The sequence below is a fragment of the Hemibagrus wyckioides genome, linkage group LG07 (genome assembly GCF_019097595.1).
Source record: "Hemibagrus wyckioides isolate EC202008001 linkage group LG07, SWU_Hwy_1.0, whole genome shotgun sequence".
Lineage (NCBI taxonomy): Eukaryota > Metazoa > Chordata > Actinopteri > Siluriformes > Bagridae > Hemibagrus > Hemibagrus wyckioides.
In genome coordinates, this window is record NC_080716.1 from 14,317,448 (window position 1) to 14,389,536 (window position 72,089).

General features: G+C 39.2%; 1 protein-coding gene across 4 annotated transcripts; it reads left to right on the forward strand.

Moving 5' to 3' along the window:
- The first annotated feature begins 11,867 nt into the window (after positions 1 to 11,867).
- ppargc1a (peroxisome proliferator-activated receptor gamma, coactivator 1 alpha) lies at positions 11,868 to 47,024 on the forward strand. 4 transcript variants are annotated; one of them, XM_058395844.1, is made up of 13 exons: positions 11,868 to 12,691; positions 15,276 to 15,455; positions 30,393 to 30,587; positions 31,367 to 31,489; positions 32,139 to 33,324; positions 34,200 to 34,245; positions 34,435 to 34,508; positions 36,828 to 37,863; positions 38,793 to 38,885; positions 39,272 to 39,392; positions 41,136 to 41,257; positions 41,903 to 42,054; positions 44,154 to 47,024. In XM_058395844.1, the coding sequence occupies exons 1-13, from the start codon at positions 12,644 to 12,646 to the stop codon at positions 44,255 to 44,257; spliced, it is 3,480 nt and encodes a 1,159-aa protein (XP_058251827.1). In that variant the 5' UTR covers positions 11,868 to 12,643; the 3' UTR covers positions 44,258 to 47,024. The 4 variants fall into 4 exon arrangements, with proteins under 4 accessions (XP_058251827.1, XP_058251828.1, XP_058251830.1 ...); XM_058395847.1 differs by having other exon boundaries at positions 11,883 to 12,691; positions 30,396 to 30,587; positions 32,139 to 32,484; positions 44,154 to 47,023; XM_058395846.1 differs by having other exon boundaries at positions 11,890 to 12,691; positions 32,139 to 32,484; positions 44,154 to 47,023.
- Positions 47,025 to 72,089: the final 25,065 nt, after the last annotated feature.

Below are 72,089 nucleotides of genomic sequence, written 5' to 3' on the forward strand. Positions count from 1 at the left end.
AATCTGTCTTTATAGAAAGGCATGTGTTTATTGTCTATTCAAATGCGTATGCATGAGAGTCAAAACCATAACCATTAATGTGTATCAGTTACATATTAACAGCCTCTCAGACATGCTCAAGTTGTGTTTCTTCGTTGCTGTAGGCTTACACAGACTGAGTTGAAATGATGATATCATGTAAAGGATGTTAGGAAAGGAAATATTTAGGCTCTAAGACTCTTACAGTCACGTGAGACTCAGATTCCAGTGTAGAGCAACCTGGCATTTCAGATACTGTACAAGATAATAATGCCTGGCCATTTATAGATAACCAGGATTCAGGGGAAAAAGACCCTCATGGACAGTATTTGTTTTTCCATGCTGTTAAGGAACGATGCCACCTTTTTCCGTATACACAAAAGAAAGACTATAATGGCTTCCCAGAGAGTGTGTACTCTCCCTTTATCCTCACCTTTAAATTTAACCAATAATAGACTGGAATGTATTCAGCAATCTAGTTTCATTTAATTTAAGTGCACAAAAAATGTTATGTTCATGATAGTATTAAAGCCTCTTCGTGATATATGTTATTATGAAGCGTGAACAAAAAAATGTGCACATGTTAGGATTTTAGTGTTAATTAAGTGAGAAACCTCTTTGCTATTCAATCCTGTCAGTCAATAATTGTTATAGACATCAGTGTTGCCGCCACTCTCCCATTCTCTGTTTCTCCGCCTCTGTTTGTTGTGGCTTATGGGCGGAGGACAAGTGACAGGAGCATGAAATTGATGTGATGAAAAACAACTGGGCTATCTCTATGAGCCATTGGCTGCTCTATTAAAATTCCCCGCCCCGTATCACAGCATGTCCCCGTGCCGCTGCTGCGATAGAGGGGCGTGTAGCAAATTACTCAGCTACTATCACAGGTTATCAGCCCACGGCATAGATGACCCGCTCTCTGAAATATCTCCTTTCTGTCCCCTCACAAAGCCCAGATTTCCTGTTACCTTCTAGTTCTGTGTCTTGAGATGAATTGACAATACAGTATTATTTGAGCAGAGATCAGGCAGTATGCTGTAATCTTTGAAAATTGCATTTTATCACAAGATAAAAAATCAACTGTGACGAATACTGTGAAGTATCTATTGAATGTGGTCAGATAATCAACAATATGCAGCCGCTCGTCATTCATTTCTTGAATCAATAGAGCCCTGAGTGAGACATGGTACTCTGACATCAGCTGCGGTAACGATGCAGGAGACGATAGTGATATTTAAGAGCATGTGAAAATTTATTATCTAAAGTGTCGTGTTGTGCCGTCGAGTGTCAAATCTGGAAAAGTGTTCATAAACACTTGCTGATACTGCATCGGATTTGACACCTTTCCAAGCCAGGAGACGGTTGAGGTTACAGGTAATTAGGAGGGATAATTGGTCTGAGGTGCTCTGTCTTTGCAGTTTTCATAGGCAATAACTAATTATAACATCAGTGAGGTTGGCATGCTAACAAAGAATTGAACAGGTTTATATTGCAAGTAATTTATACTGCTTTAACAATCTTGCATAGATTGCCTAAGAACAAGAAATTAGCTTATTAAAACTGGATTTCTCTGTTGTTACTGAGTTGGCAAGGACGGACATGTTTAGCTAGCTAACTTAGTTCAGACAGGAAATTAGCTCACAGCATCTTGGGCAGCACCTTCTCAGACGTCGCTGATGTCTTGAATGTCCCAAAAGTTCTAAGGATTAGAAAACTTTCATTTCTCTCAACACAAACGGTAAACACTTGGGGATTCTATCAGCTACCAACTGGACACCAAGCCATAAGAATCTTTCAGAATTTGACCATCTGAAGGGTTAGTTAGTTAGCTGAATTCTACTCCCTGCCTTTTATTGATAATCCATAATATTAAGTGAAAAACATTTTAGCTAATGTCACTCCGATTCCTAAACACAATCGTTGACATATTCTTCAGATTATAACTGACATAAGGTCTTTTTTTACAGACAGGTTGCATGTGCAAACAACCTCTGTTTGTTTCAAGACACAGAAAGGAGTCTCTAAGGACAACACACACACTGTACTCTAGTATTAAATATAAAAGAAATCCAGCGCAACCCTTTGGCCTAACGTTGTCATCATTTCCCAGCAGTGCCGTGTTTACATAATCTGAAAACCTAATAAGCTTATTGTTATATGAATATTCACAAACTCACCCCCTGCCCTCAAATCTAAGCCATCCGAGGCCCCAGCTAATGTAATATTGTAGTTTGACTTAACTAGAAATATGGGGAAATGAGTAAGCCAGGAATTAAGAACGCCCAATGAGTTAGTACAAGCTACAGTGTCATTTAGTATGTAAATGAGTGCATAAGTAAGTGACCAGGAGCATAAGTGAATTAGAATGGAAATAGATGAAGAGGTAAATGAATAAGAATGTTATGTAAGTGAGTTTGTATGTAAATCGGTGCATAAGAGAGTGAGGGGGAAGTCAATAAGTGGCTTAGTATGTAAATAAATGAATAAATACATGACTTAAAACAACTGGGCATAATTTTTGAGAGTGAAAGCAAAATGAGTGGCTATGTAACTCTGTTCATAATTCCTGAGGCAGCAAGTAGAATAGTTGGTTATGTCATTATGTCTCATATATATTTATATATACTGTATAGCCCCCTCCAAATGTATTGGAATAGCAAGACCAGTATTTCATTTGTTTCTGAAGACATTTGGGTTTGAGGGTCAAAAGATAATACATGAAATGATAGCTCTTTCTTGACATTTCTATCTAGGTCTGTTTAACCACTCAGAACATTGAACCCACCAATTTTTCAAGTGATCAAAATTATTGGAACATCGGAGTGACAGTTGTTTCTTAACGTCTACTCATGGCTTGAGCCCTTTTTGCTTGGCTTTAACTGTGAAGACTGCATTTGATGTTACAAAGGATAAACCAACATGAACACTACAGAGCTGTCTATGGGAATTTACAGAGAAATGCATCCAATCTAACTGGGAAGAACTTCATCATGTAGCAAGACAAAGACCCAAAACACACTGCCAACACAACAAAGAGCTTCATTAGGGGGGAAAGTGGAAGGTTTTAAACTGGAAAAGGCAATCACCCGAACTTAACCCAATTGAGCAGCATTTCACCTTCTGAAGAAGAGACTGAAAGAGAAACCTCTCAAAACAAACAACACCTAAAAGAAGCTGAGGCAAAAGTCTAGAAAAGCATCAGAAAAGACGTTTGGTGATGTCAGTGGGTTGCCAGCTTGATGTGGTTATTGTAAGAAAGGGACATACAACCAAATATTGAGTGTTACTTACTTTAATTTACTTTAAGTCTGTCTGTACTATTGCTTTCGCTCACCTACAGAAAATAATTAGCCACCAAGAGTGTCATGTTCTAAGTCATTTAACACATCTAAATATATGTAAATATCAGGAAATGAAAGCTGAAATTCTGATTTGTCGTCTCAGGCTCATCTTTTAATAAAAGGCATAGCGGTCGTTATTAATTTCAAAAATGTTCCAAAGTATTTTAGCTACAGGCAAAGCAGTATCTCTGTTTGCAGTTCAGCTCACGTTTTTATTTTTGCTTTGAGCAAGTACTCTCTGTGTCTGCATTTCTCTGTCTTACGTGGATCATCTTCCCTCATGTCTAGATAATGTGGCAATTACTCCTTAATTACATGTGTCATTTGGATGAGAGGGGCTGACTGCAGCCTGATAAATCCTGTTCACCGTAGTGGCAAGTCTCCTGGTGGGGAACTGCTAGCATCCTGAGACTGTGACAGAGTAATAGACCTGAATATGGAGAAGAGAGGGTGGTAGTAATGATGGCTTATGAAATATATGCTTTATGCTTGTAAGGACTAGTTGGTCTGTCTTTATTTTGATTTTATTTGTAATTTGATTGTTTGTCCATTCATTTGTCTTCAGGTTAAGGCTGTTAGGGTTGGAGGCAGCTGATATCATTCCTCATATCTTAACCACTGGGTGTGAAGCAGGGACACACCTTGGATAGGTTGCTAGGACACCATACAGACACTCATTCACACCTAGGGGCAGTTTATCATAGCCAATCCACCTGCATGTTTTTGTGTCATGGAAGAAAACCAGAGATCTCAGAGGAAAGCTACAGGAATGCTGGGAGAATATTCAGCAAACACTTACAGTAAAACAGGGTTTTGGTGTCATCTCCCCTTGACCCCAAACCACCAACACCCCATTTTCTCCTCAATTTCACATGACTACCAACCAGGAATGGTGAAGGCTATCACATGCTTTCACTGGGACATGTGAAGCCACTCGGTGGATGCTCTTGCAGCATCACAGGGCTCCAAACACATTAAGAGGAAATCACTATCTGCCCTCTTTCAAATACATGAGCTCACAGACATCCATGATTTGCTACTGTCACTTTGACTGATAGGGTATAGAGAGTGTGCCACCCCTCTCATCCAGAGAGCAATGCCAGTTGTGCCTGCTTGTCTCCTGGCCACAGACGGTTGTGACATCATTAGGATTCGGATTAGTGATTTCCCCATAGTGTGAACGCTCTCTGTAGTGCTATAGAGTTTGTTCACAGAGAGTGAATATCCTACATAGTGTCACACAATGACATTGTTCTTATACCTTTACGGAATAGCCATATGCTTTATTGGCCTCACAGACCATGAATAGAATAATTACAACCAATATGATGGCCTTTTATACACCCTTTAGATTACTGGAATGTGCTATATGACATTGATACAGTCAGAGATCACTTAATTACTATACTCTGTGTGTGTGTGTCCATCAAAAGCTTTGGTAAAAATGAAAAGGAGCCTTAGCTTTCCTTTTCCCAGTATGTTGGGGTGGGAGGAGGAGAAAGTCCTTCTGTAAGGGAAAAAAAAAAAAAAGATGATGATACACTGATTTTTATGATGCCGTAAGGATTTTCAGCCTCACAATTCCACCCTGTATGCAGGCTAGTCAGAAATGCATCTCACATGTATTTTTTCCCCCAGCTCCTCGCATTTTCTGAAAATAATTAGTCTGGTCATGGGCAGTGCACACCTTTTCAATAATGTTTTGTGAATGTTCCACATACCATGCCCCTCCTTCTCTTCCCTCACTACCTCATGATGTGATTTTAACATAGAATTACAGTTAGCTTGCCATTCAGATAGTGACCTAATTCTTCTCTGGCATGCACACACCGCTAAAGGGGTAAAAAAGGCAAGCTCAGCTTCACACACAAAGCGACTTCTAATCATACCAGTTCTTCAGAAGAGCAGCTGTTAATGTTCTTTTCACTTTTTTCAGGTTAGCGTAGCTAACACGTTGAGTTGCTTTGATCTTATCACTCAGTCTTATCGCTCGAAATGAATCATTTAGTCCACTTTAATAGACTAGTGTTCAAACTTTGCCATTCCATTCTGATTTAAATCTGTTTTTGCGCCAGATTTACATTGTACTCGGGGCGTGTTTAATGACCGTATGACAATATTGGAGCTTTTTGGATGCACTGCTGTATCCTGAATGAGACCCTACCCTCTTAAGTGACCGTGATATTTTCATCTGGAGGAAGAGGTGCTTCAGCATTGCAAGCCTTCACTACGAAATAAACCAGGGCTTCCCCACCAAGCCCATACTTCTCTCTTGAATGGTCTCCTGTTGTTGACATGTGGCTGTTTCGCACCATTGTTATTTCCAATTTCATAGTTGAGCCCTGGCTAGCATGCCCCAGCTACGGCATTCACTGCAGTAATACACGCCGGACTCTCCAAGGCGGCAATCAGCCACACTCCTAACCCTCTTGTGAAATGGCCGACTTTGTCAATAGACAGCCTATTGTTCTGCTAGAGTGGGGCTGAATGCCTTCCTTTCATTCTTCTCTGGAGATGACTTCCTTTCAGAAGTGTGGGCTTTCATTTGCTGTAATTATCCTTAGCGTTATTTGTAGACTTAAGATTGTATCCTGTGTACTGAGGTGGAAATGCATTTTATGTGAAGTATATTTGGGGTCCCTCTCATTATATTTTAAAAGTACCTTTCATCTATTTTTCCTTTTGGTTTTTGGTTGTAAGGCATATTTAATGATCACAGATCTTTCCAAACATCCAAAGCTTCTTGATGTTGGATTTTGATCGCATACATTACATACAGCAGTCCAGGTTGGCTTAATAATGATGGAGATTTTAATTGAACAGTGAATCATTTGGGTTCAATTTACATATGCATGCATGTTTCTATACCATTTTCTGCCTGTTGGTTTTATCAGGAGCAGACTGGCAGTAAAACCATACTGAAAGACATATGTCCTGTACAATATGTTAGCTATATATTTCACATGGATTGCCATGCCACAGTTCCAGCATGAACCTCACACCATGCCAGTACTCACTATGACAGAATTTGATAACATCCTGTCTTTGTCACTCTGTAATATGTACTTCTTGCCAAATGTATAAAACGCATCCACTTGCTTTCTCTCGTCAGATGTCCACATTGAACATTTTGCACACAGCCTTTGCCTGTTTCTTAGTGCTATGGTTTTCCCACCACAAATGATGAAATACAGCCCAGAAAAGAAAAGAGTCAGCTTAAGCAAACATGAGCACAGATGCTTTCAAACTGCAAGGTAAGCTCCTTGGGCTTTGCCCCAAATCTGCTTCCAAGCCCACATTAATAAATGTTTTAGTGGAGCTGCATGTCCAAGTCTTCAGTGGTCATGGCTTATCAAAGCATTTCTTTGGGCAAATAACCTTAAATATAGAGTGAATTTACAGACCAGTCAATGTTAAATGCATGTTCGTGCCCTCAGCTACATGACACAAAGAGTAATTGTGGAACTGTAAATTCTGGGCTTTTGCTTTGTGCTAGAAAGTCAGGCACAAGACGAAAGACTGTTAAGTCAGAGTTTTTGAATAGAAAAGAATATTAATTTTCTATAGCAGTCTTCATTCTGACAGTAGTTCCAGTTATGAGGCCTACATTAATGAGCTCATTTTGTTTTATTATTTTTTTTTATAGAAACAATTTACACTGATATTTATATGATAGATGCTCCATTTAAACCAAATAAAAAGCATGTGAGTGTTGATAAGGCGAAGTTTTCTGTGTGGAGATTATTTCCAGAAGGAGTCAGAACTTGATGTTTCGGGTTTATAGTATCGGGGTAGAGCTGTATTGAGGTATAACAGTTTGAGGTATAGCTGTACTGAGGTATAACAGTTTGAGGTATAGCTGTACTGAGGTATAACAGTTTGAGGTATAGCCGTATTGAGGTATAACAGTTTGAGGTATAGCCGTATTGAGGTATAACAGTTTGAGGTATAGCTGTACTGAGGTATAACAGTTTGAGGTATAGCCGTATTGAGGTATAACAGTTTGAGGTATAGCTGTACTGAGGTATAACAGTTTGAGGTATAGCTGTACTGAGGTACAACAGTTTGAGGTATAGCTGTATTGAGGTATAACAGTTTGAGGTATAGCCGTATTGAGGAATAACAGTTTGAGGTATAGCCGTATTGAGGTATAACAGTTTGAGGTATAGCTGTACTGAGGTATAACAGTTTGAGGTATAGCTGTACTGAGGTATAACAGTTTGAGGTATAGCTGTACTGAGGTACAACAGTTTGAGGTATAGCTGTATTGAGGTATAACAGTTTGAGGTATAGCCGTATTGAGGTATAACAGTTTGAGGTATAGCTGTACTGAGGTACAACAGTTTGAGGTATAGCTGTACTGAGGTATAACAGTTTGAGGTATAGCTGTATTGAGGTATAACAGTTTGAGGTATAGCTGTACTGAGGTATAACAGTTTGAGGTATAGCCGTACTGAGGTACAACAGTTTGAGGTATAGCTGTATTGAGGAATAACAGTTTGAGGTATAGCCGTATTGAGGTATAACAGTTTGAGGTATAGCTGTACTGAGGTATAACAGTTTGAGGTATAGCTGTACTGAGGTACAACAGTTTGAGGTATAGCCGTATTGAGGTATAACAGTTTGAGGTATAGCCGTATTGAGGTATAACAGTTTGAGGTATAGCTGTACTGAGGTATAACAGTTTGAGGTATAGCTGTACTGAGGTACAACAGTTTGAGGTATAGCTGTATTGAGGTATAACAGTTTGAGGTATAGCTGTACTGAGGTATAACAGTTTGAGGTATAGCTGTACTGAGGTATAACAGTTTGAGGTATAGCTGTACTGAGGTACAACAGTTTGAGGTATAGCCGTATTGAGGTATAACAGTTTGAGGTATAGCCGTATTGAGGAATAACAGTTTGAGGTATAGCCGTATTGAGGTATAACAGTTTGAGGTATAGCTGTACTGAGGTATAACAGTTTGAGGTATAGCTGTACTGAGGTACAACAGTTTGAGGTATAGCCGTATTGAGGTATAACAGTTTGAGGTATAGCCGTATTGAGGTATAACAGTTTGAGGTATAGCTGTACTGAGGTATAACAGTTTGAGGTATAGCTGTACTGAGGTACAACAGTTTGAGGTATAGCCGTATTGAGGTATAACAGTTTGAGGTATAGCTGTACTGAGGTATAACAGTTTGAGGTATAGCTGTACTGAGGTACAACAGTTTGAGGTATAGCCGTATTGAGGTATAACAGTTTGAGGTATAGCCGTATTGAGGTATAACAGTTTGAGGTATAGCTGTACTGAGGTACAACAGTTTGAGGTATAGCTGTATTGAGGTATAACAGTTTGAGGTATAGCCATATTGAGGTATAACAGTTTGAGGTATAGCTGTACTGAGGTATAACAGTTTGAGGTATAGCTGTACTGAGGTACAACAGTTTGAGGTATAGCTGTATTGAGGTATAACAGTTTGAGGTATAGCCGTATTGAGGTATAACAGTTTGAGGTATAGCTGTACTGAGGTACAACAGTTTGAGGTATAGCTGTATTGAGGTATAACAGTTTGAGGTATAGCTGTACTGAGGTACAACAGTTTGAGGTATAGCTGTATTGAGGTATAACAGTTTGAGGTATAGCTGTATCTTTCATTGTTCTGATATAGGGAAGTCTTCAGCATGGAGGATTTTGTATTTCTTGGTAAAATGACAAGCTGTATTAATTTTCTTTTTGTCTTATTGATTTTAGGGACAAAAATAGTCTGGTGATGGAACAGTTTACAGTTGTTATAATGTAAGTGACTGACTCTTTTATGAAAGTTCCACAACATTAAATGTAACTGTAAATAGATATCTAGTACTAAATATTCATTCATTAATTAGCTGTGCTTTTATAGGAAAATAATCAACTCCAAGCAATATCACAACACCCAGTTGTTGATTATTTTCATACAATAGCACACTCCTTATTTTATACAGTACCTCCATTATGCACATACATATACAGTGATATCTGCATTTTTTTTCTGGATCCTTGTGCACTGGTATGGTGAATGTATTATGTTGATTTGGGTTTGTGATTTCAAATAGTTCCTTTGGCATTTGAATCAAAATCTCATTGTCAACATGATGTAGAATATTTTTTTATTATATACATATAGAGTAACACTGTGCATTACATGCCTGGAGACCAGTTTTCTTTAGAACATGCTATCAGCTTTCCTTAAAGACTTCCCAGCGTAACACAGTGAACCAAATTAAAAGGCATTTGAAAGAAAATTACAACAGAGACAAGTCTATTTTTAGCCTACATTTTCTTAATTGGCATGGCGAGTACAATCAGATAAGGTTTTGTGTGTGTGTGTGTGTGTGTGAGAGAGAGAGAGAGAGAGAGAGAGAGAGAGAGAGAGTGTCACATGCTTCTACTATGCAATATGCAGCCATCCATTTCCATTCCTTATGCTGCTTCCTGGAATCACTGCACTGTTGGGTTGCAGATTAATTTCTTTTACATTGATATTCTATATAATATCTGTAAGTGGTAAGTGTAGTTGTCAGTGGTGTTTGTGTTTGTTGGAAAAGACCCATAATTTGGCCATAACTTTTATCTGCTTCTTGCTCTCTATGAAATTGGCTTAATGTGTATGTGTGTGGTTAATCATCAGAGCATTAGAGGTGCAGAGTTAAAGGAATAATTTAGTAATGATTCAGATTTTTACACTGGCTGTAAAAGGAGTTGATCAGCCAAGGCATAGAGTTGGGTGCATTTCCTTTTTTAGCTCATTCTATATTGTAGCTATGAAGCTTCCAAGTATTGAAAGCATATGGCTACCAATTATAATCATGCAAAATGCATGTCAGGATAATCACACACTTTCCGCAAACTCTGCCGAGTAATTTGTAATACACCTGCATTTTTAATTTCTGACACTGAATGCTATACTGATGTCCATAAAGAAACATATCATCGACATGTTGTCAGCATTGCACAGCTGATGAGCCATTCTGAATCTGCAGCGACGCATTTTGATGTATATTGAAATGTTATATATCAGTTCGTAAAACTACCTCTCTATGCACAACTTACTTATCTTTAAATGATTGCATACTTAAAAACAATTCACAGTACTTGATTCATATAAAAAAGTAGGTTCTAAGGGTTAGTTTTTGCACCATTTCATATTTTATATGTAATATAAGCAAATGTATTGAAGGTTTAGATTTAAACTAAGATCAGGCTAGAGTTTATACTTGACACCTGACTACATGGATGCTATATCACGTTGTTCTGCCCTCACTATTTTTGTTCCTACTATTGTTCCTGCATATTGTGTTAATTTGATACACAAGCTATTCATAGGGAACAACTTGCACGTGTGTAGTTATAGATACTATACTGTTTACGCTGATGTTGCCCCATGTGGATGCTTATCATGAAGAAGTGATGCTCCTAAAACATTTCCTTGTGTGCTATGTTAGGCTTCAGTGAACAAGAGGAGACAATTTAGATGAGTCATATCTTGGCTAATATTTAGGCTACAAATGACATAAATAGGAAGTGCAGCCTTTGTAAATATTATTGTGTTTGTTGTCACATGGCATGCAAAGTTATCTAGTAATGTAGATACACTATATGGGCACACATTTCTGGACACCAGACCATAACATCCATACCTGAGCCTTTCTTACAACATTGCCTCAAAGTCAAAATGCACCCAATTGCCTGGAATGTCTTTATATGATGTAGTGTTTGGTTTGGGACCAAAACCTGTTCCAGCATGACAATGCCCCTGTGCATGGAGTGAGCTCAACAGAGACATGGCTTGCCAAGGCTGGAGTGGAAGAGCTTAAGTGTTCTGCACAGAGCCCTGACCTCAACCCCACTCAACACATTTGGGATGAACTGGAATCACTAATGGCTCAGTGAGCAAATTCTCAGGGCCATGCTCCAAAATATTGAAGAAAGGCTTCCCAGAAGAGTGGAGGCTTTTATAGGAGCAGAACGGGGAGGGGGGACTCTAGAATGGGACATATGGTTGTCATGGTCAGGTACATACTTTTAGACATAAACAGTATTTGTACATTATATTTCCTGTTATTAAAGACAGACAGCTTTATTTGTCATATATATGAACCCAGCCAGTCGTAACTGAACTGCTTTTAGGGAAAGAGCAATGGGCTTCAGAGGCAGCAGTTAGTCTGTGCTTTTGTCTCCTGCTTTGTTTAGACTGTCTACAGTCCTTTTGTTTTTGTTTTCCGAGGCAGTGTTTCATATACACGAAATGTTGACACTGTACACTGTGTCACCTGCTTCTGCTGGACGTTGAGGAGAGGAAAAACCCTGTCATGAGCAGAAGCATGTGATGATTTTCCATTGCGGCTACCACAGTGTGCTGGAGTGAGATCTCTGTGCTTGCACTGACAAGCTGCAGCGCGGCTCCTGCACTCCACAAACATTACAGCTAACTCCAGCGCTACACCAACACCTGGCCAGCTGTGCACGGAGCGCTTCTGAGTCTGAACAGAACACACCGATGGAACGTACAGAACATCTCGGCGCGACTCGTAAAGCTGCTGCATAAACATTTTAAACCAAAATATCCGACTAAACCTGTTTACATTTTGCAGACCGTGTCTGGAGATTTGTGATAAAGATTCGCTTAATAGAGCGTTCGGTATCTGTTTACTTTGCTGCGCGAAACTAATTAAGGATTAAGCAGGGTTTTTTCCCCCCTTAAGCAGCACCAAAATAGCAATTAAGATCGACACGCAAGCTGAAAACACGGAGAACATCCGCGAAAATCTGTGCGCTGAAGAAAGACTACAGACTTGAGAGCAGAGATACGGCTCGCGCTGAAGTAGCCTACCTAATTTTTCCTGTAATAGCCTAGTGACCTGATTCCCCCCCCCACTTCCACCGCAATTCCACGCGATAATATAAGTTTAAACCATGCACCGTGGGAGTCGTGCCGTTGGCTGGGAGCTGCACTAGAAGGCGAGAAGAGCTTGTGCTTATAAGCGGAAGTAGGAGCCCGCCTGCTGGAGCGGCGCGTCATCGGCGGAGCGGCGGTCGCGCGCCAGTCACTCCTCCCTGCCTACTTTTAATAGCTGCGTCATGTGACGGAGAGCAGTTGTAAGGCAGGTGCCCCTCGGTTCATTCTCAGTGAGGGGGCACTTCCCTGCACGACAGCACAATCTGGAACTCTTGGATTTTCACGTTTCCTATTGATTTTTATTATTAATTTTTTTTTATTATTATTATTAGATTTTTTTTTCCGTACCGTCATTCAGTGGCTGGATGGCGTGGGACAGGTGCAACCAGGAGTCGGTGTGGACGGAACTAGAGGTGAGAATAAACGCGAAACTTCATTTACCGGCGTCGGAAACTGAAATTTGTGGGGATTGCACCGCGGTGTAATGCGCGCTCTCTGTTTAATGCCGCTATCCGGTAACCTGAGCTGAGCGGAGGACACGGAGCCCCGGAATGCACGGGAATGTGGCAGATCACAAGACAGAAATGCTGTTTGTATGGGCAGAAAGTCTGCTTTTTTGTGTGTAATCCGTTGGTGTGTTTTGAGAGCGCGAGCGTGTTTCAGTGCCAGGCTTGGGAGCGCGTGCGGCTCTGGGTAGCGCTGAGGAGACAGACTATCTGTCCGAGTCCGAGCTCTGAGCCGCCTCCGGTTTGCTGCTATGTATCTGCGCCAGGTATTGTGCATGGAAACTTTCTTTCTTTTTCTCTCTCACGGATATTTAGATTTGAAAATGGAACCTGGATAAAGGTGCGTGCTGAGTTTTTTTTTCTTTCCTTTTGTGCGCTTCTTTCGGATGTGCTGTCACTTCATATGTACGGGCAGCGCGTGAGTGTGAATGCAGGCAGAGAGGCTTTCAGACATCCCACTCGGTGTAAAGTCGGATAGAAAAGAGTGTTTGCTCTGGTATGAGGATAGAAGAATAAAAAGAAATGGATCAGCAGCGCTTCACCACTTTGGCCAAGAAATGGTGAAATTTTTCAGTGTGGACTATGTGATTTTTTTTTTGTGGAGCTATTTAGTCGCCTTTTTTTCCTTCAGTGTGTAATGGTGAGATTAGGCTCTGCTCTGTGATCGCGCCCCTTCATCTGTTTCGTATGGCGATCACTACTGATACAGTGCTGTAGAGTCAACATGATGCTCTCACGACTCGTATGAAAAGTTCCGAGTGGTTGAGGTTAGGGTTAGAGGGCGGGGTTAGTGGTCGGAGCGTCACCTCCGACTCCATAGATAACCCACAACATTCCCTGCACTGACCAGGAAAGCTCTATCTGTCTATCTATCCGCTTGTCTGTCTGCCAGTCTCTCTGTCTGCCGAACTTGTATTGGCTTTATTTCATCATTTCTCTGGTAAAATGTACACCACGGAAACAGTCTGTAACACCTCAATAATTCATGTTAGAGATGCCTCAAGTCTGAGGATGGCTATCGACTTTTCCTCTATGTATGTCCTGTTCATCGTGCAGTACTCTTTGTAGTGCACACTTTTTTTTGTTGTATTAAATATTGCAGAAGGTTCTTGGTTAACAGCCCGGCTACAGGGGCAGAAATCCAACCTCAAACAAAGCATAAGACTTAAGTCACGTAAACATCACCTTAAAAGCCTGTTCACTCAAGCTTTCTAGTTCACTGCTCAGAAATCCAGACCGCAGTAGTGCATGATGTGTGACGCTTTTTCTTCTTCTTTTACTCTCACAATTTGACTTTTCTCTTTTTTTAGTGTATAGGCTACACAAACATTGAAAGATAATTTAGCTAGAAGGGCTCATGTTTAGCTCCTCATCATTATTTAAATCTGATTCCTTGTTAATATGAGGCAGCGCCTCGCAGTGCGCGCGCGCGCGTGTGTGATTAATCTGCACGCTCTTGCCTACTGCAGAGTGAAGGGATTTGCATGATGAATAAAAACTGTCATGTTATGCACTAAGTTGTAGTGATGATCAAGTGTGACACATTCTTAGGGAGTTAATACTCTGTCCTGGTGGATATGGATCTTGACAATGTCCTGAATCAGACTCATGCATCATGCTCTCACACTCCTGCTCTCCTGGGGAGAGAAACATATCTCCAGGAACAAGGTGCTCTAACAGAGGAACTGCATGCCAGTTCTCTATTTCATCTCTCTCTCTCTCTCTCTCTCTCTCTCTCTCTCTCTCAATATGTACAAAACTTTTCTTTTGAAACACTTCAAGCTAATCTCAAGAGGTGTTATTTAAATTTAGAAAGCAATTGGAACTGTTCCTTTTTTTACAGACACCTTCTATTTTATCAGACAGCCTTCCTTAGTGTTTTCCTCAGCACATGATGCTGTGACGTTATTTTGTCTATCCTAATATACATATGCATGCTTAAATAATGCTGAAAACAAAATACAACACAAAGTAATTTGGGACATTTTGTAATATGTGATATGTCATTTGATAAAATCAGTATTCAGTATTTGCGTACACAGATTCCACTGGGCATTTCCAGGCCTGTAGTATTATAAAGCTTTGACTAAAATTGAAGGTTGGCAGATTTAAAGTCTGTTGATCTCAGTGTTAGCAGTTCGGTGAAGCCTATAATTTGTGTGTGAGGAGCCACCGAGCAGCTGTCGTTGTGTTGCTGTTGTGAGGCAGGCAGTGAACAGTTCGAAATATTAATTCCAATCTCAGCACAACACAATTGAAAAAAAACTTTAACAGCAAAATGAGTAAAGACATCATTGTGCAAGATATGGTTGTATAGTAATATATCGGAAAAGAGTGTCTTGTACAGTTGATTAATCGTGGAATTGAGGCAGATCCTGATAGAGCATGAAGAACTGCAGTGAGGACTAGTACATAAAGTTGTCGCTATATAAAGAGACAGGATGATGCATTTTGCAGGAATGATGCTAACCCCTTGCTGTCCTTTTTGCAGTGTGCTGCTTTGGTTGGGGAAGACCAGCCTCTCTGCCCTGACTTACCTGAACTGGACCTCTCCGAGCTGGACGTCAGTGATCTGGATGCAGATAGCTTTCTGGGTGGACTCAAGTGGTACAGCGACCAATCAGAAATCATTTCCAGCCAATATGGCAACGAGTCATCCAATCTGTTCGAGGTAAGGAAGGCCTTGCTTTGCTAGTCGATACGCTTTACATTTTTGAAGCTAGGCATGTGAGTAGATATTGGCAAGAGGATATTGGATGTGTCTGTCCCATTAGTGCATCAGACATAGGGTCTGGATTGAGACAGTGGAAACTTGATCTCACAGGACACAGGAGTGTATGGTGCTAGACTTCTAGATTATAGTGAATGCTGCATTCTTTAAAAGCTTTGATAATTGGTTACCATTGGTAAAAATAGCTGTGTCTGGGTTTTCGGGCAGTTGCAAAGTACAAAGTGAAACTGATGAGAATTTGATGAAGTATTGTGATAAGCCACTAACCTTTGTCTAGGCTTTGCAAATGATTGTCTTGGTTTTGCGTTGAAGTATTAAATGCCTACATATAGCAGCTGTTCTTGAACAGCTGGAGGTCTGGGGGTTTATGAAGTATAGCCAGGGGACCTGTGATTTTCGATTTTGGTTCAATGGTGCCAATCACAAGCCATTATTATTAAACTTATCACTGAGATCATAGATTTATTAGCCTGTTTGATTAGGCTCTTGTCTAGAATGGATTTAATTTATACCTCAATAACACAAACATGTAGACCTCTAAATAATTCTGTTTTGCCTCAATACAGGCAAAATAACATGGAGTATGCTCTTTAAAAAAGCCTTTGCTGGGGGGGCTCTTTGAAATGAATCATACTGTAAAAAAGAGACATTTGAGAAGAAGTATTTAGGAGTTTTTTTTTTTTTTTACGGAGAAATTGATAGCAACATCATCTACACCTCAAGTGACCTACACATTAACTGCCACTCTGAAGCCTTACAGCCGTTAATGGTTATCTTTTGCCCTCTGTTTTTCTACACTGCTTGAAATCACATTTCCAGCAGCCCCAGCTGGTAAATCACACGTGACAGCGTCTAAACCAGGCTGGCCCATTTCTGTGCTGTCATGTCATTTCAGAGGAGGAGGTGGTTAAAGCTTTACGCTTGTTATTCTCTAGCGTTTCCATCACTCACCCAGAAAGCAAAGTCCAGAGGCAAAGAAACGTGGCAGCTGAAACAAAGCGGCCGGGGTGAGGGCTAACGGGCTAGTTCATTACACTCTTATCTATGAAGATAGACAGGAGAAAAGCGATAATGCTGCCATGCTCTTTGCATTGCACTCAGACTCATTGATGATCTGCTGTGAGAGAATCTGCAGGGGGTGTGGACTCCTGAGAAGAGAGTGTGTGTGTTTTGGTGCCTCTAAAGTTCCAAGAGAAAAGCAGAAAGATCAGAAGGGTGGAGGGGGTGAATAATATCTGCGTGTGTGCTGTGTCCAGATACGCAGTATCAGTATCTAGGGGTCATGGAGGGACTAAGTAGTGCGTGTGAGCAGTGCTGGTCGTATGTGCTTGTGTGCGTACACTTTATCACAGTTCACAAAGAATAATAGTATCAGTGAAACAAGATTAGATGTCATTGAAATTGTGAATATTTGCAGCTTGCAGCTTGTTTTTGAGGTCCTGTGGGACTCATGCTCTTGTAATAGTCTAGGAGAGTTTAAGAAACAGTGATGAACAGGCCCTGCAGCAGTGTTTCAGGGCATTACTGCCCACCCTGATGCATGTGCACTGCCTGTATTGGCCTGTGTGGGTCGCTACAGCACTCGATAGCAACATCAAGACAGGTTAATAAATGGCCAGCTCTTGTGTAAAGCGACTTGGCAGAACTTTTTCATCCTTCCCCCTGCTCCCATTCAAACCCCAGGCAATGTTTTCTTAACCCTCGTGACTGCAGTGTAGTTAATGGGTGGCCTGCCTAGTCTTCTGATCTCACACAATCTCTCACACTCTCTCTCTGTCTCATTCTTATTTTCTTATTCTTTTATTCTCTCTCTATCTCTCTCTCTCTCTCTCTCTCTCTCTCTCTCTTTTTTTCTGTGTGTCTGTCTCAGTCTTATTCTCTTATTTTCTTATTCTTTTATTACCTCTCTCTCTCCTTCTCTCTCTCTCTCTCTCTCTCCCACTCAGAAACACACCTCTCACACTCAGTCTCCTCACCACGTTCCTCTGTGGGCCGTATGCATGAAGCGAATTCAGCGAAATAATTTATTTCATGTCTTGATCTTTTCTGACATTTTTACATCGTGCCTCGTTATTGCAGGGCTGTGTGCAGGCAGATGACTGAGAGAGATAGCAGGCTACGGCTGGATAGTGAGTGTGGGTGCGATGTGTCCGTCTCTGGCCTTCTGTGCTGGTCCAGCTCTCGGTTATCAGGTCCAACTCTGCAGCTAAAATGGTCCTAGGTGTGGGTCAGAAGCCTTCTTCCTTTGAGCTTCAGTGCAGACCAGATGTGTGTCAGTGAGGGTGTTCTCCCTGGCATCTCCACTTACATTTAGTTATTTTCTTTACTGTAGAATTGTATGTTGTAATGTAGTTATTGCTAGGATACATGTTATGTTTTACGGCATAATCTTTGTTAATCATAATTCTCAGAATATAGATAGATACTCTATGGACAAGGTGAGCAGGTTCAGGTTTTATATTTTATGGCTATTGTTCTGAGAATCCTGCATTTTAAAATGATGTAGCAGTCTTGAAATCCACGTCTATCATCTAGACTTATCTGTTCACACAAAGAGCACATCCATTTTTTTCTTATCTAGAGGCAAATAAAATAGCTAATGTATAAAAGAATGGTTACTAAATATCAAATTTTCACAGAAAGGAACACGTGTAGCTGAGCACAGTGGCAGCTTGATGATTAACTGAGGGGAGGTGAAGTTGTTTATGTTTGAGTCGTTTGACGAGGCGCTTTGACGTGTGCGCTCGGTACGTCAGTGTTGCTATCAGTCACTAGCACAAAGGACGAAACCGCAATCTGACCGCACTGAACGATGCTGTATAAACCATGTCTACAACACTGTCATAAACCCAACATGATTCCTTTCTTTTTTCTGTCTTTACTACTTTTATTCCGACTTTATTTATTTGTTTGTTTTCATTTTTCGCTATTTTCTGTTCACACCAAAAACCCCACCATTACTATCTGGTGCATCAGCAAAGCTAGCTTAGCAAAATGACAAAAATGGGGCTTTGTGTAGTCAGTAACAGCACCGAGCTTGCAAAGATCTATCGTATAGAAGTGACTACAGAGAGTACTAGGTCTTGCATGCGGGGATACTGGCTAGATAATAGTAAACATCTCTGCTCACGGTGATCAAAACAAAACCAGCACTCTTAAACATCTCTATTAATACTGAACATAAAAATGAAAGATTTCCTTTCATTGTGGACAAAATGGAGCTCATATTGTATAGTATTAGAATTCATTTAGACAATACCCGAGTCTAGTACAGCTCCAGACTTACATACAGTTAGCCAAGCATTCTATCTGACCCAAAAGCAGTGGTGACATTTAAGTCAAGGCCAAGAAGTCTCTCTCTCTGTATATTGCTACAGAGGAGCTGAATTATTACCCCAGTGTGTGCCCTGGTGTACTTTATGACTGATGTGTTGGCTCCTGGGTGGCCCCTGCTACCGTAGCCAAGCTGAAGTCTGTTCATTGTGCACAGAGAATGAAACACTGCCGGGCTCCACGATATTGCAGCAGCCTTTTATATTAAGGCCGCGTGACACCTTATCAAAATAACTGCCCGGCAACTGCCCTACTGTATTAGGTCATCCAATCAGCACTTATTGCCTAGATTTACTCTGCATGTCAAATTTGGGAATGCTTTCATTAAAAAAATACAGTCCTGTCTATAATAGAACATTCAGTCGCTGACTTTTAACCCAGTCAAGCGAGTCTGATCAAGACTTTGGGAAATTTTAAAATTGGCAGTGATTAGAGCAGAGAAACTGAGTTTAGTAATAAATATTACTGGATATGTAATAGTGAAGCTTATTTTCTAATCAGCACAGTTATTTCAAACCGACAATGACCGTTCTGATTTGTAATATTTATTAAATAACCAAAAAAAAAAACAAAACGTATGATCCTCGACCTTTTCGCAGGTGGTGTATAAACAGACACGAATGCGCTGCCAGCAAATGTGTGGCATCGTGACTTGTTCACAATGTAAAGAGGCTGCATTTTGACTTGTTACTCAGCTGTTCATAGGACGTTGCTGTCAAGGAGAATGTGTGTGTATGTTTGTGTGCCTAGGCACTGCTCCAGATTAGTCGTTAAAGTGGTAGAGCCAGCGGAATATCGGATCACACGCAAAGAAACAGAATCACCCAGACGGTGGCAAATTTACTTCCTGCTCGTCTTGTCTTTTGTTGATCTATTATATCGACTCTTCTGCTTAACCATAGCTCAAATAATGAAAGAGAGGAAGATTGATTACAGCATATTTCTGCACATATATATATATATATATATATATATATATATATATATATATATATATATATATATGCCCACACACACATGCACACTTTAACAGTGACTGCTGATGGCATTGCATGTTTAATTTGCAAATTTATGCTGACATTTGAAGGCACAACACAACTTGAGCTGTAGCAGTTCAGCCGGGCAGAGCACATTATCATATTGTGCTGTATAATATGATTTCCTCAAGTGAACACTTATGACACACACACACACACACACACGTGCAAGCTTGCGTCCTCGCTCTCCTTCTCAAAGCAAATGCATTTGTAAGTGGCTCAGTGTCAGCCGACTCAAACGCATTTCTCACAACAGTAAAATGTCTGGATATGTTGTCGCTCTTTAGCAGTGTCTGTAGTAACCAGTAACCATCCTTTCTTTCTTTTTTTTTTTTTTTCTTTTTTTTTGACACCATCATCTGTGACATCCCACAACCAAGCCTCTGTAGCCAGGAGGTCTGCTTTGATCATTTGTGTTGTAATGAATTTGTAATGAATGTGCAATTTAAGCACACTATTTGTGACATAATTGTTTTTCTCTGTGAAAACATTTGCTGCCAGATGCAGTGGCACATTTGCTGAGATTATTTTTTACCTCATTCTCTCTCAGTTTAGTCATCGCCAATTTCAACCCTTAAGCTAGTTCTCCCAGTGCAGGCTCGATGTGATATTAGACGGGGAAAGCGGAAATCTAATATCTATCAATAACTACTGAGTAATGCAGTACATCTCAACTATGGCATAATAAGAATGCAACACACCTAGACAGTAAATAGTTGTATAAGTATATTGGGTTCAAGCTGTGTTTACTCAGATTAAGCACAGAGAATTTTCATTCAAAAGAAAAATCCCTTAAACACACATTTCTGTAATTTGTACTTTGATTGGGCTACGTGTGTTTAGTCCATCTACTTCGATTCTACATTCAAATATTTTGGAGGAAAAAAACAGACGATAGAGTAAATTTGTTTGTGTGCACAATGTGTTACGCAATTGCATTTCGCATGTGTCTGCAAAGGGGGCTGAAACCTAGCAGCACAAATGGAGGTCAGATCTAAGGTGGGATTCACGCTGTGCACTACTGTCATGGACAAGCTGGATGGAAAATACAATCTGGGCTAGAAACAAATCAGCTGCTCATACAGGTGCTGCCTTTTATAAGTTTAAAACAAATATTAAAGCTCATTTTAATGTGTCAGGTCAGTGGTGGATTACCAGTTAGAAGGCTGGGAGTTGAAATCCCAACACCACCAAGGCACCGCTGCTGGGCCCACTGCTCAGTCGTGTAAAAAAAAAAAAACAGAGAGATAAATGTAATTTGCACTGGATATGGATGTTTTAACAGCATATAATCTATTACTGGTGCCAAAAATGAAATCTGATATTCATGTATTTTATCTATTAAAGCCAGAAGCTAGTGCATTTACACCAGTTGCTCTGAACACAGCGGGTTCTGACTACAGAGGATGAAGTCACAGACTTCCTCTGAGACACATGGAGGCATTTGGGGCATCCTTTCAAACTGCTGCTCATGTAATGTCCTAGGACAGCTGAATGCACACAGAAGAGAGTGTTAACCGCAATATTCTGTAGACCTGAACAAACAGAAGACATAAGGGGGAGAAGAACAGCCTCCTTCCCACCCACACAGGATATAACAGAAATTAACACAAAAATCAAACAATACTTGTGATATTAGGAGGAGCTTGCCATTTTTTTTCAATATGACCACACATTGTTAGCAGATTTGGGCCAAGATGTGCTGAGTGACATCAACACAACACGCATTCAGTCCAATACTTCTTTAATTCATGTGCGTCAAACATGAGTGTCTATCATGTTATCAGAGAAAGTAATGACACGTGTGTCTTCACTGTTAGGAGTTTAAAGAAGAATTTTGTGCTTGCAATTTTGGCAATTCAAGTAGTTTTTCTACAAGGAAAAATAAATAACAAAGAGAACACAAAAACCTCTCAAGTTGTATTGCAAATGTTGAAAAAAGCTGCAGCAAAATCATGCAATTTTGTCTGCACCAATCACAAACAGCGTCATGCATCAGAGCTGATTATATTTTCTCTGAATCCATCCCGACTCCAGTATTGTGCTGCTGAAGTTCCCAGTTTTTTTTTTTTGTTGCTTTAATCTTTACCATTTGTTTAGTGAAAGCAATTGTACTGATATAGCATTAAGCCATAGACTCACTTTAAACTAATGGACATTAAAGCTCATGTATTGAAAATGAGTCTGCTTTTAGTCTGTTGTAGTGTGTTAGTTAGTGTGTTAGTCCACATTTTTAATTGTGTCTCAGTATCTTGTTGTCTCTGCTGGAGCCTCTGAGGCAATCTGAACAGCTGGGATAGACACCGGAGTCCCAGCAGGCACGCACCAATATACTCACCCATGACCACTTCAGCATGGAAGAGAGGGATGAAAAGCATGTGGAGGAGAAGAGAGGAGTGGAAGGAGAGAGAGAGAGATAGAGAGAGAGAGAATGAGACGCATCACTTGCAGTTGGAAAATTGTCCCTGTAGGGTATGTTTGGATAAGAGCAAGTTAACATCTTGTGGTAGTTGCTTGCTTCTCTGTACTCTGTACCCACCTCCCCCTCCTTTTTCTGTCTTTCAACATTTCTATTTCCACACTTTTTTCTCTTTTTAGGTTTCTCCCCACATTCTCTCATCTGTTCTGTCTTCCACTGTATTCCTCAATCTTGTCCTTGCCTTTACTGCCTCTGTCCCATTTCGTGCCTCTAAGCCATGAAGTGTAAAGTGCAGAGCTGGTGATTGGGAATGAAACTGAAGTCTGATTCAGGTGTCACTTCTGGCTCAGGAGCCGCAGCTGAGCCCTGCGCCCAGGTACCCGATGCTCTCTTAACAGCTTAACACTGCTGGAGAGGATGGAGAGAGCAGGAGGGGTGTGTGTGTGTGTGTGTGTGTGTAAGGAAGAAGGAGAGACATGTAAATTTTGATAACCACAAGGAGGTATGTGCTGGTGACTATTTTCCGCAAGCAGGAACTGTTCTGAGCAGGTGATGGTGTTAATGTGTGTGTATGGCATCCTTCCCTCACTATCATGCCCGTGATGCAGCACATGGTTTACCTCCTTGGCATTTCTGCTTATAAAAAGCTTTGCCTGCTGTCACCCAGGGACACACTGTACCGTGCTGGCTGAATGGTGAAAGTATCAGCTGACTGGTGTAATATTTAAGGTCAGGACTGAAGCAAGGTGGAGTTACATACATGACCCTGTGTCCCTGGCACGTCCATTCAAGCACAGAGCTTTACATGACCCATGGAGAACAGTCTATCCACTTGTTTTATGGGGTAACTATAGCTGCTGTGACTTCACATACCCCTTTTTATGTACCTCTATCCTTAGCCATGCTGAGTGAAATCAGCAAACCCGGAAACTGGATTAGAGTAAACATGTCTGCAAATGGTTATTTACGTATTTCCTGAATTTTGCACTGGCTTCATCCAGTCACTTTTACAATGACTTCCTGAATCCTGGGTGTTACGTTAGCGCATTAGCTGCACTGAAAGCAGTACGGGCAATCCAGCTGGGCTATTTTTAGACAGCGTGGGTAATCTCTTCTAAGAGCCCTTCGGGCCCTGTCTCTCTCGAACATGGCCGGAAATGCTAAGCCAATAAGCTTTGGGCGTCTGGCTTGCCTGACAGAGACAGGGAAAGGCGGAGAGATGCAACCCAAATGCTTCCTGGATTATTTAATAGTTCAGTTCACCCTTCAGTGAGAGAGAGTTTGGCCCTCTGGATTCCAGGAATGACATTTTAAATCATAGTCCTTTAGAGCAGAATGTGAAAAGGACATGAAAACATGATGTCATTTTAGTTTGTCACGAACGTGAAGGCGCTTAGAAGACACTTCAGGGCTTAAATCTGCACGAACGCTTTAAAATGTGTTCTTTAATGTATGCAGGGTCTGGCTGTGAAAGCGTATAGCCCCCAAACTATCTTAATATAAGATTAATTGTCCATATGTAGTAAACCATCATCTAGTCCTAATGGAGTCACTGTTGATAGATTGGCTAATGAAGTGTGCACATCTGTTAGAGAGGTTTATCCTTGTCAGTGAGAATGCTAAAGTTTAGGAGGTGATTCTCTATTCCCATATCCACATACCAGTCAAATCCGATTTTCCCGATTTGCTGTCAGATAAACCGATCTGCAAATTCCTCTGAAGCTTGCTGTGTTTCATTTCATAACCTGACTGACTCTCTAACTCAATCCTTCCTATTCATTTCATTCTAGTTACTGAATAATTCATAATTGTTACTGTATAATGTGTGTTAAGATGAATAACAAACTAATGAGCAGGACGTTAAGGGGTTAACACACACACACACACAAACCTGCAGTATGCTTAGAGGATAAAACAAAAGAATAATCCAATGGCAAAATCTGACAAAACTACCTTCAACAACACCTGGGGCTCAACATGAGAGAGAGAGAGCGAGCGAGAGAGATCAAGATAGAGATCAAGATAACACATTTATTTTGTAATTTATTTCACTTTTGTGCAGTGGGTGAGGGGACTAGCAGCCAACTCTGATAAAATCATTTGCTTTCAGGTGTTTTGCTGGCTACTGTACTCAGCATTGAGTGTAAATTGAATAGCGTGACCTTCTGCGGCTGAATCAAATTGACTGCATTTCCACAAAGATTCTGTGGTTTCAATTACCATAGGCTTGTGATATGGAGAATGTAACACCATTCCCCCCACACACATACACACACACATATGGATTCAAGCAGAGTGGGTGAAGGCATACCGTAGAGAGGTTTGCTTCTTTAGCCTGCTTAGCGTGCTGGTTCGGATGGTGTGTCCTCTCCTGCTGATATCGGTGATAAATGACAGGCTGCCATGCTTCACTGCTGCTGATGAGCATGCCAGTATCCGAAAGGTCACAGGAAGAGCCGGAGGGTAACGAAGCAATCATAACAAGGACACATGCACACCACGTTGTATACATACAAACAGCTGGTGTAGTCAGGGCTATATGCATGTATACTTCATATTTATCTTCTTTCCATGAATCACGTCAGAATAATTCTCATATAAAAAACTGCTTTGAGGCATGGAGCACAATTTGATTGGTCGCTGATCTATCCGATGTTTTAAATGAGTGGGTCAGTTTTAATAATTAGTTGATCAAGGTAGTTATCTAGGTATATCCTGTCTGAGTAAATTGTAACATTTAGGAGCCTGATATTTTTAAGTGTGTAATAAATTCCTTAGACTAATGTCAGGTGTGTAACTCAGCAATTGGTTGAAACTGGAATTCCAGCCAAATTGCAGCATAAGAGCATGAGACATACTGTGTGTGTGAAGCAAACTGGTATTTCTAGAGAAGGGATATTTGTCAAGATTAAATTTGGCAATTTTAATATATTTTTAGGCATTGTTGACAAACAAATAATATACTGTTAATATCTAACATTTCAAATTCACACACTATTAATTTTCAGTTTCCAAGTACTTTATTGGCATGATTGCTAGCAAACAATATTGCCAAAGCAGCAAGATAGAAAGGAGAATTCAAAATAAAATAAAATAAAATAAAATGCCAGTGCCAGTGTAGGAGAAGGGTTATGTGAGGGCAATTATTTGCATATACAAAATGTACAAAAGTAAAAGATGAATAAAGAAAAATAAATCTAATGCATGTTGATTGTGTAAAACTGTCTAGTATAATAAAACAAAATATTTCCACACAAAGTTCTATAAAGAGCACTAAACAGTAATAAACTAAATCAAATCCATATTTGATGTCAGCACGCTTTGCCTTTTTCGTGCAGTAATTCTCTCAGATACAGTGGGTCAGTTCATAAAGGTGTTTCATAAAGATTTTCCAAGTCATTCTCCTGGCCTCCATTATGTTGTTTTTAAATCAGGGACGTTGTTAATTACTTAAGTTGCTTCTTACATTAATGACGCATCTGCTACAGTTTGTTTCATTGTAATTTATACATTCGGTTTGGGGACACTGGTATTTGAAAATGCTTATAAAGTTCCTATAAGACGTGAAATGAGTGATTAAGACAAACTGTGTAGACAGACAGCAGCACGAGAGTTTTGTTTCTCTGTTGCCTGATTTCACTTACAGATTATAAGATGTAGCACTGCCGTTATTGCATCTACTCAAACTGGTGAAATATGTCTTCTTTCTCTGCATCAATTAAAGCCTCTTATTCTAACAAAAACCTTTTATTCTGCTATGTGTCAGGGATGGCGTGGCAGACTAAAAAAATCAGAGTAGCAATTCATCTGAATTTTCAAACATTACACTTTATTAGAACATTAAAGATACTCAGAGGATAAGCATAAGATGCTGCTTAGGTTTTTATTTATTCTTTCCTTTTTGCTGTCATTTTAATTTTGTTGTCTTTTGCTCTCTCTCTCTCTCTCTCTCTCTCTCTCTCTCTCTCTCTCTCTCTCTCTCTCTTTCTCTTTCTCTCTCTGTCCATCCCATTCCCTCTCCTTTTTTTCCTGTGTTTGTAATTGAGGACACGAGGCTAGTATATGTGCGTGTGACTAAATCTCTCGACTCTTCTTGTCACAGGAGATCACTAGTTGTCGTCAGAGAAGGTGGGCGGAAGACTATGGCTGCCCTCGAGGCTTGTGGGGTGTCTGTCTTACACACACACACACACACACAGGTTGCATATGCAGAGTTAGAATGGTTTTCACTCTCTGTTCGTGTTTATAGTATCTTATCATTAAGATATGCCACTCATATCGACAGTGAGTGAGAGGAGCAGGTAAATCGACACCCCTGACTTTGTGCGCCTTTTAAACGTGCTTCTTAAAAGCGCTATTGACACTAATGGAGTGGTCCAATAAGCAATCAGGCTGCTCGTCAATATGTTTGACTGGTGAGAATTACTCCACAGATCACTGCTGGGCCTGTCTTCGCTTTTAAGTTTATTAGAACGAGAAATCTGTTCCGTGCTGATTTCGGTTCAATGTGTCTTTTCGGGCTAAAAGAGAATCGCATTAGAGTTCATGTCCAGCAAAAGGAGTAGAGGGGTTGGGCTTTTAATGCTGTGAGCGTTATGAAAAGTTAATCCATGAGATAGCCTGTCGTGATCATTGCCTCTGGAGCTTGCATGCATCAGTGGCCAGCTTGCAGGATCATTTGCAGGGGAAATGAGGTCTGAAATAGTGCTAGTGATTCCACTGGCCGAATCCTATTTTTGCAGTTGACAGATGAATGCTATGCCATTTTGTTGTATGTGCTGTGACATTATCTGCTAGACGCATTAGAATGTGACAGATTGTATAAAATGACCAGGGTTCGCTCTTCATTCTAGATCTCGATCGTGTTCTGCTTGCAGTTAGTCTCTGTTTTGTCCAGTGTCTACGAATCACACTTTTGTACTTACTTTTGTACTTATCGAGCCTGAGATGCTATATATATATATATATATATATATATATATATATATATATATATATATATCAGATTTTGTTTCTGCTAATCTCTCCTAGTCTCCCACGCAAGCGCTGCTTAAGTGACGGTGCTATGACCAGGCACTCTTCTGTGAGCAATTCACATATTGCTTTCAATGACTTTGATTTATTTGCTGTGAAATCAGGGGGCAGGCTAATAACACGGAATGAAATTATTTGTTTATCAGATGTAATGTACTTTCTCAGGGGGTCTGAAACACTGTGACTCAATTCCCTTCACACACAAATATTTCTGCTTGTGATTAGCTGCTGTGTCAACTTAGTTAACCTCATCTGTGCTTTGGATATATGTGTGTGTGTGTGTGTGTGTGTCAAAGAGAGAGAGAGAGAGAGAAAGAGATAAAGTCCATTAGAGATAAGACATATCTCTTGTGAAAACCTATAATCATTTGTAGTCTTCTGTAAAGCCACAGCAAAGGGTTTTGGTTGTAAAACTCTTGAGTAATTCACCTAAATTTTTATTACCTTTTCAATCCACCATGTGTGTGGCTACAGACATGCGTAATACAAATGTGAGTACGGCTTACCATGACAGCTTGCTTAAATTTTTTCTGTTTGTCTCAGGGTGCAGGGGCTTATTTAGGAGAGAGAAAAAAACATACCCTATTATCAGTGGCATGAATTGTATCTTGGCACACACAATGGCTCGGGTGGAACTCAATAAAAGAGTTAAAGCAAGGACGATTTCAAAGACAGCCTGTCTGATAACAAAAGGGCTCACCTGATAATGAACGTCTCATAAGCGCTGCCTCGCCTCTGAGGCAAAGGCGCAGGGAGGAAGTGGAGATAGAGCGAAAGTGCCTGCCGCTTGCCAGCATCTTTTATGGCTAATTGAAGCATTTGGAGTAAAACTGCCATGAGTCACACCCTTTAGTATTGGAGCAGGTTAATATATTGTGATCCTACAGTTAGCCCGGAATTGCTAAGATCTTTTTAATTCAGTGATGGTTATTAAAAAGAATAGGAAAGCAATGTTTTCTTACATTTTCTTCCCCTTCCAACATTCTCCTTGGGTGATCGATTGTAGTATATATGATTACTGTGAATTTCTTTATTCATGCATTAGCCCCTGATATTAGATCACTGTTTCCCTTTTTCTGTCAATTATAACTCTCTGAATGAAAGCTGTTGAGACCAGTGGTAGTGAAAGGGAGCAGAATTGACTCACATGGTTGAGGCTGTGGGTTATTGATCAGAAGGTTGGGGGTTTAAGCCCCAGCACCACCAACCTGCAACTAAGAGCCGTTAAGCAAGGCTTTAGCTGTGTTTTCTGCCCCTACGCTCTGATCCTAACTTCCTAAGCTGGGATAAACAAAGAAAAGAATTTCACTGTGCTGTAGGTTATATCTGACAATTTTCTTCTGATGAGCAGCGAGTGATAGAATGACAGTTCGACTTTCTGGCATGATTTCACAATTTTATAGATTACATTGTGTCACCTGCTACAACTTCTTAGACCCAATCTTACCAGCAATACAGGATACAACTTTGAGATAACTGTATATGCTAATTATGGCACATAAATTTCAGCATTCCAGATAGCCAACCTCTGCCAGCATTAAGTTATATTTTCTGTCTGTGGAACCAGACACTTGTAGTGTTATTCCAAAGCCTCAAACCGCCTGGATTTGTAATACCTAAAGGAGAATAGGTCAAAGAATGACCTGGATCTCCCAGATCAAGTTCCTTGTCTTAACACAAAGACTCTTTTCTCTTTTATAACTCAACTAGATGGCAGGATGGAAACTTTGAACCAAATCTAAACTAGAAAGCAAACAATATTTGAAATAATCCTGAAGGTTTTCTGATTGAATTGACATGCTATGAACTATTGATGTTGGATTGATGGTATTGAATAAGCCACATTTTTATAACTGATAGAAATCCTTCAAACAACTTTCTCCCCAAAGCTGTTTTATCTCCAGACCTCAGAGGATCTATTGTGTGTTTGGTTTATCTCTGAAATTTGTCATCATTTTCTATATTGAATAAAGGATAAGGCCAGAACAGTGCTATCTTCACAGTGAAGTTGCACTTTGTATCGAAGACGTGCCTGTCAGTGGTTCATCAAATTCTACTGCTATCAACTCCTGGGGTCATCTAAATAGGGAGCGATAAGTAAAACAGCCTCTGTTTTGATTTTTCAGAAGCTGTTCCCATGAGGATAGTGTCATGCTGGCATGGTAATCTATTCAGCTATGAATAAAAAGTGAATCAAATAGGGTGATGGTTGCACATGGGATACCCGTTATCTGCAAGCGATGTTAATCCTGTGGTGTATATAAAAAGATTTGTTCTTGTTGGGATGCATGCACCATGACCCGTGGCAGTTGGGGTGTTTATCTTCCATGGTTGTTAAGTCCCATGGGTTTTGGCAGTGGAACTTTCGATGCCTGTCACAACTCCTCCTCCTCCCCTGGTGCTATCCCTCAGTTACTGCCCCTCCCATGTTACCATGACCACTACCTGAGGAAATTGACTCAGCAGCACACATTTGCTGTATTTCACATAATTGGGCTTTTTTTATTTATTTTTTCTGGAGTTTTTTTTGGCACTGAGTCATCTGTATTGTTACTTTGCTAGCTTTGCTTAAAAATATCACATTCATTTAGCATTAGTGGATTATCTCAAATTCTATGGATTGTTCAGCTCGTCAGCTCCCTTCTGTGGAGACAGAGTTAAGAACTAAAGCAACTTCAAGTTTCCTTCCATTGTTCCCCCTCCCTCTCCTTCTCTTTCCCTGGGTAGTTGCTGTGTGTCAGCCCAGTTAATAGGTTTCTTTTGGGAGATATTATTTTGGTCCAGTAAGCTGCATGCTTAATGTATGACTGACAGCACTGACTCATGTGGATAAAGCAATTTGTAGTTGAAAGAAATTTCGGTGCACCCTTTTCCATATAACACTGCAGAAAAAAACGAGCTCTCCATATTCTACTAACAACAGCAGAGTAGCGCCCCTCCCTCCTGTGGTCATGCGAGCACAAAGCGAGGCAGAAATCGACTTTTCCAAACTAAACTGTTCTATTTTCTCCTTCTGTTCTTTTTTCTCGCCCCTTTCCTTTGCCACTTTCTAAGAAGATAGATGAAGAAAATGAGGCCAACTTGCTGGCAGTGCTCACAGAAACCCTGGACAGTATCCCCGTGGACGAGGACGGATTGCCTTCGTTTGAAGCCCTGGCAGATGGGGACGTGACCAACGCCAGCGATCAGAGCTGTCCCTCCACCCCCGATGGCTCGCCACGCACCCCAGAGCCAGAGGAGCCCTCCTTGGTAAGGCATCCACTTTCCCTCTTCTTCAGCCTGCTTCATAATCCCCTCCTACCACAAACCATGTCCATCCTTCTTGTTCTTTCTTTTGGCATACTCTGTGCTTCTCTCGCTCTCCCCTGCCTGGCCCTCACATACACCAGATAAGGAGATGCTGCAGGCCTGTGACCAAAAACGGGTACGAGCTCAGCAGGCAGACCCTCTGGCAGGCTGAAAGCCACGGCTGTGTTCAGAACTAAGCCATGCAGCACAAATGAAAGAGCAAATTAAAGTGGATCTGTGTTCCTGTTGTTAATCTCATTGTATATTATTTCAGAAAGCTGGGCATTATGGGCTAACAGACCATATTAAACATTATGTAAATAAAAGAAGTTTGTTTGTATTCAAAGAAGGTTGCAGAAATAAGCCGAAAGAGGTTTGGGGCAGCGGAGTTCCTGGGAATTTTGGCTGGGGCTGTCAGTTCCATGCTTCTAACATTTTTTTGAAATTTGCTTATTTTTAAATTGGTAATATGTTACTGTATATCATGAGTGCTCAATACCATTGTCCCCCATGTCACATCTGTATTCAACAGCTACTACAGGCATGTAGGGATCAGTATATTATTATGCACTGTATTATGGCCAAACAAAAAATATCTGTATTATCAAAAGTATGAGAACAAGAGATCTAATACATTACTTTTTGCATTGTAATTGATTTCCAACACATATCTGTAATTATTTGGATAATTTTTTCAATTATTTCTGTATTTATTTAACAGTTTCTTTGTTTTTTTGCAGCTAAAGAAACTCCTTTTGGCTCCACCTAACTCTCAGCTCAGCTATAATCAATACCCAGGCAGTAAGGCACAGAACCATGCAGCCAGCAACCACAGGATACGACCAACACCTGCTGTTACCAAGGTATCTACATGCCTCATTCGTCATCAGAGTCCTGTTCTATAATCCTACAAGTGTTCCCATTTCCATATTTCTCTCGCCTTCTTTTCCTAATAGGTCTATATTTTCTTCCCTCTGTTTTTACTGTCAAACTGTGTAAATGGTCTGGTTTGGCAAATACATTTGGAAGAAACTCTGAATCTGAGCAAATGGTTATCCCATCAGCATCATCAGTGATATTCAATTAAATTTGTCCTTAATTTTTTAACTGTAACACACATCAGGTATCAGGTGTCTGTAAAATTTAATGAGTGACCTCTACTTGTTTTATCTCAGTCATCTGCATACATTACACACTTCCCTCTCACATACCTTTTTACACAGCTCTCTTTGAACAAGTTAATTTTCTTTAATGACTCCTCTGTTTTTGGAGCTCTGCATATGGCAGACTCTCAGAGGACACTGAGCTGTTTTCCTCCTACCACCAGCATGCAGAACTCACAGGAGCTATTCCAAAACCTTGTAATTAAGATGATGGGCAATATATGCTCACATTGCTGTGTACAGAGACAGCATCACAACTGCACCTCACTGACTTCCTGTTTTTATTTTTTCTTTATTCCTTCTACCCCTCTTTTCCCCTCATGCTTTCTGTGTATATCTCTCTCTTTAGACAGACAACCCCTGGAACAGCAAACAAAGAGGGGTCTTCCCCCAGCCAAATCGGCTGGTGAGACGCCCGTGCACTGAATTGCTCAAGTACCTCACTGCCAGCGATGATGCCTTCCAGACAAGAGCCAGTGAAGCCAAGAGCACCTGGTCAGGCTGCGACAAGGACAGGGGTGGGCCTGGTACCTCCTCCTGTTCGTCATCTTCCTCTCCATCTTCTTCATCCACTTCCTCCTTCTCCTCCTTGTCCTCCTGTTCCTCCTCTACTGCCTCAAAGAAGAAGCCCTCCTCTGCCTCCCTGTCAACGCAGCAGCAGCAGCAGCAGCAGCTGGCAGTGCAGGCCCAGAGAGGTGAGAGCCAGGCAGCTGGGGCGTATAGTGTGGCTGGTGAGGGGGCAGGGCAGTGGCGGCGTTGTACACATGGGGAGCAGTCCACCCCTGTTGTGCCATCCTGTGGAAGTGGCTGTAGCCACGCCTGCTCCAGTGAAGAGGGGAGGCCACCGCAGGGTGCTGACACAGGCAGCCTGGCTGCCGCCCGCTTCATTAGGTACATGCACTCTTACTCTCTCCCGCCTAGAGAGATGGGTCGCGCAGGCAGCTGTGGCCGTTGTCTTGAGGCGGGCGGCTGGGCTGGGGCCAGCCGTGCTGACAGGCACATCACTATAACTATTAGGAAGAGGAGGCAAGAGCAAGAGCATCCCATGCTCAGCCAGCTGCTGACCTCCAGACCCAGGCCAGCCCGTTATCGGGCCCACCTGCAAATGCCCATTGTGGCCCAAACAGACAAGCAAGATCCGCCCAAAACACCTCCTAGAGACAAAGGGTGGGACTGGCACGTAGTGAAAGATAGTCAGGGACATCAGATCATAAACCCAATTCTGGACTCCCAGGAACCTAGTCAAGCTAACTCATCAGATCTTGAGCTTTCAACCCTGGTTGACTTGGACTTAGAATGTGTCTTAATGCAATTTGAGCAGGATATAGGACGGTCTAAAATTAAAATGGGGCAAAATGGGGTGGATGTTCATGATGATTTCTTAGGTAGCCCCCTGTCAATCCCAGGGGGCTTGCCCAGTCCACTCTTCCAAGACTCTTTAGTTCCAGAGCACCCCCCCTCCACCATACAAGAGCAGAACCCACACAGACAGGCAGACTGCAAGCACCCCGATGACCAGGTTCCACCACCGTTAGGTAATCATTGCTGCATCCCTGCCCTCTGTCTCTCTTCTGCCTCTCCTCCCCTAACTGCTTCCCAGTTTGACTACAGACTAACCCTGATGCTAACAAACTAGTTTTACCCTGAAATACAAAATATGCAGCCAGTTGCATAATTCATTCCAAAGGGCATTCTTGTAAATGGGTTACAGACAAAGTAAGTGCTCAAGAAATGCTTTTTCTCACAAACACAATTGGAGCTGCCCATGATTTAGCATTGGACAAGAAAATTATGCTCAGTTTCTGTGCAGTCTTGGGAAAACATGGCTGCCTTGACATAGTTATCTAATTGAGAGACATTCCCCTAGCTGCAGTCGAAGACAGTCGCAGCCTCAGGCAACTGCACATGCTTCCTCGACTCTTCTTTCTTCTCCTGCTTTGGTTTAAAATGCATGCCAAATATTTTACTCCTCAGTTGGGTTTCCACCATTGCCATTTGTAATATATGTGTGCTGTATTTTCCTTTCCAACTCATTTTATTTATTTATTTATTTATTTTTATTTTTATTTTTTTTGCTTTCTGTCTTTCTGTGTTGTGGGTAAACTTTCACGTGGGTTGGATGTCTGGACACATGCCATCATTTCATCTTGCCTCAAAAAACCGAACAGTCAAACCAAAAAAAAAAAATTTAACAAAACAAACAAATGACGGGGTCAAGTTAGAAAACATTAGCGTCCTTTTAAATTGTTGGCTGGATAAAATCTCTAGCCACTTTGTATTGGGTTGGGAAAGCCACATCCTCAGTGTTAATGATCAAAATCTAAAATTTATTTGTAGATGTGGACCTGATATCTTTTAGGCACAGTGTGACCTAGTTAATTAATTACCCATGCTCCTTTGTGTTCTACAGCCAAACCAACCACCTTGCCACTTCCTTTGACCCCAGAGTCTCCAAAGTAAGTGAGAGTTTTTCCACCATTCTTTTAGCGCAGACAATCTGAACTAAAACACCAAACAAAAAAAAAGCGATCTAAAAGGTCAATGAGGCAATTTTTTAGATTTCATTTTCATTTGTAAGACCACACAATCATTTAAAAGTGCATCTTTCACTGCCATTATATCTATTCCTTTTTTATGTGTTGCAGTGACCACAAGGGATCTCCATTTGAGAACAAGACCATTGAACGCACATTGAGTGTGGAGATCTCTGGAACCCCAGGTAATTTTTCCTCATGATCAAAAGTAAACTACAGCAATTGATAGACTGTCCCTCTTCTTTATAATCAGCCAAACTGAAGCGTACCTTGTTTTAGTCTTGCAGCTTGAGTTGCTGACATTACATATATGTTTCTCAGTCTGGTCATTACATAAGACACAATTTTCACTGTTGTGTCCAGTATTTTGGGACTGGAGTCATTTGTCAAAATGGGGTCAATGGATAAGGATTTTGGTATTCCTACTGGATTACTTTTATTCATTATATATTTATTAATGAAGAGTGTTGGTGAAAGCTATAGGTAAAAAGTAATTAAAGCCAAATGAAGTGAATGTCAATTGAGGATAAAACACAAGTCTTCAGCAATTCTCCTTTTCTCTCTCGTTCTCCATCTCAGCGTAAATCATGCAGGTAATTATTCTAGTAGCCCCCATGCAGAGATTAATCACTGATGGTCAATAAAAACAAAATGGCTGCCCTTTTCTTCTCCCAGTGTGTCAGAATGAATGGGCCATTTGATATTCATTTACCATGTACCACTGAGTAATGGCCGCTCAGTAATGTGCACAGGTTTGACCTACCCAATGAGATTCAAGGTAGCACTTTTGTATTTGGCAGTGACACAGACTGAGATGGCCACATGGATTTCCAGAAGGTTTTAGGAAATCTATAGTTCTCTCAGGTTCTTTTTATTTGACTTTGAAACCCAACTCTGGTTTTAAAATAATAACAATAAGCATAAAAATGTAGGTTACTCCTTGGTCTCCTAAAGTTAGGTTTAGAAATCACCAGAAGCTGTTAAGTTTTGTCTCTGTTTATCGCACAGGGGTGTTTCTTCTAGCCTGAGGCAAACATCGATATACTGCAGATATTCTTATACTCGTCTCCATCTAGCGCAACCCAGATTTGTGAGTAGATATTAGATTAAAGCAGTCATCAAGGCAAGAACTTCAATCCACTCCTTTCCACTTAAAGATTAGTTCTATCCTGTTGCACATTCCCAAGTCCTACCTTGAGCTCTCCATGCTGAGATAATGCAGAGAAATGTGAAGAATAATTGCTACATCAGCTGGATAATATTTAATAAGTTATAAGCATGTCTTGCAAAGATATTTTAGTCAGACTAAATGTTCATCTAGCCAGCAAAAATCAGCACATTGACTTCCTGAAGTTCTGTAGCAGTGACAGGTTCTGCCAGAGTTTTAGCCAAACACCTGCAGAGTATTTCTAGAGTAGGTGTTTTAATACTGCTCCCTAATCCCCTCATCTCTAATAGATTTACTGTGGGCTGCTGGTGCCTTAATTATAGTATCTGTCGCACCCAGAACAGTCAGTGCGTTACTTCTTGCATGGCTTTTTAGATTATCATGAGGACCAGCTATGTCAGCTATAGGTAATAATTCATCCAGAGATGTGTGTGCACATTGTACCTGAGAAACTAAACCCACAGAGGTATGATTCTTAATGTTACATCCATCACTGACTGACCAGGATATATTTATTTAAAACTTATTCTGAAGGCAAAAAGGAACCTTATCTTACTATTCTTTGCACATTATTTTGCAATGATGGTTTTTCACTCACACATAAAAAGTTCTTTTAGAATGGAAAGAGTGGCAATCCTCAAGTTATAGTGAAGTCTCAAATTTACCTCGACCACATCATGATCATACCTAGGTTATTACAAATCCAAAAAGCTGTCACATGTAAATAAGAGATACAAGTAGTATCAAATACAAAAGCCTGGACGTATAGCAAACACATATCTAGATCACTTCCAGACAGAAAAGACAAGAGGGAGTATAGAGAGGGTTCAGTTGTTTGTGCAAGTGCATTAACAATGTCGTAAAATGGCACATCTCAGGATTTCTCATATAACTGCCATCTGGTGCCACATAAATCTGTTGGGACTGCCATGGGGGAGTGAGGTAGTAGAGCCAAGGAGAATTATAATACATTCCCCACCATCCACCAAGTTCCAGGTCCAGATTCAAAGGCATGCAGTTCATATAGATACCAGAGTGAGCCGTCAACAAGTTCCTTAGGAATGTAGATATTTTAAGATGATTCACAATGAACTTGCACAGTTCCTATTAAACAGAAAACTTTTATATACACATTCATTTGCTCTTGATTTTGCAATATGTATAATATGGTCATTTTTTAGAAAGAGGTTTGTCCAAAATCTGTAGTGATATGTGCTTTTTTGGTGTGTCATCTATGGTTTCATTAATTGGTCAGTATCTCAGTAAATTGGGTTGAGTAGAACTGTATTGCATAAATAAATTAAATTTAATACTTTATCTCTTTTCTTCCTCACAGGTCTGACACCACCTACCACACCTCCTCATAAAGCCAGTCAAGAGAACCTTTTCAAAGTATCACTCAAAACCAAGCTGTCTTCAGCTTCTTCAGCCCTGACGAACAAGAAGGCCAAGCTGAGCAATGGAAGCCCTAGCTCTCTTCCATTCAGTAGCTCCAGCAGGAAGGCCCATGAGAAGTCTGAGCTGTATGCCCAGCTGAGTAAGGCATCCTCTGCCCTGCCTCTGGGAAACTTAGAAGAGTGCCGGGGCAAGCGGCCTACGCCCCGTGTGTTTGGTGATCATGATTATTGCCAGGCCTCAAGCACAAAACGAGACAATGGCACATCAGCTGCCACAATCACTGGGCCTGTAGAGGGCCGGCATGTAGAACCTAAAGACTCAACCATGCCAGCCTTCTCTAATCTCACATCCTCTTTGTCTTCCACCAGTCCCTTATCTTCCTCTCTGGCAAGGCAGCTGCAGGGTCTTTGCCCCATGGTTCAGGAGGCTTGCCCAGACAAGGAAGCTCAGGGGCAGGACAACAGTCCTGCACTGGGTGCCAAAACTTCTAAAGAGTGCATCTCTGCTGGCAGGAAGCTGCTGCGAGACCAGGAGATACGGGAAGAGCTCAATAAGCACTTTGGTAACCCCCAGCAAGCCTTTTTTAGTGAGACTGAGCAAAGTGAGTTCCAGCCACTAGATGAAAGTGACTCTGGGGATGAGAACTATTACCCTTTTGAGGCCTACATGGACACAGGCCTTCCTGACTTTGAGGACCTAGAAGTGGGCCGTGAGCGCCTTCTTTGCTCTTGGGAAGGGACTCCACTGGAGATGCTCTTTGAAGGCTCACCGCCCTGTTCCCCATCCAGCAGCTTGCCTTCACAGAGCTCGGTCTCACCTCCCTCAACTCTGCTCTCGCCACGGCACTTCTACAACTCGCAGTCTGGGTCACGCTCTAGATCCCGCTCCAGGTCTTCCTCCCGCCACAGATACAGATCCCTCTCCAGGTCTCCTTACTCCTGTTCCCAGTCCCCAGATAACTGCTCCCCCTCTTGGTAAGTGCCAGCTAGGATTATCACAATCTCTACAGTGCTCTGATTGCAATTGTACATAGCTCAGTAAAGAGTACCTCTTCTCTAAGATGTCATGGGGAGCGCTTGAGTCTCACAGTATGATCGGCGGCATGGCTTTAGTGCAGACATGATGTTGTACATCAGTATGGCACTATGATTCATTACAAAATAGACAAAATTGTTTATGCTTTGTGGTGATTTATCACGTGGGTCAAATTGGTATTAAATAACCTCAATGAATTCATCCGTTTCTACATCTTTAAAAGTCACTTCTACCTTCTAAAGAGGGACTTTCTCATATAGTCTTGAACATGTCAATACACTGCAATGCAACACAATGAAAAATTGGTGTGTTTTCTCTTTGAAGAAAAAACTTGCCCAAAAGTAATATTCACTGGGAAAGAGGAGTATTTTTATGATTACTCTTGTTTTGACTTGAACAAGACAACTCTCCAAAATGCCACTTCTTTTACGCTTTCCCTGGTTGGTAGAATGACAATTCTGACTACATAGTGAGCAGTCACATTTTCACAAGCATTAGTGATATGCCAGTTTATGTTTGATGAAAAGATCCTTAAATAGATCGTCTGCATTTTAGGCCCACTTCTGCAAAGGATTTGATTTAACTATTACAACAAATCTGTTCTTTGTTGCACTTACTGTCAGTACAATGTTAATACTGACGAGAGAAGAGAAACAGTATTTCGATTCCTCTGTATGTCTGCACATATGGCGGTATTGACAATAAAGAAAACCTTGAACCTTGAAACCTTGAAAATAATCTATGACAGGAAGCAATTTTCAGTACATGCTAGTGTATTTTAAAAGCATTTTTCTATGAATTACCTATGAGAACTAAGCTATTGCTTTTACATATAAATGCTGTAATGTTTCTGCTCCTCTGATTGCAGGTCTCATCACACTGTTGATAAGAGCACTTTCAAATCCAGGACTATTAGAAGTCCTCAGTCTGACTCCCACTCTGGTCTCGCTCAGAGGCCCAGGTAAATATCTTACTTTTTTTGTATTGCTACCTTGTTGTATAGATTTTGATTCCTTTTTTGCAAAGGGAGTCAGCCAATTGCAGATCAAAAAGTTCTACTTTTTGACACAAAGCTCAAACTAAGCAGAAAGTAATGGCATGTGAAGTTGTGCTGACAGAAGCAGCTGCTCGATTCTTGACATGTTCCCTCAAGAGTCCCTCCTATGAGAGCCGTAACCTTTTGCGCTGTGAGAAGACATCTTATTAATGCATTTGTTTGTCTTCTTCTCTCAGGAAAAAAATGGAACTTAGTCCCATTTCTAGACACCACTCAAGGGATCTAATGCTATAAAATATAAAACGCATGATTGCATTTGTGACAAAATTTGTGTTTTTTTTTCCGCATAGGTATGACAGCTATGAAGAATACCAGCATGAACAGCTGCAAAGGGAGGAGTACCAACGGGACTATGAGAAACGCGAGGTAGAGAGGGCTGAACAGAGAGAGAAACAACGAAAGAGAGCAATAGTAAGTGAACCCGACACATTTTATTATTGTTGAAAATGTTATTATTATTTTAATATTACTATTATTAGTATTATCATTAGTAGTAGCAGTAGTAGTAGCAATAGCATTGGTGGGTTTTTTTTTCTTTTTTGTTCTTCTTCTCCATTCTCACATTCATGCATTCTTGAAGTAATTCTAGCTGTTTCTCCCTCCCTGCTTTGACTACACTCTGCTCTGAGCTCACATCCTTCTCCCTGCTGTCTCCCAGTAAGGGGGTTCATGCAAAGCTAGAACTCTGAATCATACAGGCAACACACATTTCCTCTTTATCCCCCAGTTGTGTATTTTTAACATCTTTGTGAAGTCTCTGAATGGTGTCAGATGCTATTAATCACACCACAGGCTAAATGTTATCGACTAGGCAGTGGGGGGAAAAATAATTGTGTTAAAAAAAAAGAAAGAAATCAACGCTATGGAAATCCGAGTCAACACATTTGGATTTAGGGAAGTTATCTGTTTTGAATATAATTCCCTTAAACACAATTCTTTCGATTTTTCTGCCTGACCAGTTTGTGAAATGAGACAGGTTTCCAGCTTGGTTCTGCCCTTTACTGACAAATCCACACATCAAGTGATGCACGTGTGGCTTGGTCTCAGCGTTTGCCTTTTTCTCCTGCTTTAGTGGCAGAAAGACAATTATGGGTAGCGTGAACCGAGCTGTCAGGAAAGATTTGGGGGGGCCAGGGGATGTGAGAGATTTATACGAATCATCAGCCTCAAGGTGTCATCTTTAAAACCTTGCTGCATTTATCAGCTGTCAGCAACTAAACCACCAATTCAGCAAACACTTTTATCTGTTACACTAATGTGCTGGTGTGGAGGAGGGGCTGGAAGTGGAAAGTGAAACAAATCTGGTTAATTTGTAATGTCATTGTCTAATCAAAGAATAGAACACTGAGGTACCAAGGTCAACTCTTACGTTATAGTCAGGCAATTCATTTACAAGTGCAAGTTATAGCAGGTCTGTGAATATGGCATGAAAACCAAGGGGATTGTATATTCGGTGCATAAATATAGTTTCACTAATACAAAAAAGGCCATGTTGTTTTACCAGAATTACATATGTATATGTCCCTGCATTGTGGCATTAATATTGTTTAAAGTCTACAAGACTTTAGAGATCAGACAGTCGAAAACAATGATTCTGGTTTGTTCTGCACCTTATTTTGAACCATTTCACTGCAATGATATGTTGTGACAAAAACAGAACTATGGCCTGTATCAAAACACAGGAGATGCTCACCTATGTTTGTGGCATGATGAAGAACAGATTTCCCTAATGAATAAAGTTTTAAAGCATCATCATGCAGCTCTGAATGAAATGAGCCAGTCATCATTATTTCTTAAAAGATTCACAGCAGCACTGTATATTTTGGACTGAAAGGCTATAATCTTCTAATGAAGCATCAAGGGTCAATTCTTAGTTGCTATGAACCGGAACATTCTACATGAGTGGGCTGTTCAAAGCTCTAACTAACTCACACATCAGATTAGAAAAAGGAATTAGCAGTAGTGCATACGCATATAAGATGAAAGAGCGAGGAAAAGGCAATGTTGAGTCATTCAGTCTCTCTCCTTGTGCTGTTCTTGGCTTTCCCACAGTGTTTAATGTTAATTGCAGTCTTGGAGTAAAAGTTAAGGGCAGAAAGAGAGAGTTGCTATACTTTCTTTAATCCCTGTCTTTGTCTTGCCTTTAATGACCAGGAGGAGAGGCGGGTTTTGTACGTTGGACGTCTCCGGGCTGACAGCACACGCTCCGAACTCAAGCGGCGCTTTGAAGTTTTTGGCGAGATCGAGGAGTGTGCCATCAACTTGAGACATAATGGGTAAGAGTTTCAGCAGTGTGTGTGTGTGTGTGTGTGTATACACTAGGGCCAGGCAAAACAGTGATATAGTATCAGTATCGTAGTATGTCACTATACATTTTTTCTGAGTTACAGGGTTTTGTTATATCTTTTTAAAACACTGGTTTATAACATCGAAAGCTACTAATTTGTCATTAAAGTGCCATACTAAATATGTAAATTAAAAAATAAAGCTTCACATTAAAATGGTAAAAATTATAGCATGACTGTTTTACTGGCAGTTTGTTAACAAGCCTGTATATATCAGGATGCACATTTAGGAAAAATATCCACTTTTAGTGCACAGTTTGTTAGGTGACAAAAGGGGTCAATTAAGCCTATTTTAGTCTAAAACAATATTTTAATTATATATTTGTTCCCACTGGCAGTTGAATTAGAGGACAAGCATAAATCCCACTGCTGAATTTAAAAATGAGCTATATTTGACAAAAATAGACTGACTTGAATAGAAATAGGACAATACTCCTTGGACATCAAAAACCAGGAAAAAAAAAATGCAACGTCTCAATTGTATTGATCATATTCGTTGCATTTATATAGTGTCGTAGTGTCCCTAGCTGATGTCTTCTGTGTACTTCATGCTTCATTTTCTGTTCCCAATCCCAGGGACAATTTTGGCTTTATCACCTACCGCTACACTTGTGATGCCTTCGCTGCCCTTGAGAATGGACACACCTTGCGCAGGCCGAATGAGCCTCAGTTCAAGCTCTGCTTCGGTGGACAAAAGCAGTTCTGCAAATCCAATTACACAGACCTGGGTAAGTATGCCTGCTTTGCTTCAGCCATACATTAGTACCTGAACTCACTATTGACAAAGGGCTGCTTTTCACTGCACAAAAGAAAAGCCTGGATACAAATAACCTGAGAGATGCCTTAACATCAGTCAGTGGATATATGGAGTACAGCAGGCAATCATTTGGAACCAGGGACTGAACCGTGGCTCTACATGCCTGTTTACTACAGTAGTGTCTCGAAGACTTTAAAGTATACACAGGTACCAGTAGTATAGCAGTGATGGAGTGCAGTAAAGTGTTCAGCATTGTAGAGAATCAGCACTGTAGTGGTTCTGTGACTTTAAAGCTCCCTGTGGTATGTTGATGCCGTACATCGAGCATGTATATTTCATGCTTTGGCTTACTGTGTGCCTGGAGAAAGAAGGGGTGTAAAAATGGAGGGAAACTTGAGGAAAGCAAGGTCAAGTCCGATCAGCTCACTTCCCTGGCGGATGTCTGTCTTCTGCAAGCTGCTGGGACAAACAACCAAGGCAAGATCAGAACACTAAGTTAAATGTAGGGCTAAGAAAGAGAAAGAGACTTAGGATGTGTGTGTGTGTGTGTGTGTGTGTAACTTAGGGAGTCTGATTTAATTAAATTTACCCCCATCTCCATTTCCTACTCTTTCTTCATTTCCTGTTCCATTTTTGGTCTTTTATTGCACCTTTCTTTACTCGAAACATTCTTGTCTAGCTTCTGCCTCACATCTCTCTCTGTTTCTTTCTTGCGTAATGCTTTTTTCCCCTTGTGAATCCAATACAGTGTAAAATGGGAAGGTCTTAGATTTAAGAGCATGTGTTATACAATGTCTCCTGTCTGTGACAATCAGTCATCTTGGCCGTTGGACATCTCGTCCATCTGTCCAGCTCATAATGTGAATTCTTCAGAAATAATTTAAAGCTCTCATCTGATCTCAGTGCCTAGAAAGGTGGAGAGTGAAGTAATATTTCTCTCCATTATGAAGGTGTAAGTTTGCTTGTCTTTTTTTTTTTGGAAAGAGAAGATGTGTTAAAGTGAGGAATCCTAAGGACATTGCAGAATTCTGGTCATTAAAGACAAATTGAAGATCATTTGCTCACGTTAAAGTGGAAAGAATTGTGGGGGATGGGCAACTCTGCTGGTGGCTTTAATAGTTAGTCGATTTCCCACTCCACATTTATTTTCTGCAAAATGTGAGTTCAGAGGCACGCGATGCAGGAGGACGCATTTGGGAGGCATTTGTCTCAGTGTCACTGATGGCCACGCAGGTCAATGGAAGAGAACAAGTGCGCTTACCTTCAAATAATGAGAACATTAAAGTGTATTTCAGAGGCTGAGAGTAAGGCCAAAGGTATTTAGATGGGGGTTGTAATACATCCTCCAGAAGCGAGTTGGGTGGCATCTGTTACCTTGTGTTTGGGTGACTGTATTTATGCTGGAGCACACGGATGTGAGACCTCCATTTTGTCTCTGAGGTTTTTACTTACAACAGCAGACATACGGAAAAAGGGGGTGGGGTAACATGAATAATATAACCCCTAAGCAATACCACTTTTCACCTTTTTTTAAGAAACTGTCCATTAATTCTAAGTGGAGCACAGAGGCATTTGTCTTCCTTCAAGGTGCATGACGTGACGCAGTCCTCCGTTTAGCCATAGCATTAGATCACAACTGGCGTTCCCTGCTTGCCATGGTCATTCCCATTTCTCACACAGCCCAGCTACACCGCTGTCTATTTAGAGAGTGTATTTGTGAAGCTTTTCATTTTCACTTGCTTTGATATTGGTTTTTTTTGTAGCTTTATTTCTAAGTTTAATTACTTTTTAATGGTGTGTAAGTATGTGAGCTGCAGATAAGGAATTTCTTTTTTTTCCCTTTTTTTTTTTTTTTTTTTTTTAAAGAATGAGATTACATCAGTACCAGAGGGGAACAAAGCAAAGCAAAAGTCATGAGCTTTGAGTATGTGGCATTTCAGTCCAAAAACTAAAATCGGCAGACTTAACAAGATTTAATAACTTGTTTGTAAAATAGTTGCAAGCTTGTGAGGCTTTCTTCCGTGTACTCCTTCGATGGCTGACCCTGTCAATATCTCCCGCTTCTTTCAGACTCTCATTCTGAAGACTTTGATCCGACTTCAACTAAAAGCAAATATGACTCGATGGATTTCGACAGCTTGTTGCGCGAGGCCCAGTGTAGCCTGAGAAGGTAACGAGCTCCATCACACCTGCTGGCTGCAAAGCGAGGGATTTGTGATACCTCACTACTGTTTCGCTCCTCTGAATATGAGACTATAGGGGGGGAATATATATATATATATATATATATATATATATATATATATATATATATATATATATTTACATACACACACGTGTATATATAGAAAGAACATATATGTGTATCTAAAAGCAAAGTTTACATGAACATAGCTGCTGCAAAGACTTTACCTTTGGGGATTAGCCAATAAACCTTTAGAGGAGTGCACAAATATGTGCCTGTGCTGTGCTGCTGTATGAGACAGTGATCTCCATGGGATTGTTTTCTTCATGCACTGCTCCAATCTCAGCGCTTTGAGGGGTGAAAACATGCAGCCTGTTCAGTCAGTTTTTATTTTTATTGATTTATACTTTTTCTGCCTTTATTATTTTTTTTTTAATTTAAACTGATATTTGGATGTGGTGTTACAATGTTGTTAAGTGAGTATGGGATTAGTATCTTCTTCAAGGTAATATTGTCTACATTTTTTTTGGGGGGGGGGAAATGATATAAACAAATATTTACAGATATGAAATGGAATATTTTTATTTTGTGTACATATCAAGGCAAAGTTCTTTATTTGTTACAGCTATGCACTGTAAAACGCAGCCTTTATAAGATGGAGTTTTTCCTAATCGAGAATGTCAATCTGTAGTCATTACAGTGACGCATAACCAACATGGCGGTTATGTGAAGTGATATGATTGTAAAAAAAAAATAAATAAATAATAATAATAATAAATTGTCTGTGGAGATTGGGTGCTCTTCAGGGGGAGCATGTGAACAGATTTTTAGACTTTTGTTTTAAAATGTCATTAATCATGTATAGTTTTATCTTTAAGCTTCCTCAGTGTTTTCCTTACACAACCTATGTATGATACAATTTAATATTTTTATGTCCATAACTGTGTACAACCATAAGATTTTTTTTTCTCTGAGGGAAACACTAACTTTTTAATTGATTATTTGTGCACACTAATAATTTTTATTATTGCTTTTTTTAAATAATTCAATATGACTAATATATGATTGCTCTTCTTCAAAGATAAAGTCATGTACTCATTTTTCATGAGGAAGAAATGTATTTATTTCAGTATTTTGATCAAAATATTTATGGTTGACATCTACTGTGATGCGCCTTACAAATTTGACTATTTATATTGTTATTTGACTTATTTAACATTCATATATCGAAAGATGCACAAGTTCTACAGAGATATTGATTTCTCAGCCTTTTCGAAACATTTATGATCACCAAATGGTACATGCTTTTGTTTTTCACCGTTCGCAGCCATTTTTAATGTTTTTTTTTTTTTCTAAAGCACATAAAGCAATAAAACTAATTTAGCAGGTATGTCATCACACCACAATAAATCTGTCTCATTGCTCCTCATACACTTGGTTATGTGAATGCCAAAATAAAGTTTACAATTTTCTTTCCAGAATTTTTAACAAATCTTTACTTGATGTAACAAAAAAAAAAATCTATAACATTAATCTTCACGTTATTCACTGTAATAATTATAAAGAGACGAATAGTAATAATAAAAGACAAAATGTGTATAAAAAGGTTTAAAAAAAAAAAAAAGCAATAAATTATTTTTCACAGTTGTCTTTTAGCTGAAGCTGTTGTATAGTTTGACCTGACCTGGTACCCAGACTCTGTCCCAAAAATGGGGAACTCATTCCATTATCACACGACACCTGAGAATCATACGCAGTGTACAGGAGAAACCAAAAGATATTTAAAGAAAATAATAATATCTGAAGTGAGGAAAATATTGCATTACTACTGACAGACGGGTAACTCACTACCACATGTCTGCTTCTGGCTGAATGTGTGTTGGAGATTACGGCTGCTCTTTGAACATTACAGCGAATGAGAAAAGGCTTATTATACCAGTCTTTTTAAGAAGCCAGAATAACATCAGAGAAATGATTAAAACCGTGGGCCTGTCTGCATATCGCACTACCGTCCTAGTGACACTTAGGGTTACCTTGCGGTTTCTAGTTCAATTAATATCTAGCTTCTTTTCAAAAGAGTCCAACGTCTTTGTATTAATATCAACAGATCACGTTACACCTTTTCTGAACTAGGACTGCGTAGATGAGTCTACAAAAAGAGGCAATATCACAAGGGATGAAATAAAATATTAGAAAAAAGACAAAAAAAGAGACTAAAACTTTCCTTGTCCTGTCTAGTATGTTCTTTCTGTACAGAGCTTGGGTGTCATGTCTCATTTGATATGTGGCTTTAATCATTGTGATATTTGGGAAAAAAAAGGCTTTGTAAATGGCTAAAGTAGCAATATATTGCAATCCCCAGTGGGTTTTTTTTGACTGTGTGGCTTTTTACCAATGTGAACTACTGAGGGATTTCCCACTGCTGTACAAATCTGTTTCTTGATGATCATGTTGATTTTTTGGAAGGACAAGATGTGTTTGTGCGTGTATACGAATGCAAGTGTATGTGTGTGGTTATATTCGATTATATTCTCGGGGCGGGGTGGGGTGGGGTCGGGGTCGGGCAGGGGTAGAGGAGAAGGGTGTTGGTTGTTACCTTTCTTTTTTGTCCCCTATCCATGTTGCCTTCTGCTGAGTCCTTACCAATGCCTTTGTGGTTTTACCTATTGTACAATTTTCTTGTGAACTTTATTTTTTATGTGCAATTCTCATCAGTCTCACCATGCCAATAAAGGGAAATGTGTTTCAAAGAAATGCACTGGATACCCCTAACGTGTTCCACTCGTTTCTTCCCCCCCCCGTCTTCCTTTTGTCTGCTTGTTTCATGGAAAAACAAAAAAAACACACACAATCATGACCCACGTTTAAGTAAATCTCTGGATTCTTTTCTTTAAAAAAAAAAAAACTTTACATGGTTTTTTCTTTTCCTTAAGGACATTTATCTAATGAAGCAGAATTAGCAATATGTATGTTAATCATATTGAAATTCAACACTGTTAAATATTCCACGTTAACTGTGCAATGTTGTGGATGACTCAATTGCAGTGTCGGTTATTTTTGGCTGATGTTTATGTTTTCGCCAACTCTGCAAGAACATGGGACATGAGTGATGATAATCCTGCAGAGTCTGTTTCCTAACATACATAAATTGTTCTGTCAGGTTCCTGCATATGAATTAAAACAAAAAGCCATTTTTTTTAAAAAGAAACTGCACAATTTAAGCAGCACGTCAGGTTGAAATGTAATCGGTCTCCTGTTCTATTATTCAACCTGTAAGCAAATCTCTCAGTGACAGTGAATAACCTTTTTTTTTCCCTCTTTAAAAATGTGGCAGGAGTAGGCATTAAATTTTAAAGCAAAGGAATCCAGTTGTATTTTTTTTTTCATTAATGCTACAGTTGAGCCCCAGAGAAAAGAGCTGTTTCTTTCATTTTGGCTGGGCAGCCATGCACAGGCAGGAGGTCTCCCTCAGCATGCCCTTTTGCACATAATGGAAGAACCCCACATCTCTGCAATCGCACTGGATGATAAAGGGACCAACAGCATCTGAGGGTCCACCTCATGCCTCTGAGTTAGCCATCATGTGATAGTTGCTCAGGCCGCATATCAATCTTAACAGCGTTTGATCACAACACCAAATAAAGGGTTCATATTTGACCGAAATAGATAAAATACCAACGTGTGGCTAGACTGAAGATGGATGCAATTAAAGATCATCACACATTCTGTTGGAGATCTGAAAGAACAACACCTATTACAACATGAAGGCACTATTAGGATACCAGTGTGCTATTACTGTGTTTAGTTGCTCCATGCTGCTATAACATCTCTGGCTAAAAAAGGTTCCTCAAAAGTTCTTTAATAATGAACAGATTTAGGTTTTGTGTCAGCATTTTACTAGGAATGTTTTCTCAAAGGGAAACTGCGTTGTGTTCCGCCTGAGGGAACTGAAGAACCCTTAGGGGATTGAACCTTTCCCAATAGTGTACCTGCTCTCACATTGTGTTAATGTGTTGCCTTTCAAAATAGATAACGCAGGACTTGTAGTAGCTCTGTACCAACTTACTGCTCTTCATTTGCTATTAAATATGAGATCTTAGCAGGTGTTTATTCAGGAGAGAACAACCAATACAATTTCACAGCTGAGCCAATGTTAGAGGAGTGCTGAAGCAGGTCCCGGGTTCGATCCAGAGCTCAGATTACTGTCTATATGGATGTTTTGGGTTTTTTTTTTTTACATTGAAGAAATGAATACATGCTCTGTCAGATATAAGAAAAATCTGACGTATATTTGATGTCATTTCACAACAGCACCTGAGTTCATGGCTTCCATTGATTTCATTGAAGAGTGAGCAGGGTCAATTAACGTAAACCAGTGCTCCCACTGATGAAGCATAGTATTTTAAATGAGTGAATGAACTTCTTTATTGTCACCGTGTGTATACAATGGCACAAAACAACGAAATGTGGTTAGCAGCTCTTTAGATGCCTAATATTAGAAAGACAATGAGTCATTAAATAGTAATAGATAGAAGTAATAGAAGTCAATAACATTAACAATAAAAAAAAAACTTAAAATTATATAAGCAATATAAACAATTTAAAGCATGCATGGTAGAACAGTGCAGTAGTAATGTGTCTGCTGCAAAATACCATGGTTGTATGTTTGATTTTCAGCTCTGGTGTGTGATTTCATTCAGTGCTTTGAAAAATACACAATCAAATCATGTTCGATGCACAAAAACTAATTTTGTTAATGTTACTCAATTCAGTCTTGTGGAACTGATGTACACATTTGAGTTAAGTAAATTCAGTAACCTTTTTTTTCTTCAGTGCATGTTTTCCTCTATGTCCATGTGGATTTTCTGCATGAGTGTGTCCTGTGATGGACTGGACTCTCTTTCCTGGTGTATTCCTACCTCTCACCTAGTGAAAGGCTCTGGACCACCAAGATAAAGCAATTATTGAAAGTTAGTTAGTGCTAAAAAGTTCACTTGAAAACTGCTCTGTTTGACTGTGCACAGTGGTTTATATTTAATACAGCAGGAACACATTTACAGGACACCCTTAGCTTAACCCAACTGGGTTAAAAGCCTTGCTCGAAGGAACAGTGACAGCTTGGTGGACCTGAGATTCAAACTTACAACACCTTAACCACTAAGCTACCACATCTCCATACATTTACTATCAAATCACAGCGAGATACCTAGATGTGGCTTTTATAATAAAAATAAATAGTAAATGGAGTTCCCTTACATTCATACAATATTTCAAGTAAGAGCTTTTTGCTGTTTGTGACAAGTCAAAGAGGGAAATCTAAATGTTAAATTTTTAAATAATGGCTTTGCCCTGTAGCTGAAATGATGCAAATGTACAAATTGCATGTGTCAATTACATATACTTCATGATTCTGGCAAATAACTAAAAAACAACAACAATTTAAGGCATTGTTCTCATCTGTATTGGGTGTTAATTTGATTTCCCTAAAAAGGAACTGCAGCTTAACAAGTTCCATATAATATCAAGTGCAAAACATTTTACAAAATAAGGGGGTTTTACTGGACAAGATCATAAATAATGCCAGATTGATCTCCTTGGTAAACTAAGCTTGTGGGGGAGTTTAAATAAAGGACTGTATACACATTAGATCAGCAAAGCAACTGTCGTCAACTCATCAGAATAATATACCATCCTCTGCTGCTTTCATGTATCGAATTTCAATATTTCTGTATTTTACTGTGTGCTTACTGAAGCGTGAAGTGCATTACATGTTAGAGACTGCCAATTTATATAACTGCACAATTTAACCCTATCTTTCAATTTATAAATGTCCATTATATATATATATATATATTTAAAAAAAAAAAAGATGCTTTGTTTAAACTGCGGACTATCCTCTCAAGGTGTGAAGAGAAACAATTATGCTTGAAATCAGCAATTTGAGAACATATATCATTTCTAGCCCAGCTCCTGGCAGCTGTTGGTGCTTGAACCACAACAATAGCGCTTCCTTCATCCCTACTCTGCTCTGCCATTTCAGGCTTTAAGGAGTAATGAGCAACAGAAGGCACAATATTATTCTTTTCCCAAAGTATCAGCTTTTGGGAGCAGAACGTATACTTCGCTTGATAATTAATGACACCAGACAAATAGCAGCTGATTGAGCAACTCACTTCCATTCTAATTCACCATCTGGTCCTCCGGCAAAACACATCGCTAATTACCTCAAGTGCACCAAAGATAAGTTTATTAATTAGATAGAGAAAAAAAGCTTTTGGAGAGGATCAAAAAAAAAAAGTGCGGTCAGCTGCGAGCAGGGGTGGGAGTGAGACGGTGTGGATGGGAGGTGCTGGTGTTAGAGGATTTGGAGAGCTTTTGAGAGGAAAGAGATGCACTTTGTGTCCTCAGGCCGACGCAGGCCTTTCAGAGTGCTGTGCTGGGCAAGTTTCCCTGCGCCCCGGGGGACGTCAGCAGAAAGTCAGGTGACCATGGGGACGTCCAGCTGACAGAGATGGTTAAGACGGAAAGAAGTGGATGTGATGCTCTTTTGTCAGTGCCTTTCCTGAGCAGGAGAGAGAGAACTGATGGAAAGTGAAATATGTTTAGATTGTTAGATTGAGAGAGAGAGAGAGAGAGAGAGAGAGAGCAAGGGGATGTGCAGGGGCAGGGTGGGGGATTGACAGGAGGGTGCAGGAGGCTGGGGGTTAAATATTAACTTGAACTGACATCAGGGCTCAGTGGTTAATCAGTGGAGCAATGTAGCATTTTAATGGCATAATTAGTGGGAGCTTGTTGCACTCACATTAAATAAAATATGCAAATGTACTGAAGCAAAAGCATATCCATATCATCAGTAATTTGGTAATCATCAACTGTCATCAGTAAGACATAACGGACATTCGCAATGTCTGTAATGACAAGCACTGACAAGGCAAATGACTCCATTTATAAATTTACGTACAAGTTCACTGAATATTCCCACCCTAATGTGCCGTCATGTTCTGCACAAACGTCAGCACTGAACAGTCAATGATTATTTACAGATTGTAAAAATAATAATAATAATAAAGAGATAATGATCATGGAAAAGAAAAAGATAATGCTTGCCAAACAGTTTGGAAAACATTTGACATGATCTTGCTAGAAGTGTGAGACTAAACAGAAATGTAGAAAAACCCTGATAACTTGAGCACAGGTATTGTTCTTTCTTTCTTTCTTTCTTTCTTTCTTTCTTTCTTTCTTTCTTTCTTTCTTTCTTTCTTTCTTTCTTTCTTTCTTTCTTTCTTTCTTTCTTTCTAATAAAATGCATTGTTGGCAACATACTTCACTTCAGGTTGCAGCTGGCTGAACTCTGGGATTTGAATCCTTTGCTATTTATGTTTGTACAAATGGTTACCCAGGAAGGTCTCTGGCTGTTTTGGCATTGTGAAAAGCCTTTTTTTTTAAAAAAAAAAAGATTAAAACTATAAAGTTCACTACAAATCCATAAAATATTCTAGTTAGAAGTGAACTTTGTCTCATAGCTCTGAGTCCATCGATCTGGCACAGTGGCTGGATTTGTTCTATTGTTTCAGTTTGAGGTAACATAAATGGCTTTCTACAGCTCCATTATGTTCATAGCTGAGCACATCCCTGCAATAATACAACTGTTGCGTGAATCCCATGTCCTCAAATTTCTATTGCAATGTACAGACAGCTTTAATTACTTGATTAAAAATACTTTATGCTTTAATCCACGTGCTAATAGCTTAATTAAAATGGTGTTACATACGCATAGTAATCTTCTACGATAAAATTCAATTAACCCATTTTAACACTTTTGTTTTAACTTCTTATATAGGCTCATTTACTTTACATTTAAATGCAAAGAATGCAACTCGGGACTAATTTAGTAGATATCAGCAGGGTTTGTTTATCGCCTCAGCACACATTTCTTTTGGATTTGATCCTATGGCATAACTAAAATGCTCTGAAGCTACTGGCTTAAACACAGAAAAATCAAAGATAAATAAATCGAGCCAGAGTAGCAGATGCATTGACTAGCGCTGTCACATATCTTCTTATGAGAATACAATATTAAAATTATCTTAGCAGCTTGTCTTCCTCTATTAGAATAATTTGTGACATATTGAGTGAAGTTTTGCGTGTTCTTGTGGAGAAGGTCGTCGTGGCAGCCCAAATCTATCCACCTGAAAGCAAGCCAAGTGTTTCACTGGTGCTGTTCAAATTAGCGGACGTGAATGCCGTTCCCAAGCAGATCAGACAGTGTGAAGGACAGAGCTGTCTCCTGTTCAAGCACAACACTCCCCCACTGTCACAGGCACACTGCTAGGCCTTGCAGTTTCCACACTTTATCATTGAAATTAATAGCCCTCACACCAGTTTTATCACACGCACGCTCCCTCGCCGAGCTTTATTAAAACGTCTTGTCGGCGCTGGGGCTTCGGAACGATGCTGTTGCTATGCAAAATCAAGATCGAGGACGAAAACGGAAAATAACACAGAGATGTGGTTACTACAGCTGTTTATGTTTTTGCTTAATTTGGTTGTTAAGTCAGATTATCGCTTTTTTTGCTAAAAACAGTCAAGGAATTGTTTATGGCTCCACTTGGTGACACCACACCACAAGTCAGTTTTCTGTTAAATTCTCTGCAAATACATACTGCAAAAACATCAGTCTCCTAAATCACCTGGTTCCTTTCTTCGCTTGGTAAAAATCAATCATGATCTAACATAAGAGAAGAAATAATGTGTCTCTGTGCCCACATCAGAGCGGAACAAAAGCAAGCACATAGGTTAGCACTGAGCTATTTTTATTGCGACCCAAGAGTGTTTCAGGCAGGAGGAAAGGGGAGGGAATTTTGGGGGGCCGTTCGGGAGCGTGAAACGGCCCGCGTTAATCATCCGGACAGCAGAGACATTAACTGTGCATGAAGCCAAGTCTCTGGACATCCCACTGCAATGTACACTCCTCATATAGAGGGGAAGCCGGGGCAGCATCGCTGGGATTCACACACTGCCGCTGCTAGACTGAGTGCTATTGTGGCTCGCAGCAAAGCCACTCAGCCACTTCTTGCTTCTGTTATGTAGAATGAAAGCATCTTCACAGCACACTAGAGGAACACATAAACTTTTCTGGTTTACTACATCAAACTGCATTGCCTGTATTTCTAAAAATATCACCATGCATCATAACCAGATATCCTGTACATGTGTGTTCTATACATTTGTGTAAACATAGGTATGTTTGTAACAAGCAATATAATTAAGGCTGGAGAGAGGTAGATATTAAGTATTGCAAGTATTCAATTCAGCATCACTGAATTGCCATGACCTACATGGAAAGCTGGAAAGCAGAGGCCAAGTACACAGGTGAGTACGGTAGTGCTGCTGCTCCTGAAGTGCTTCAGCATACAAAAATGGCTCTGCACTGCTCACTAAAAGTAATTTACTTAAAGCATCTCTGTGTCGAAAAATCCGAGTGCTCTAAATAAGAGCGTGTGTGTTGCATTTTCTTCACTGTATTAGCAGAGCTTTATGGTGCTGGCAGGTAGCTGTCAGGCTGATGGCACGTGTAAAATAAGCGAATGCTTCGTGATGGATGTCTCACCTGTCATAGCTTCACCTTGGGGGCGTCTTTTTCAGTTCATCGTCTCGTCTCTCAGTGGCTGTGCGAGAGGGTTTGGTAGAACATCCTGCACATGAAATTCATCTGAAAGAAAATGACTTTCAAGCTTATTTTCTGTGCTGGTTGTGTCTTGTGAGTTAACCGTTCCTGATATGCTGATGTTAGTCAATCCATCACATGTTACTCGTTCCTTTTCATCTATATCTCAGTCGTTCTCTCTTACGCACATTTCAATTTCTTGAGTAGATTTGCGGCTGAGGGTTTTCATTTACGTTGGAGGAAGGTATATGTGCAGATGTGATTTAACCGTAGTGCTCTGCTCTTACAGGGAGGATGAGGAGAGCTATGATCATGTTGGCAGATTTGTTTTGGGACTCAGATAATAGACTCTGCAAGTGGATTCAGTAAAGGAGCACGCAGCCCTGTGATTGTCTCCGCCGCAGCCCTGCACTCAAATTCAGGTATTGAACTTTGCACATGGTGGGAAATGAATAATTCCCCAACTCAAAGGAATGCAGAGATACTTCCTTATTCAGGGGCTAAGAAATGTCAGGAATGTGAAGATTTTATGCTGCCGTTGCACAGACAGTAAAATTACATTTGCAGAGTTCACCGCATTTCCTGTGTTGTTGCTTTTTTGTCTATTTTCCATGGGTGGCTATGATTATTTATTTAAACAAACAAAAAAAAATCTCCTTAACATTCACCTGGTGTGTTAGACAAATAAAAAAAACCCTCATTATTCTATATGCATGCCATATTTTTGTGTTGGTTTCATGTTAACAGCAATTTGCCATAATCAGACTTATAGACCAGAGAAGGGAAAGAAACCTGTATCAGATCATGAGGAGCAGGAATGATGGTGTTATGTGGCTTTTATGCTTCCTAATGAGTCCCTAAGGTGCTAAAACATTACAACCCGCCATTTTACAACCGGCGATTGCCTGAACACAGTGATTCCAGAGGGGATTTAAGGTGCAGGAATATCATTATGTGACATTAACGTTTGCCTTTATATCTGATGCTAAGTTGTTCTTTCTGATGCCTTACTGAGATCATTTGTCTGATAAATAGGGAATGTTCCTGTTGTGCAGAGGATGGAGTACGACTGGCATCCTAATGAGGCTCTCAGTGTGTTAAGAGACGTGTTATCACCTGCTCGATCTCTGATGAGCTCATGTCTTAATCATGGCAGCCAAGAGTGAGAGATTTGTTCTAAACACACAGGCTATCTATAATCTATACACTTAGGAGTGTACGGATCAGGTGCGGGTGATGGGTTCTCCTGGAGAACAGCTTCAGGTTACAGCTGAATTACTTCATTGATTACTAGTAGTTTTAATCATAGTCACACGCTTTTTTTCCTCCAAAAGGAACATTTCTTCACAAAAAACTCCTTTGTTTTGTCTTCTACTTGAATGACTAAACAGAGGAAGTTTTCAATCTGTCTTTAGATGCAATTTGATGGCTCTGACAGCAAACAGGCTTTCTGGCTTGCAGCTATATGAATCGTTTTTAGCAGTTCAGATCTTTTATACTATATAAGCTGCTAGTCTCTCTACACACACAAGCACACACACACACACACACACACACACATATATATATATGTATATATATATATATATATAGATATATATCTGAATCTTTGTGGATGAAGAATGCAGAAAGAACACATCTCAGACATGTAGTCAGTCAGGCGTAGTCATTGATTGGTCGCTCTTCCATGCTGGTAAATTTACCCTTTTAAGCTGATCTGAAATGTGTTTTTCGGAAAGTGGCTGAGTTTTATCCTTAATGACTTTACCTAAAGGAAACCATCACCATGTAGCACATGAAAGAAATTTAGCTGAAAATATTATAATGTGCTTAGCGATTACGGTGCTAGTTTGTTGGTTGCTGCTGTAATTTACTACATGAGATGATAGCAAGTGTATGGATTCGATCCCAACTCCCTACACATCGGGACAATAATAACCCACCAATTACCCTGGAGCCATTTTAATTTCCTCAACAGTCACTAAAGAAACCCAAACAAATATTTTTTTTTATATGTTAGATAAGGTTTGTTAGTTTAGTCACATACATTTCTGTCATGGTACTTCAAGCAGGATCGTAAGCTAGCTAGTGGATTTTTTAAACTCATTAACACACACAACCCGTATATGGACCATCAAATAAAGATAAAATTGAAGACATGTGCTCATTTGAGAGCTATGACAACAATAACAAGTTTGTAGACAAAGTTGGCTGAGGGTTCATCTGCCATTTTTTTTTTCGAGCCGAGAGGCTTCAGAAAATATGACGTCATTTCCAGTAAGGGAACATAGTGAGCACTGAAGCCTCTTGTTTTTCGTGGTGCATAATGGGATTTTTTTTTTACAGATTGAACATGTAGTGCACTGGAAGCATTTTGCGATTGAGACTTTGAGAATTTTAAATTGAGAATTTAACATGGCCGACTTCCTGATCAGTGCCCTGACTATTGAAGTAGGGAGCTGATTGAGCCACACCTAATCTCACCAGGGGGGAAAAAAATGAGTGAGAAAAGAAGCTTTTTGTTTTTAGAAAAGAAAGAACAAAGAAACCAGACTGTCTCCTGCATGTTTGAAATCTCCTATTAAACACCACTGTAACTGTGCCAGCAATGTCTACTGTCAGATTAATGAGGGATTCAATTTAGAAATAGTGGAGACAGCAAACATTAAACTGGACAAGTTCCAGAGAGCAGTGTAGCTCTGTACAACACAGTTAAACTGAGACTCACCAGAGACTCTGCTTGGCTAGTTAGCAATCTACAAGATGACAAGCACAATAGTGTTGATAGAGTACAGCGATATTATTATGAAAGCTGAAGCACTGGAGCTTGTGTTTGATTGTACAGAGGAGACAGTGAGAGACTACAGGACTAAAGTGCTGCTGCATCAGTCTCATTATTTAGAGATAAATTCCCAATAGCGCCGCTATTAATGGACAGTCATAAAATAATCATTTGCCCCATTGTAGATTACATATTGATTCTAAATATTGACATGTATAGATTGTTCCTTTAAAATTTAAATCGTGAAATTGATCAGTTTTCTTTGCATTTCCTTATGAATATGTATCTGTGCTTATTTCCATACACACTGTTGCAAAGTTTAATGTGTTTTGTTTGTCTCACAGCACCGAAATCTAGAATAAAGTATTATTTATTTATTTCTTAATTAAAAAAAGTTTCTTGTTGGCTATAAAATAAACATCACATAAATTCATACAAAACCTTTACTTAAAGAAGAATAAACTGGTTATAACACATAAAATCATCTTTACTTAAATAAAAATAAACTCTAACAAATTAATAGCAGTATTTGTTTTATGCAGGTGCAAAATTATTGGCAAATAATTAAAATTATGCAAATAATATTTTAAATAAATGCATTTTTAGTAAATAAAAGGTCTAAACATCAGAGTTGGGAAAACAAAAACAAAAAAAGTACAATTCAAAAGGAACAGAAGGCTCATGGCAAGGAATGAACATCAAGGAATAGTTATACAAATACAGGCATACAAGCATTACAAAATATCATTAATCATAGGTATAAATTTTAATAAAAAATAAATCTGAAATGTATGAAAATTTGACATGAAGCATTTCAAGCATTTATTTAAAAATAGTCATGTACTAGTGGTCCAATATCCTCTATATGTGTCTCTAAGCTTGACATTACAGGAAGAGTGTCACTGCTGTAGCTCTCCCCAGGGGATAAGTTGATCCAATATTAACTGTGGAGCTGCTGATCGTTTTGAAACTAGTGTACTGGAGAAAGAAAAAAAAATGGAAAAATGTTGGGTAATATTGCACAAAAACAAAACAAAATATTGTCCCGTGTATAGATAAGATCCAGTGATTGTTATATGTTTTATTTAATTAAATACAAGCATTTAATATCAATAACTTTGGAAGTGCTCAAGAATATTCTTCATATTTCTATATACAATTGTGATTAAGGTTTGCTTTATTTGGATATATTATTGTTCCTGATCAATTTATCAGAAAAGGATTTGGCTATAAGCTCTCAAATACATATTCTATGGTATTATTTCAATTAATGTGGTACTTTTGAAAATGTAACTGGTCTTATGTGATGAGAGGTATAAATCTGTGAAGATTTTGTTTTATTTGCATTTAAAGCCTGCCTCGCTGTATCACTGCTAATATAACAAGCAATTTGTTCTTCAAAATCATTATGTCATCATAGCAATTGCTCACAGACAGACTTCGGAAAAATTAATTTTCAGCACATCGGCAGCCGGCGGCATTAATATCTGAGCAGATGCATATCAGCAAAGTGTTATCAACTATATCGGCATCAATTATTTGGACAAGGATTATCACAGAGACTAAACACTTTAATTGGGCTTCAGCTTTACCATAAACAGAGAATGAATTCAGGATGATAATCCTTTTATTTATGCATTTAATGCTGGCTAATTCTAATTCATCATAGATTTATTGAAAGGTTGCAAAAATCAATTTCTTGAAACATTAATCTGCACCATTTTAATATGTACCTTTGTGGGTAAGCTACTTGTGGCTTCCTAACTTATTCAGTTCAGAGATTGTTCAGGCGGATAAAATTGGAAATTTCTGTCTGATAAATTAATCTCTAAAGTGCTTATCTGACTTCAGATCAGATTGCCACGGGTTACAATGCTCTCAGTTTAGTATGCTCAGATTTAGTGTGAACATTTGCCCAGATGAATTCCATATGGTGACCTTTAGGCACAGTATTGTGTGGATTAAACGCATTATTCAAGCTGTGTATAGCACACGACATGGGATCCAAATAGAGTCAAGCTAAATTTGTGTCAATTAACAACATTAATGATACACTATCAAAGTCCTAAACCATACTGTTACCCCATGTAGGACTATTGGTCCAAAATATAGTTGATACCCAGATGCCAACAGCTTCATGTTGGAATTAAAACAAAAAACTGTATACCACATGCTGTTGAATTAAGTCTTAAATCTGATTGGTTATAAAGTGTTGATTCAGTTTTTTATAACAGCGAAGCTCTGACAATAGTGCTAACTTTAAAACAAATCACAAGGCAGGATATATATAAACCTGCTGGAAGAGGATAAGAAAACAATTTATTGCGTAAATACACACCATTCAGACGTTTCATTAACACTGATTTGAGTTTTATTTTTAATTCTAGCTGTTTTTGTTTACTGTATATAACTGTGTATGTGACCAATAAAAACATACTTTAATCTATCACAACAAAATAGGTTGAAATTTGAGGTTTAAAGAGGTAGCTTGGATTGAGAAACTGGACTGAGTTTCAGCTGAGCTTCACTGCTGGCAAGCATACTGTTAATATCTAGGCTAGTGTATATAAAAACAATGAAAACACATTCATACTGGTGCAGTGAAAACCAAACAATTCCACTGAGTTACCAGACACTGACACACTCGCCATCACACACCCACCACCCCAGCAGCAGCATTAGCTGACTCTTTGCCCTTCATCTCCTCCAGCTCTAGCATCAGTGCCCCAGCATTCAGATCAGTAAATACAATATATGTAAAAAGTTAAACAGGGTTTTCATTCCAATCCAGCAGGAGTCACATCTGATTCCACCTGTTTAATTAGTTCATCTTGGCTTTCAGTAGACTCAGGTGTTGCTTCTGAACGGTTGGAATGAAAACCTGCATACACACACACACACACACACACAAAATGTTCTAAAGAAAGTTAAATAGAAGATTTAGGAAGATAATCACTTAACACCTATAGGCCTAAATAATTTGGATGACTGAATACTGAAGGTTTGCAATATTTGCTATATTTATATTTCAGATGATAATCTTATGAGGTAATCATTGTGTATCAGGATGTTTAACAACCTAAGCCAAGTGAAGTTTTGTACTGGGTGGATTTACTTCTGTGTGTGAATATCTTTGCATTGTGCACATACACTCACACACGGTGAAGTCTTAATACATGCATGTAACGTGTTGTCTGTGAGGCACATTCTCCAGAATTTACTGAATTACACACAGAAGAAGAGCTGAAAAACAATGCAATGTCAACCGTTTCACTGTAGAAACAATAATAAATACAAGAGGACACAAACATAAATGAAACCTTGCATGATTAATTATAAGACAAGTATATTCTGAAGTGTTTGAACTCATCTGTATTCAGCAGTATGAGCGGCTTTTGTAGTAAAGCACTTCCATTTAACTAGTGTTTAAATCCACAATTCTATCAATCATGGAATGATGATGCTGTAGATCTTTTTTTTATTGAGTTACTGTGGTTTATATCACCTACACTGTGTGTTTATCAAGAGCCTGTTAGAAAAAAAAAGAGAAAGTAAAGTGTCTGATCCTGAGAGATTAAACTGAACAGTCATTAGAAAGCCATTATATATTAATATTAACACAAGTTCAACATTAGTTCTCTGTTAATAGATTTATTATAAAGGAATGTGATCTTATCAGAGGGGAAAAAAACTCGCTTGGGTTCAGTTATGCTCACTGACCTGAGTGTTTTTCAATCCTTTCTGCTGTGAGCTGTTTTAAGCTTATTAACATACTACACTTTTTAGAAAGCAGTTTCAGAGCATGGGCTGGAATGCATTAGATGATGGAAAGTTTTATTGTTTACACTTTAAACAATGCTGCCCAGCCAAACAACATGAGACACATAGCACCAAAGATACACACCACACGTGGTTAGCATGTGGAACAGACCTGTCATGAAACAGACATGTAAATAAAATTCTTTATATAACAATGTAATATTTCCTCATTCTTTTATGTACAGCTACTTTGTTTTTCGATTCTTTCACTGCACTCACAATGGCTATAAATCTTCGCAAGCGTTTCCACGGCTGAATGTCAGTGACGCTCATCAGATGTGTAAGAATGCTTGCAAAGTGTCTTCAGGAAAACTTCAAACTGTGTGCTTCATTATACATACACAATTATCTTGGTAAGAAAAAGCTTATTTTACAAGTAACTTATACTGTATACGTACTTATACAGTATAAGTATATTTAGTATTTAAATATAGTCAAGTCAAGTTGGTTGTTATTGCCATTCCTTTGTGTACACTAAAACAAAATGTTGTTTCTCTGACACATATCAGTACGCAAGTACTACATAAACTGCAAATACACAACAGTGTGAGATGAGCGCAGGACAATAAATACACACAATATAGGCTATGAACTGTAAACTGTAAACTATCAGGTAATGTAGCAGTAATATTGGCCACAAAAATGAGTTCCACAATAAATATAGGATTAATACTTAGAGACTCCTGAAAGACAAATAGCTCTTTCACTGTACTGATGATAACTGCCCCTTAGCTGTCCATGGATTGTTTCTTGTTTGTGGTTTGTGCAATTTTTTTTAGAATGCCGCACAGCTTGACTCAGTGCTATTATTGGAAAAGCATTGTTCTATTGTTAAACTCCAATCACACCAATTTGATCACTATAAGAAGGACAGGTAGCCTGTCTGATGAATTTGTTCTGGCTGTTTCTTTAATTACAGCTTATTCTCGCATGGCAGAATCTCCACATAATCTAAGACAAAAACATTTTTTTTGTTATTGGAAAAACAGGCTGATTGTTCAGATCGTGAAGCTTTCTGTGAGAAGTCAGTTGGAGGTAAAACTAGGTTTTCCAACATTCTAAAGAGTCCTACACAGCAGATTTTGTGATTTTCTGTAACATGACAGGTTGCATTTATTGTTGTATGGAATTCAAAGAGGCTGGTTAGGGAAGTAGTGTTTGTAGCTGCTATAAATTAAGAGGAATCACTGCAAGAGGAATGAAACGCTAAGACGTGTTCTTGCTTCACGTCAGGCCTCATCTCACTACGCCATCATTGGTTATTTTCTTTAAAAGCACACGCTCTGTCATGTATTATTCCTTCATATGCCACAAACTGTAGGAATTATGCTCATGGTTAATCTCACAGCATGAGTCTGTGGTTCTACAGTACAGCATAATGACAGTACTTCTTTGATCTTAGTGAATGGCAGTGCAATTTCAAATTATACTCATTTCAAATGACTGGGAATCAGAAAGACAAAAATTCTTTTTCTGAAATCCCACATGACTCCAACAGAGAGGTTTTATTGGCTTCTACCTTGTCATGAATTTTTGAACATCCAGAACATTTGAGCAGAGCATGCACACACACACACACACTCCTGTTTTAGCTCTTCTCGGAATACACTGCACCATAAAATCAATTCTCTAAAAATATGTGGACACTTTGGATCAATGAGAGAGATCACTCGCATGCCTTTGTGCTCTGCGTTCAAAAAATAGCCATGTGATTGACTCCACTGCATTGTGCTGGTGTTTAGCATTTCTGCATTTGACAATTTAAATTCAGAAAGCCTGATCCGGCAGAAACCCAGAAACCTCGATCCAGCAAATCTTATGATAACCTTTACAAAGGCAGCAGTTTTCTTCCAGGACTTTGTTTATGATTCTTGATCCATATCTTTTTAATGCTGTTCTCTGATACAACAAAAATAAAAAGGCAGTAAGTAGTCAGCTGCTGGCAGATTACTAAAGTATCCCTGATGACTGATTGCGATCACATACATTGGTATTTGGATCAGGATTATAGATTCTAGTGTAAATAAAGGCTTTCTCAGTACTTCTGTAGAAAAACAAAATGAATGTTTTGGGAAGATTAGAGGAACTCAGTTTGTAATGTACAGAACAAGTGCCACAGCTTTGGGGCAATCACACTGAGATAAAAATAAAGTGCTTTCCAAAACTTTTCCCCCAAAACCAACACAGTAACTAAGCTAATGTTAATAACTATAAATATTTTTATTCTTATATTATATTATGACTTATTGTATGGAAAGCCTTTGGCCATTTTTTCAGTAATATTGCTTTTACCAATAAATATAACGCATAATGCCTATAATAGCATTTTTTCTTTACTTAAAAATACAGTGGCATCCCTGCTTCATGAGCTTTGTGTTCCTGTTTGACAATCAAAACACACATGATATAATTAATATAGTAACTTTAACTTACTATATAACAATTTTTACATGGTCTATCAAGCACTTCTGGGAAAAAGTTGGCCATATTGATTAGAATGACATCACTTTTGCAACATTGTCATAAATAAATGAGGCAATTTATTCACAAAGGGTGTAATTTGTGACCTCTGGGTGTGTAAAATAAATGTAATCAATTATTGTCACATTTTTTCTTGATTCCTTATGATGTTCCACTCATTGTACACTTTTCTATCCACTTGTCCCTTTTGGCCTTCCACTTTCCTTATATGGTCTGTACTTCCTGTTCATGTTATTTGTTGGCTTGCTAGATAATTAGTCACACCAGTTCATTGTTATTCATTAACATGCTGGCTTAGTTAACTCCTCTTTGCTGCTGTTTGTAGGTCATATGTTTGATTAAGTCTCTGTTATATGTCTATATACTCCTTGATTTCTAGCCCTGGGCTCTGAATTGGCTTTTGATTCATTTTGAATTAATTGGGATTTGATCTCAATGTTGATTTTGACTTTTATGACTGGACCTCCTTTATGAATTGTGCTTAGAGTATGGGCTTGAAGCCAGGCTTCTACAGTCTCTGAGAATAGGACTAGGTAAAGTTGAGGGACTGAAAACTGTGAATAGTTTGAATATGTTGATTGCTTGAGGAATGGGGAGAATTTTACTTTTTTTTTTAAAATGTAATCTATGCTCTGACCATGTATAAGCATAATCTCCAAACACCATGTCTGTCTGGTTAAAACTCTATTCTTTTAAAGATTAGAAATCTTACATGACCTCAGTGAGCTGTAAAAGCAACATTATTTGAGTGCAAATAATATCATTATAATCAACAATGAAGAATATCTCTACCCATGTTAGTTAATGTCTCTGCTATGTTAAGTGTTATATACTTTAAACAATTCCTGTCTGTCGTTGTTTACCTTGGCAGTTTATTCCTTCTTGGTCCAGCTTTGTCTAAATTTTATACATGGGGTGCTGTCATCTGAAAACAGCTTTATATGGTATACAGAATTAAAATTTATGTGGAATACCTACTGCTCCAGAAATTTCTCACCCACACATCTAGTTTGTGTGTACCTGTGGGCATTGAGTGTTTAGTAGCAGAGTGCTAGCCACCTGGCTAATATGTCAGCTAACACTTTAGGCTATGTAGGATGCCTGGAGGACATGGGGTGCTTGCAAGTTCCATACTCATCTATATTCTTTTCATGTATAGGCCATTTTAATAAAAGTGGTGCTAATGGGCTATTTTTAAAATGTCATATTCTGTTAAGTATCTTGCAATAATTTGTCACTGCAACATTTTCTTCTGGCACCCTTTGTACTCATTTGCTCTTTTGTGATCTTTGAAGCCCCGCAGAAAGCATGATGCTTAGCATGGTTATTTTGAGGCGCTCACGTTGTGGTACTTGGTGTTTGGACCTGTTTCTACCACCTCAGGTTTCACAAATGCATAACGCAGCAATTTAGCTTCAAAGGGCACCAATCCGGTGCGAATGATAGGGAGTACAGTTGCAATGCTGTAAGGATTAGCACATGGTGAGTTGACCATTTCTGGGAGCAGGGATTTACTCAGGGCTTCCTGTGTGGACAGACTTCAGTGTATTGCACCTAAAGGTCACATGGAACGACAGCTGAAATACACAGCCATATTTCCCAGATTGTGTGTGTGGAAGATAAACACAAAAGATTGCAAAACCGGACGAAGCCATTAAAGTGACATTATTAAATTCTGTTTCTAAGTGGGAGGACTTGAGCAAAATATCTAAACAGTAAAAAGGCTAACAGAGATGGCAGACACTGAAAACAGAGAGAAGCATGCAGGTCATACCCTTGCCTGATCCTCCCAATTTGATAAACAGACAATTAGCTGGTCAATTCCACTCATGTTCATGCAGCCAAACCCAGTGAGCCATACCCCCTGACTGAGGACGGTCATTCAGATCACACACACTGCCTAATTCTCTCCCAGGCCCCATTCTATAGTGAATGTGCGACTGCATCTTGGCATCCTCCATTATTAAAAGCCTTTTAAATAAGCCAGCTCATTGGCAGTCTGCTTACATGGAAAGGTGACAAGCCACTAAAAAACTGACTGAATCACCTACTGAACACATGAGCAGTGTGTGATTTGCTGTATTTCATTTTGAGAAAAGAGTAAAGCTTTCAAGTAAAGTTGACATCAGGGGGACAAAAGAACTCTGGGTTGATGTATCTTAAATCAGCTGTAATGAAACACTGTTTGGTATGAGGAATCTGAAATCACTTTTTTTTTGCAACTGCACAACATAATAGTACCCAAAATCCAACATATTCTGTATTTGGGTACGTTTTGCTTTAAGGGACACTTACTGCAAATGCAAAAAAAGGTTGGTTGTTGAAACCCAAAAGGTATATGTGCTTAGCATTATATAGCATCCCAGCTCTCTGGATTAGTTTGTCAGTGTTGTTGGAATGATGAAGCAACCTAACAATTTATTTGCAGATTGCAAATTGTTGCTAGCTTGGTACCTAGTGATTAATTTCCAAATTTGGCAGTAAACAATTGTTGGTGCTTCAGTGCAGATAGCTAACCATACTCAGCATGTCTGAACCAGCATTATTGATCTGAAAATTACAGCAGTCCCATATATCTGATGTGATGAGTTTTCTTTCAGTGGCTGGGAAAGATCCCTGAAAATATGTCCTGGTCAATGGATGACTAATCAAACATGTCAATAGTTTAAGAGCTATTAGAAACCGAAGAGAGAATTTACAAAATGTTTGCTCTTCTAGACATAGCATTCATTCAATCAATCAATGATTCATTTCTCTTCAGGAACTGCTCATGTTGGAACTGCTCATCTCAGGAACATACACTCAGAGCACACACGCTGGACTCGCACATTCAGTCACACTGCATATTTAGCAATGTCAGTTTACCTACCAGAATGTTTTTGGCCAGAGGGAGGAAACCAGAGAACCCCCAATAAAACCTACGCAGACACAGGGAATGTTCTACACCATAAACAATGTCAATTATACCATAATCATTCTGCCATTTAGATGAAAACTGTCCTAAAAGCATCTACAGTGTACTAGTGCTCAATTACAGTGAGCCATTCTAATCAATGTATAACATAACATCAAATGTTTCAATCTTATGTCTGGAGATTTTGCTGAAAATCAACAGGTTTAATGTTGTTTCTTTTAGCAATATTATCCAAATAGTTTAATAACATTTACTTTATGCAGTCCAACAGCTAAATATACACTGTAAATTCCAGTCACTTGCACTGTTAATCTCCACCCACTTGAAGATTTATTGTGTCATTGTCAATACAATATTTTTTTTACAGAAAAAAACAAGGCACTGTGCTGCTGTTTACCAAATATACTTTGTGCTGCTGTGCACACATAAAAACCCCAACAAATCCAAATTGTTCTGGTCTATAAACAAACAGGCGAAGTGACAACAGCCGCATTTTGCCATGACTACTGTAACAGAGCTTTGGAAGTCCTTGGGAGAGGAAGATGGGAGAACCATGCCAGAAGGCCAACCATCTCATTTACAGTATTTGGCAGATGCTGTTAAAAGCAACATATATACATTTTATACAACTGAGCTGTCAAGGAAAAAGGACCTTGCTCAACAGCAGTGTCAGCTTGGCTAATGTCTTATCCGCTGATGTTTTTAGCTATAATTTAACAGCACAAGGCATGGAAAAGAGAATGTTAACCTTTTCTTTTTAAAGTGTTTGTTCATTCATTCATGCCGGATGGTACGGCAGACCATTGCAAGGGACCATGCACACACACATAGGGACAATTTACAGTCACCGGTTCACCTACAGGCATGTTTTTGGGCAGTGTGAAGAAACCAGAGAACCCTGAGGCAACTTGCACTGAGACAGTTGTTGTTGTTGTGTTTTTGTTTGTTTGTTTTTTAAAAGAAGCTTCTAAAATTGTTCATAACCTGCCCACTCCATTTGAGATTTACTAGAACCCCTACTGTTTAGGCATTATGAGTTTGAACTAAATCACAATTCAGAGGACAATGTCTAAAGACCTTCATGAATGCTGTATATAAAGATATTAGTTGTTAGAGCATCCCAGTTCAAGGCCAGCAACCTGACACTGGTCCTGCTGGGAGCCATTAGTGAAAGGTGCCTCCTCAGCAGTTGATAAACTGTTCAGCCCTGCTTATTCACAGCATCGCAGGGGGATTAGACTAATGAATAAATGAGATCAAGTGCTTTTGAGCAACTTTTTTTTTGTTGTTTTAATCACTGCTTCAGAACAAGGATTCTCAAGCTTTTTTTTGCGGCAAGGGAAACCTTAAAAATAATACATTTAAATAAATAAAATTTTAAATAAATAAAAAAAAAATCTGACCATCTCAGTGCAGATTTATTTCACTATCATGATTTAAATATGTATTTTTTTAGGTCCATAGTGTGTTGTTTTCCTATACTTCCTACCAACATTATGTTCAAGTTCACCCCGTCCCGACTTAATAACCTTTAAAGAACCTTTGAGAACTTTAAAGCAGTTGTAATGTGTGCCCAGAGCACGGCTTCATATAAATTGGCTTTTCAAATCATACAACTCATACACCAGCTCTAAGCACATTAAAAAACAAGATGCAGATTATATACTAGAATTTTTCTGACGCCAACCCCAACATGGCCTGAAACAGAATTTTACTGGCATCAGGCATTAAGTCTAACTCTTCTTTTAAGCTAAGCTAAAACAATTCACTGCATGAAGTAAGCCATATTTCTATTTTTATTGTTGCTGATCTAACCACATAAAAGTGTTCTGATATTCAGGCTCCCTCAGGCAGTCTAATTGTAATTTGACCTAAAGCACAGTTTGTTCTCCTTACGTCAAGGATATCATGTTGTTTTTAGCTATAACTAAAACTACAGGGTAATGAAAGGGAGTTGCATAAACACGCTGTAGGAAATGCTCAACAAAATACCTTACATAAGAAGTAGAGTCAGAGAAACACAGCCCCGGTGTCGATTATAGATTGTTTCTGTATGAGTGGACAGCATCCTGTGTCCTCTGAGCAACAGCACCAAATCAGCGTTCCAGTTTTAAGCAAAGTGGGAACATGTTTACCATCCAAATCAGTTATTTTCTTGTAGCGAATCAAATATTGCTGAGACGCAACAAGGTGAAATTTATTGCTGTGAGCCATAGCTTCTGCTTCACAATTGGTCACGGTTCATGCAGCCAATCACACTTACTCTGCTCAAATCCACAGTGAAATTGCACCTAATCCAGAAATCAGTGCAGTACTCAAGACGAAGGCAGACCGTTTATTGTTCAATTAAAGAGGCTCCATAACCGGACCTTCAGAGGGGGAAAGGTTCGTCGTTTGATATTCAACACATGTAATGCTTGAGATAATTATAGATAATTCATCACAGAATACTTTGGCCTCAGTTTCAGTCTGCAGTGAGAGTGTGAGAGGGTCCTTGCACTACAAGTCCTCTACTGTTGTCTCTGGAAAAAAAAAAAAAAAAAGTAAACTCTTTGATTGGTTGGTACACTCCATTGCTCTCTCTGCTCTCCCTCATCAAATCCACTCAGATTCACTCATGTAAGACATGAGTTCTAATTGCTATATTTAATGTGTTAATGATTTAATTATTCTTTTAATTAATTTGTTATGACTAAATGATTGACTTAATTCAAGGGCTTTTGGCTTTTCTGGGGGTGATGGAGGACTGAGTGGTGTGTGTGTGTGACATACATACAGTATTACCTTATATTACTTGGCAGTTGTATGTGAAACATCTCATAAACCCTTAATAATGTCTGCTCATGTTCATCAGAACACTAATGCAATCTTCTAACACAGGCACCAAAACCAATACTTACACCAAAGCATTACAACATTACTGTCTACTGTGTACAGTTATAACACATCATGTGACCTAAATGTTATGCAAGCAACAACCTGTACTAAATACATGAATGCACTATAAATACTGGATGCATAAAAGGTGTCACCACTATAATCTACAGTAAAAAATTTGATATGAATCTTATCCGAGGTATGAAATGTCATCATTCTGTCAGCCACATAAACATGTGGTAAAATATTTAACTGTATCTTTATTCACTGAATTTTCTCACTGAGCTAATAATCAGAAATGTGTGGACTGTTTGTTGCACTGTACTGATCAGAGTAATAACGATATTGTAGTTATCATCTGTTTTCCTTCCTCCCATATATTTTACTTAATTTCTAAAAAGTTGGGCAGCTTTCATGTGGAAAACAAAGTCACTATGTTTCACATGTATTTCTAACGTACAGATATTATCCACTCCATAATTCCGTTCCTTCTTCCAATCTTTGTAATGTGTCTTACAAAAGAAATGGTTGTGCCATGGACACACTATTTGCACTTAAATTCTCATCATCTGTCCAGTAAAATATTCATTGAGTGAGAATGGTGCAGTGTGATTGCTGCTCCAAAAGCACTTGTTGTAGTTCCCGTTTTTATCCACTAGGTGCAATAATCTCTCTCTCTCTCTCTCTCTCTCTCTCTCTCTCTCTCTATATATATATATATATATATATATATATATATATATATATATAGTATGTGGAATGTGGTTTTTCAATGCCAGAGTTTGTAAAAATGTCTCTTGACTAATATTCAGATATTCAGGTACAAATCATAACAGACATTATGGCATGACATTTATTTACAGAACATAACGTACATCCACTTCCCAAAAGGAAATCTGCCACCACAGATTAAAGCATCATGCTGGTAGCTTTATTAGTATATTCTTATATTTCCAGTTAAGTACATCCAAGCCTACACCTAGTTCTTGGAGGATGATATGATGTTAGTGTGATAACTGACAGGATGGAAAGTAATAGGAGATTAATTATTGGAATTCGGCATGCCCGGTTTAGTGTACACGGCAGCATCTGTTGTTGCAGTGTGCTAATCTGGATGAGTGTGGATTTGGGGGAAGGATGAACTCGCAGGTGTCACTACCCTATTTCACCTGCTTATATGCTTTCTGGAACACAACCAAAAATAGTTGCCCTGTCAACAATATCTGGAATGACCAAAAATACCCTGTTAAGATTAGTGCTAGAAATGTATAAAAGCTTAGGCTCCTATGTATAATAAAAATTTTAGTTTAAGAGAAGTGTATTTGCCTTGTAGCAATTCAAAGCACCAATAAAGTCATTAGTCCTCGGCTACATATGAAACATCACTTAAAATTTGATATTGGAATAAAAATATTGAAGTCAGCAAAGATAAGTGAGGTCATCGAACAATGGGGCACTAGAGGCTATAGGGTACAAATGTTAATTAGTCTTATTCTAGCTTTTCCACAAAGCATCAGTGTTGCAGCAAGACAGGCTCATAAATCCAATACACAAAGCAATACCAGGAAAATTCATTCTTGTAATCACACAAACACACTAAGAAGGTCAACACACAAAACCAGGGCACACTAGGGAAGAAAAAGCAAAGAAGTGTGGCTTAATGCTGCAAAACCACAAACAAGACTTTGCACCCAAATAAAGGAAGATGAGGGCTATACAGACATCCAATGATCACAACAAACTCAAGTCTAGTGAAAGAAATGAAAGTAGGAGAAAGGGAGGAGTAATTCTCACTACTCTGTAGCAAGAGTAATTTAATCGGGAGTTGAGGAGCCGTCCAGAACAATGTGAAGGCTACTAAAGGAAGATTATTTTCCCCCTAAGAGTTCACACTTAGGAGACTATAGAATGTGGCCTATGGTCTTAATGCTATATAGAATGTGAGCCATTGCTCCAACATCTGACAATACAAATTTAGTCTTAGATCATGTGCAACAGGATTTACACAAGACATTTGGTATTTATGCAAATATCAAACCTATCGTACTCTTGAGTTTGTATCAATTAACACTGAGGAAGTTATTGTTCTAAACCTTGGCTTCAAAGTGTATAATTGACATGAGTTTCTGCAATACAGTTTATACAGACAATTAGCTTTATTGTACAGGCAATTTTAATGAAAAGTTTGTGGCACTTTCTTATGAATGACATCAAAGAAGCCAAGGCAGACCAAATCCATATAAAAAGACGAATAAGAAAATATAAAAGGAGGAAGAGTTAGACTGTACCTGTGCTAACAGTGCTGCTGTTAGCTGATCTGCCTTGCTAGTTTAGATAATTTAGCGCATGCTGTGCTCAGGAGGCACACTTTTACCATTTACTAGTCATTTTGCTGAACCATTATGAATTTTTTCTGGATGCCGCTAAAAGTAAATCAGCTGTACTGTGAATGTGCTTTTCACTTTACACGTGGTTAGTGTTTATCAACACACACACGTGAGTACACAGAAAATCAGTGTTGAGTAAACCTTGCAAGAATTTTTAGTACAGTTTGGCTTGCAAAAACATTTACATGCAACTATACTGAAAAAATTATATGAAAGGCTCAATGTTATTATATTTACAAATTTATCCCATAAAAAAAAATTCTACTTCAGAATTGGACTGGCCATATTGAACAGCATGGAGTGTAGTGATGTACGGAAATTTACATAGGCAAATATACTGTATATACATTATATATACTGTGTGTATAGTGTATACAGTGTATACAATGATCTATGTTTAAGTGTTTAAATAAACATTTATTCCCACATATACTCCTTGAAAAAAAAAAAACTGAGAGATGGGCTGGTGAGAGAGCCTGGTATACCTTACAGTTTACACCATATGACTAGCATGATTTTGGGAACAACTGCTGCAGCAGTGATTATCAAGTACCCCTGCTGTCTCCAAGCCCATACATATGAAACTGTCTACCTTGCCTGAGCCAACCTAGCTCCTGGGTTCCCATAGTGATGGCTCTTGGCACTGTGGGGGGGAGAGCAGCTAGTGTTGGAAGCTCTAGTCTTAGCCTACGAGCCCCTCCTGTGCCTAGCGATGAGCTAAATTATTTTTAATGGATCTTCATAAAACCATCTGTAACTGTGCACCTGCACACTAAAGGGTCTATCGACAGAATGATTAGGGCTGCAGGACCTGCAGATTGTTCCAAAATGTGTAATCATTTTGTTTTCATATTTACCACAAGCTTGCTTTTAGACACCATGTGGCTTTTTTCT

Bases quoted from the DNA above. Each gene is read 5' to 3' on its own strand.
- ppargc1a (XM_058395844.1), top strand. From the start codon at position 12,644: ATGGCGTGGGACAGGTGCAACCAGGAGTCGGTGTGGACGGAACTAGAG. The intron at 34,246-34,434 runs GTAAGTGAGAGT...TATGTGTTGCAG, and splicing joins TTGACCCCAGAGTCTCCAAA to TGACCACAAGGGATCTCCAT. The intron at 39,393-41,135 runs GTAAGTGAACCC...TTTAATGACCAG, and splicing joins AACAACGAAAGAGAGCAATA to GAGGAGAGGCGGGTTTTGTA.